The sequence below is a fragment of the Cryptomeria japonica genome, chromosome 1, assembly GCF_030272615.1.
Source record: "Cryptomeria japonica chromosome 1, Sugi_1.0, whole genome shotgun sequence".
In the NCBI taxonomy this organism is placed as follows: Eukaryota; Viridiplantae; Streptophyta; class Pinopsida; order Cupressales; family Cupressaceae; genus Cryptomeria; species Cryptomeria japonica.
In genome coordinates this window covers 609,867,777-609,939,865 of record NC_081405.1, presented here as the reverse complement: position 1 = coordinate 609,939,865, position 72,089 = coordinate 609,867,777, and the positions used below count along the sequence as shown (strand labels likewise).

Genomic DNA, 72,089 nt, shown 5'->3' with positions numbered 1-72,089 from the left:
AAGGCATTGTCCCATTTGATTGACTTCAGGTTCACCAGTAGCTGCCTTTGCATATAGGTGCATTAATCAAATGAGGCATCTTCCATGATCATCCTATAGCCAACATTTACCGTTGCAGCAGAGACAAAGTTGATCCTACTAGCATAGAATGTCTAATAACCTATCACCATGCCCACATACTTGACTAGATCATCTTTGATGGTGTTGATGGTCATTCCCTATTGGTCACTCATAGAACTGATGAGCTTGGTCATATCAGTCTTGCTAATCTTCCTTAGGGCTGGCACTTCTCCAACGTTATAGAAATCAGTGATGACATGAATCGCTTCCAGTGTGATGTCATGTGTTTGCTCCAAATACATTTTGTCACCGTGCACTCTGCTTAGAATGATGCAGATGTGATCATCTATGAATTCTTCAAGGAAATAGACTGCATTGTGAAGCTTCTTCTTTTCCAAGATGCTGAATTCTGGTTTGATCTTCTTGTCCTTCCACAGAACAAACTCAATTGAGAATGGATCACTAAAGATCCTAGGTCTTCAATTTTACAGTCAATATGAACTGAAATACCTTCCTCTACTATAACACCAATGAGTATTTGGGATAGTGCATTATATTTTTCCTTCCGTTGGATGTAATCAACTGAATCTACGGGTGCACTCAAACTAGAGTGCAATGCTGAAGCCACAATAAATAGAAAAACTCAAAAAATACCTTCGAAAGTCGAGATTTGGGGCTTGCAAATTTTGCTTCACCACTCACTACTTTAATTACTGGTTATCGCTTTGAGTTCTACACCTAACCAATTGATGTTATCTTTAGATTCTTCTTCAAGGTTTTGAAATCTCTTCGAATTGCAAGACAAATCATCTTTTGTCGCTCTGCACTTGAAAACTTCTTCGCTCAAAAATTGATAAGTGAAAATGACTTGAAAATCCCTTTTAAATGAATTCTCCACTTACCATAATAAATGCTCCACCATTAGGGCGTAAACCCTAATTTTCCTTTTACCATTTCTGGTCTTCCACCAATTGATAGGTATCACATACTGGTTAAGATCTTTTACTAGTGTAAACTGGGGGGTCGAAATGTTTTACCGATTTGTTTCCCCCTAAGCTTTCCTGTAGCTTAGTTTGTCGGTTCAGAGATTTCCACACAGGGTGCAGAAACCGGTTCTTCTAGAGACACTTCTTCTGGCTTCTTTTTCTAGGTTTTCTTCATATCCGCTTGAACAGTTTCAACATCAATCTTTCGTTCCAGAGTGACCGGTATATCATCCGATATATTCTTTCTCATCCTGCAGAATGTTGCTTTATGACCTGGTTTTTTGCAATGATAGAAAATCATTCTAGGTGCTCTCCAAGGTCCTTTATTCATGTTTCCATTCTTCCTTCTGCATGTTATAGCAGTGTGACCACTACCATGACAAATCAAATAGGTTGCTCTCCCTCTGGTTGTCGCTTGATAGCCACTGCTACCTAACTGATGATTATAGGTATTAAACTAATTAGGATTCTGGTTCCCAGAGGGTTCAAGAAAAACTCCTTGACTCCTTTGAGGGTACCTTCTGGTGTTGTGCATGACAGACCTACATTCAAATTCTCTATGGCCAAACTTGTTGCATGCATAACAATTTCCATTGAATATATAGGATCTAGGCTTATTGTTTATAAAGTAAGGAGAGTTATTGTAAGCCTTATTTATACATACATTAGCAGGATGTCCTTCCTTGAGACAATTAAAGAAAATAGGTTTGATCTTTTTCTTACCTTTATCCTTTGATGTTGGTTGCTTCTTTGATGCTACATTTCTTGCTCCAGAGGTCTCACCTTCCTCATATTTAGAGAAACCAAGTCCAGTGGTATTCTTTACCGATTTTGCTGATTCAAGCTTTTGTTCTAGCTTAACAGTGCTCTTATTGAATTTGGAAAGTATTTCCTTTGACTTAGTGAGTTCTTTGGTAATAGCAGCTTTGGACTCCTTCAAGGTTGCATTCTCAAAAATAGCCAAGTTAAGTTCACCTTGCATATCTTCTTTTTCCACTTTTCTTTCTTGGAGATGAGCAGTAAATGCATTGATTTCTTGCTTTAGCCTGGAGATCTCATGATCTTTGTCTTTTGTCAGATCTTCAGCTTTCCTTTGGTTCTCAAGTTCTTGACACGTCCTGATAGTCAGTCCTTCCAATTCCCTTCTTAGGTTGGCATTAGACTCATTTAGTTTTTCAACTTCTTCAACTAGGGCCTCCATGTCCGCTTCATCAGAGGAACTATTTTCAGTTAGTTCCATCAGTTTCTCAACATGCTCTCTCCTTTTTGCCAGAGAGGCCTTATACTTGACTTTGAGTTTTTCACAAGCTTTCTTAGTCTGAGTGAGCCAATGAGTAAGTTCCCTCACAGTGTATTCCCCCATATCTCTTTCCAAGTGGTTAAACGTATAGAAAGGTTGGCTCTAATACCAATTGATGAATACTAAGAGGGGGGGGGGTGAATTAGTATACAAAAGAATACTAAACTTAAACACTCAAACAATTTAGCAGTAAATCGGAATACCAATTTTACTAACAAACCAACTAGGACAAATGCAAACCAGACATCAAAAAAGGCATTCACCATAACATAAGAGATTTTGACGTGGAAACCCAAATGGGAAAAACCATGGTGAGATGAAACTCACAAGTAACTATCTGCAGAATAGTAACCAGACTAGTTAAGGTCATACAATGTTCTTCACCAAAACAGATACAGTTAGGAATCTCAATCTCTGTTAGGAGTTAAGTCTGATTAAAGACTACCTTGTGAGAGGATTTCTGATCCATAGATGTGAACCACCTTGTTAGAGGATTTACAAAGGCTTTTCTAGGCCTACCTAATTAAGGGTTTCAGACTTGTCGAAGATGTGAGTAATTAACAAGTGAATGATCTACCAATTAGCACAGTATGCTAGGTTACATCCATGATAGCTCATTGGTAATGCATTTTAGCATTACTTCAGTCTTCAGTAAATCCACAGTTTGTTATAGCACAAACACTTGATCTTCTCTTCTAAGATCGCACATACAAAAACTCATCATCCACCAAAAACCCTAACAGCTACATCTACTAAAACCCTAGACATGATGTCATTAAAAAAGGAATCTGATTTCATGTCGGCCCAATAGGATTACATTGCAAGTTCCTAGGTTAATTGCATCTAGACACATTTGATAATAGGGTACAAAATCACCATCAAAGTGTCACTGGATGGTAACTCATCACAAAAATACTGGCTGGTAACTAATCAAAGAGCATGACCAGTTCATACAACTTTACCGATTACTGGTTGGTAACTCATCATAGAGTAATACCGATTCAAACATTAAACCAATTACCAGTTGTCAAAAATGAAGACTAGGAAATTGATAACTATTGCTTAAGTTTCTTTGCTCCTCTTGAGATCCTCAAACCTCTTGATGTCTCCATACCACTTGAGATCGGTAAACACTTTCTACAAAACAACGATAGCCTAAATACTATAACACAATACCGATTTGGAGCAAATACCGGTTGAGCATAACTTATACATACAAAAAGTGTTCCTAAAGCATGTGTGTGTCCATCAATGACAATCAGAACATAATCATCAGAAATGCCAACCATCTCCCCATTTGGCATTGATGGTAACACTTACAAAAAATTTGACATCTAAGTGTTTTACAACAAATAATATGCCATAATCAAAATTAATCCCCCTAAGCATATACACTATCCCTTTTGCATAAAATACAATGTATACTACTCCCTTATAGAGATAAACATGAAAGTATACATAACATGCATCAAAATTTTAAATATAGAATACTACTCCCCCTTTGCCAACAATGACAAAGTACAATTGAATAACCCTTGTTTCATTATCATTAAAATAAAAGTGTTTATGACAATAAAGAGTGAAACTTGTCAAAAACTGATTTAAAGTCTTGCATAAATGTCTTCATGGATACAGACCATGACTCAAGCAATGAGGTAGCAACCTCACTCTCCATTTGCATCTGGGATACCTATTCCTCCATGGCGTCCAAGGTACTCATCTCTTGAGTGACCATTAAGGCATCCAGATTGAGATAGCATTTCTGAAGTATTTGTAGTATTGGTAGTAAAACTAGTTGAAGTTCTTGCAAATATCTGGTCCGGTTGCTGATCTCTAGCTCTATTCTTGCAACCTAAAGTTGAAACCTGTGAACGGTTTGCCCATAAGCAATGAAGGAATAATATGGCATCTTGAAGGTTCTTATGAATGTCTGCAAATCAATTTGTAGTTTGTCTTTCTGAGCAAGCACATCATCACAAAATAGATGAGGTTGACATATCTTACTAAGTAGCATATTCCCCTCATCCAGAGCATCTGTTATGTCCTTTTGTGTCTTTTGAAGTTCAGACTGGAGCTCATTCAACTTCTTCACCATGACAGTGTTTAGAGCCTTTTGATGCTTCTTTTTTGCATTGGCTTCAGCAACATCTTCCAGACATTGCACTTGGTCCTCTACAACTATGCATAGAAGCTTCAATTGAGCTAGAGAGGAATCGGTACTTGGGAGATTGGTACCGGGAATCAAACTGGTGAGAGTTTCCATCGCATTTTGAATCACGTCTTCCTTCTTTTTCCTCCTTAGTGCTTCTAGTCGCTCTTGAGCAAGCTTAATGCTCTGTAGTAGCTCTGTTTTATTTGCAGACTGGGGGTCAATGGGATTGGTGATGTCAACTAGTTTGGCTTTACCAACAGTTGCCTTTAGGGTCTTTCCATGTACACTCTTTATCGCTTCCTCCTTTTCCATGGCTTTTTGCTTATCTTCTTATGCCTTCTTCTACTCCTCATCTTCTTTCTTTCTTTTCTCTTCTCCTCTTCATTTCTCTTCTCTTCCTCTTTTCTCTTTTCATCATCATGTTTCTCCTATCCTATCATTTCTATTGGTGTATCTAGAGTAAAATCTTCACCATCCAAAGCATCAACATCAATAGGGTCCATTTGCTCAGTGACTTGTTCTCCTTCAATGTTATACACCTCATCCAATTTTGCAATTTTTGGTTCTTGTTTAGCCTTCTTGTTGGCTTCAAACACTTGATGCAACTTCAGAGCAGCTTGGGCATGTTTTACCACCTCAGGGACTTTCCCTTCTAGAAACAAGAGTTTCTTTCTTCACATAAAGAAGAGGCTTTCATGTTTTTCCATAACTTCATAACGTTTGAAATTAGACACATCAAGAAAATATTGAGCAAATATTTCTTCTCTTATCTCCTGTTCCTTTTCTATGGCAATGCACCATTTGTTTTCTAAAGAATTATATAAAGAATCTGGTGTCACCAATTGGTACATCATCTGATAGTGAGATACCTGTTGAGTTTAAGAGAGTTGATAGGAAGAGAAAACCTTCACTGGTACCCTCTCCTCCACCCAAGAAAACAAGAACACTAAGGAAGAAGCAACAAGTGGTAAGATAACCGGCAAAGAAGTTGACACCTAAGAAGAAACAACAATAGGTTATACCACCTTTGGATAACTTACTGAGTGAAATCACCAATGGAGGCAACTTGGCAAATGTGAGCAAACTATATAATACATTCACTGATTCTGAAAAGGAAAGTGTTGAAAACAACATTATTCTACATCTAGACATTTAGAAGAATAGAAGTTGTAGATGATTTGCCAAATGAATTGTATAGAAGGTTAGATGAAAAGAGGATTGCAGTTATTGAGTTAGATAAGAAACTCAAGATTGAAAAACTACTAGTTGTTCATCTAGTTAACTCTAAAGAAGAGATTGATGAACTAATTAGTGAAGCTAACAGATCAGTATTTGCAAGCGGTCACCGGCATGTGAGCCTAATGGCTGGAAGAGTAAATGAAATTGTGGAGGAAACAATAGATAAATGGGATATCTTTTTTGTCAAAAAAGAAAAATAGGAAGAATTGAACAAACCCAAGAAAAATTTCAAGGTATATCAGAAGGACAAGGACAAAGGGAAAGGTAAAGTTGGTGGAATACCAAACATCAAAATAACTAACAACTTACCACCACCCTTGGATACTACACGAGTACACACTGAGGATACATCGGCTACTGAAAATGTGGACATAAAACATGATGACACTAACCCTGAATCATAAATTCTATTCACTATGAATGTTGATACTTAGGAAGTGAACATTATTGTGGACAAGTATAGCACAGAGGTGCAGGACGATATTGATGGTAGTGGAAACATTGCTGAGCAACTAGCAGAAAATGTAGAGGTTGAAGGGCAGACAATGCATACAGAGAAAACAAAGCAAATAATGCATATAGAGAAACCTTTGGACAGTGGAATAAATACTGGTAGTGTAGATGATGGTACAGTGAAATCAATAGAGACAAAGATACCAACAGATGATAACACAGAGATACCGGCAACCGATAACATAGAGAAACCAACAGAGAAACCAAGAGAAGCACATATACATGTTGAGATAGCAAAACCAGTAATCACTGAGAAACCCAAACCACTACAAGTGGGAACATAAACTCAGACTGATCTATCGAAGGTTGAGACAAGAAAATTGGTTACTATTACTGCAAGCACTGAGATAGTAAAAGCAGTTGGTAAGACATCAGGTACTTCACTAAGTGAATTTAGACCTACAAATGTGACTGAAGTACTTCTGGACTCAATCAAAAAGATAACTGATTGTAATGCTTTGTCCCACAAGGAAATTGATGATACCATACCTATTCTTAAGATGATTGCACCAAAATGCAATGTAGATAATGTAAAGGATTCTTTAGGACAGTTAGACACCTTGTCTAAATTTATTGTTGGAAATGTAATAATAGTGGATAAGGTAAATAAGGACACATTCAAAGAGGAAATGGAAAAAGAAAAAGAAAAATTCTTTGAGGAGACAATAAAGAAGTGCACTAAGCATATTAACACACTTTTACTGGCACTGAATACAAAAATTTTGGAGTATAAGTAATTGTACATGTTTGTTGACCCAGGACATTGATAAAGAGATAAGTAGTGTACAAAAGGAAATTGATGATATAGCTGATAACATCATTGGTTTATCCAAACCTATATAAGTTATTGAGCAAGAGATAGAAGAATTTGAGGAAAAGTTAGAGAAATTTGAGAAGGAAAAAGAAAGGATGAAGGCAATGCAAGAGAGCTGAAGTATAAACTCAGTCCTAAATTGGGCAACCTTATCTCTCTGAGGAATGAGATCTCTAAGGCATTAATTCAAGGAGAAAGATCACCAAAGGAGCATATGCATCATCTTACGAGTACAATCCAATGAACTGAGGCAACCATGAGTCATTGCAAAATTTATGTAGAGTTTAAACTTGGTTTTGGTTGATTTATTTCAAATTGTAACCAACCAGTTACAAACCTTATGGTGAAATTTTACACTTATTTGACAAATTTTCACAACCTTTGTCATTGATGTCAAAAGGGGAGTAGTGGTTAGAGGAGATCATCTGATCTGAGGGAGCACATCTTTTTGGTAACTTTTTGGACTTCATTTTTGGAAACAATTTTTGGATTTTTCTCATGAGTGTTGCCATCAATGCCAAAGGGGGAGATTGTTGGCATTATACACTAGTGAGAAATGATGATTTTTTAATTGATGGCAACCTACTAGGAACCTTCAGGCCTTCACCCGACATTCATCTATTAAACCACCGACATGCACCAACACTAGGAGACTCTTCACTGACATCGACAACAATGCATATCGACACTCCAGCCGACAAGAATAAACTTTTGTTTATTGTATTTAACTGTAAATATATTTTTGTAAAGTCGACATGGCATATTGTAATAGACTCATATATATGTATGAGATCTTGTAAATCATCTGAGATGATAGAGAATAAGGTTAGTGGATGGAATAAAAGATGATATATATGTGAATGCATAGGATAGATTTTGTATAAGGTTTATAGTTATAGTATGAGCTTAAACCGGTACTGAACCTGGCATAGTTGATACTGATTTAAAGCAGTACATTGTATTGTATTTTCATAATCCATTTTGTAAGTCAGTGAGACTTCTATTTTGTAGATTGAGCAGTGAGCTCTAGGCAGTTGGCCTTCCTACATGTGCAGGCCCCTCATTGTAAGTAATATTTATTCATATTGGCTAGTGAGTGAATATTGTGGGTCACAAATCCCACCAAGGTTTTTCCCACACCGGGTTTCCTCATTAAACATCTTGTGTTATCATGTGTTTTCTATGTTGTGTTTATTCTTCTTGTTTACTGCATTAATTCTTATTTACCGGTACACTATTTTGGAATGCAAAATACTTAATAAGCTTAAATATTATACAAACTGCTTAGATACTGATTCACTCCCCCCCCTCTTAGTATCTTTGGGACTATCATTAATCCTAACATGAAGAAGATTAAACATGTAAAACAACTAAGTCTACTTCCATGATAAGGAATCCTCTAGAAACAACATAGAATGAAGTGCGGACCCAGGAGAAGGCCATCCATGAACCAAGGAACATCAGAGAATAGACAATTAGGCTCCACAAGCTACAAAAATGATCCATAAGATTTTTCATTAGCAAATAGGTCTAAATGGTTACGATGCATAGGTTAGAAAACTATCAATTCTGAAAGTGATAACTTGTCAGAAAAAGGTGCAAATGACCTGTGGACCTAGGATAGGGTAGATGAACATATCCTTCAATAAAATATAGATCCACAAGGTCCAGTGAGAAAGTGCAACAAAACGCAAAATGAAATGCTAAAACTGCAAACCAAACTGAATAGGAAATAAATTGAAATAAAATTATTTTTGGTTGATGCAAGATTTCCATGAACTAGGGATGCTCCTATATAAAATTAATTTTATATTGTGGATTACACTTTGATCAGAGTATAGGATGCGCTTAGGCTCCCCATTTGTTACCTATATTTGTATTAGATAGAATTGTGTTTCAATAATTGATGTGACAAATGACGTGGTTTGAAAAGGATATCATAGACAAAAGAAAAAAGGGGACATTCTTGCCTCATGTAACTAAATGTGCAAGGTTCTTCATTGGATGTAATGTCCTTGAAAATATGCAGGGATATATAAAAATAAATTACTCCTTGAAGCCTAGTCAAGATAGAATCTATGATCCATATGGTCACATCAATCAAATTAGTAGAGATGTAACTTAGGAGATGCTCCTAGATGAAGATTTAATCAAGAACTGTGTGATGTTTCATGAAATTGTTCAAAGGAAAATGAAGTGGAATGTTTTGATCTGGATAGAGGAAGATAAAAGAAAAGGGGACCCAGACTTCCTTGTATTTTTTGTTGAAGAACCAAATATATTAAAAAGAATTGATGTGCATAACTAATTTTGAGAAATTGTACAAAAAATCAACAGCTGATGAATCCCCACCTAAAAAGACCAAACTTCTAGTAAGAAAAACCTAAGGGGTTGTAATTCATGAAGCAATAGATCCTGTGTTAGTAAAATTATCCTCACCTAACCTACCTACATCAAAGAAGAAAAAGAGGGATGATCATGTGTCATTAGTGCCATATGATAAAATAGAAGGAGAATGTGACACTGATGAAGCTATTAGTGCATTGAAATCCTTGAAGGGTGATGAAGGGGTGGAGCAACCACACATGTCTCCATTAAGATATGAAGAAAAAGTAAATAGCTATGAAGCCTATTTTGAGGAGGATGGAGAACCAACAAAGATGAGAGGGTGGCACTTTCATTAACATTCATTAAAGAGGATGAATTCATCAACACTCCCAAATTCAAATATTTTTGGATCAAAATAAAAATGAAAGAATTTGAGGTGTAGAAACAAATTAACCTAATGGGTGTTGATGAGTCACAACATGATGAGGTGGTAGAATAAACTTTCAAATAACTAAGGTTTGATGAGATTACAACTCATTTCATCTCACAACTATTCCAATAAGGGATCTCTCCAAAATTGTCCACAACTTCCTACAATAGATCCGGTAAGGGATTACTGCAGCACTATGATTGCACTCTTCGAATCCAACTACTTGTAGCTAATTTGGAAAAGGATTAATACAATACTATCTCCACTATAACTCTTTTTCATAAACACCTTTTATCATATATCATATTCCACTACTCACACTATATACTGTTGGCATTATGTGAACTGGCATGAGCCTTATGTAAACTGGCATGAAGACATAATGATATTGTATGTTGTCATTGATGTCAATATGAGACATAGTGTGAACTGGTGTATGCCAAAGTGAAGTAGCACATTTGTTCAAAGTGAATCAGTATGCAGTTATGGGAACCGGCACATGGAAGCACTGTATGACTACCAGTTGGTAAGGAAGCTTCCACTTTGGGGTTTCCCGTTGGAGTATCTCAAGTCTGTGTGACTCAATCATTGATCTTTGTGTGATGAGTTAGCAGTATGATGGAGGACAAATCATGTTGCCATGTAAGCTCTGTGCGCGTGAAGGATCTTGTATAAAGAAGACTATTATTATCTACGTCGGGAATGTGTGAAGTCTGTCAAATAGTGATAACGCGTGATGGGTTATCAGCCGCCATTAAAATGGTGGATAATGGATGATGGAGAATGTCTTGAGATCGACTCAAGACTAGTGTATTTAATGCAAGTATGTTTCAACATTCAGGATCGAACCGTTTGAATTGCTCAACCTAACAGGTTTAGGGTTTAAGGTTTTTGCTACCGACCTGTATGTTTTCTATAAGGTCGATGTTAGGTTTCTGTCTGAAGTTGTTGGAAAAAGTTGTGAGTGTGTATCCAATGAAAGTGATACGAGATTCTTGCCAAACCATAGGAGAGAAGAGATACCTGCAAAGTGAATGTGCAGAAGGAAAAGAGGAGCCTAAACGGATCTATATTAGTATTAAGTGTTGTTAATAGATCATTATAATACCTGTTGATCTCTAACCACTTCAACAATTGTAAAATCCCCTAACAGGGTAGCCTTAACTGGCTTGATTCAAAATCCCTTGAATTGGGTGGTCTTAATGGGCTTGCTGTAAATCCCTTAACTAGGTAACTCAAAGCTAATGAGTTCTGAGAAGCTAGAGAAGCTTAGGAGATTCTTTCAGCTATTGAGTTCTTAAAATCCTCTAACAAGGTGACCCTACTGGGTTTAACCCTTAACTGGGTATCCCTTAACCGAGTGATCCCTAACAGGATCGGTTCCTACCAGAACCTATTGTAATGTTCTTAACCGGACAAGGCTCCTAACAGAGTAGACTTCTAAAAAGTTCAAAAAGTAGCTTGTGGGTATTCATCCCCACCGTGGTTTTTCCCAAATGGGTTTCCACGTGAAAAATATGTGTGTCATGTGAAATGCGTTTGTCTTGTGATGCTTTGTTTTATCTGTTATGCACATGAAGGTTCTATGTTTTATGCCTATCTATAAAACATATTGAACTCACTGTTGTGAAGATTTGATGGTTAAGTCTACTAGTTCATGCATGTGAATATTATGATAATGTGGTATTGAGCTAAGAGAAAAGCTTAGTGAGTGACCGGTTCATGACTGACTTAGCTATACTAGATGTTACCAGTTGCACTTTGTTTAACCGGTATCTCTGTTTATCAGTCATTGTGAGTGTTTGCTATCAAACTGGTTTTGGATTGTATTTGTGTGTGTACTGATTCAACCCCCCCTCTCAGTAACGGTTTGGTACTAGTGGTTCATCATTGAGTTTTCATATACTTCTCTCTTAATACATCTACTATTATGTCAACAACTTTGTCACTCACACACTTTTTACTTGTCCACATAACACACATGCATACTCTACTATTCCACACACATACTCTATATATAAATCTATGTATACTGACAAGACCATACACTAAGGTACTATGTCAACCAAGAAAAAATGATTTACACAATATGCATTTCTTAGATTAGCATGTTATCCAAAATATGCCTCGACCAAACTTATAGTAACCAAGTCAGCCTTCATTGATCTTCTACAAGATTCAATTACATGCCTCAATTACAGATCCATAAGCACAAATTCCAAGCACAACAACTTCTAAGTTCAAGATATAGATGCCATAGATTCTAGAACATAAATCATGATGAAATATAATCATCAAAAAAGGAAAATGGTCTACTAGGCCAATAAATACAGATCCATAAGCACAAATTCCAAGCACAACAACTTCTAAGTTCAAGATATAGATGCCATAGATTCTAGAACATAAATCATGATGAAATATAATCATTTAGCAATACAACTAATACAACTAATACTAGAACATAAACAAAAAAGAATATTTAAGAGAGGAGGATCATTTAGAAATAACTCCAGTGGATCATGCGTACCTATCTTCCATTGTTGCTCAACATCACATACATCTGATCCTAACTAGATCATCAAGTTTGAAATGAATGATTATATTCACACAAATCTAACATGGTATACCACAACCAATATATTTATAGGAGGAGACAAGAGGTTGAGATCTAACTAAGGGATGTGACATGATAATGGTGATAGGAATACATGTATTATTTGTCATTGATGTCAAACCTGGTGATCTGGACTAGTCTGAATATGGTATAGAATATTGAAACATAGGTATGCATGATGTAGATGGCAGATCCCATCTATTACTAATGTATTGTAGATATGTTTATTTCTCCAGAAATATGTATTGTTAGTATGTGGATATGTTTATCATGATATGAGAGATTTGGTGTTGGTTGTGGCAATTGATCTCATGCTCTCTTTGTTTATGTAGTTTGACAGTATTCAGTGACTTATTTTAGGCATGTAGTCCTTCACATTTATGTCTTGATGTAGATATGGTAGTGCAATTTTGATATGGTTATTTTCATTGCTTGAGATCATTGTGTTCACATTTTGGTGGTCCATAAATATATTCAGTTATGTAGTATTTGGATACTCTATATGCTCTAGCTTCTTTTGGTCTTCTAATATCTAATGCTAATCTTTTTTTGGCTTTTTATTCATGTCTTTAATCTCATAATGTTTATATGGCTCATGATATTTGTGCTCTAGTAGTATGTTATTGTGGAAATTTGAGGATATGCTCATTCCAAGTCAGGATGACCTTGAATGATTGTGTTGCTATTTTTCTCTTATGGTTGTAGCATGTGATCTAACTATTGAAGAATCATTTGGGAAAATGTTATTTAGGCCAACGTGATGTATTTTTTTATGGATACACACATATATACATAGTTACATTATGTTTGATAAAAAATGATAGAGATGAGATGAATGAAAATGAAGTGAAGGGTAAGGTGATAAGAGAAAAGGTGAGAAAGTGGATGTTGTATGAGTAAAGAACGAGCACAAATTTATTGTGACAATATTGCAAATTTTCTTTACCAAATCTACTACAGGTTGTTATTGTGCTTTTTGAGCTTAACAAGATCTGATCCCATGCATATGTAGATGTATTTTTTCTAAATTCATTACTTTTCTTCTTCGTAGTGAGCCTTTCTAGTAGTGGGCCATTGTAATCTACAAAGTGAGCCCTCCAATAGTTTTCCTTTTGTAATCCCATATAAATACTTATATTATCTTATGAGTTAATCCTCTCCATGGGTTTTCCATGTATAAAAATTTGGGCTATCTCTTATGGTTGTGTATGTTGTGCATTTCACTTATATTGCATATTTTATTTCATGATAAGGATATCTAAGATCAAGTTAAGTTTCAATTTATTAGAGAATTTTGTAATTGGGAATACTTATTCACCCCCGCTCTGAGTATTTTGGTGTGTTAAAAATTTGGTACTAGTGCCTAGTCCCTTATTGCTAGCTTAAATGATTGAGGGAGATCTTGACATGAACAGTGGATAGGATATGGATGGAGGATATTATTTGGATGAATAATTGAAGATAGCTCTTGAAGATCTTGAAAATATAGAATATGAAAATGAAGACTTGAAAGAAAAAGTTAAGGTAGCAAATGAATGTGTTAAGGAACTAAGAGATCAGATCTAGAACTTCAAAGCAAGGCATCAAAAAGTTAACAAGGAATTAAAGAAAGCGCATAAAACCATTGTGAACTTGAAGTTACAGATTGAAGAAAGCAAGAAAGTAGAGGAATGCCAGAAGGATACAATTAGTTAGAAGACAAAAGCATGTGGGAAATTGAAACAAAAATTTACTGAAACTAAAGTTAGAAGTAAAAGTCAGGGAAAGCAGTAGATTATTGGATAAATTACTAACCATGTAAAAAAATAATGAGGACAAGGAAGGATTAGGCTTTTCTGGTGAATGTTCAAAATAGAATAACCAAAAAAAAGAAAATGATAAGGTGGAAGTTGAGATAAAATCTAAAGATTTGAACGGAGTCTCGAATCCAAAACTTGCTATAAATAGGCCTCTGGTTCAAAAAACTATTTCTCAAAGGTACTCATCTTTCAATGGCTATTATTATCAGTGCAATTATTTTGGACATAAAGCTATAGATTGTAGGCACAATGTAAATAAAAATATTCAATGATTTAATTGTAGAATTTTTTAACACAAGGCCAACAGTTGTGGTAATCAGGTCATTAATATAAGTTATAGACCATTTGTGAATGGAGTAAATGGATCATTTATGAATAATCCCTTTCAAGGTTATTGTTACCTATTCTATAAATTTGGTCATAGCACTAATCAGTGTAGATCTAGAACAAATTCGATGAATTCAAGACAAAAGAATATCAAGTGTTACAACAACAACAAGTATGTATATTTTACTAACAAATGCAAGAATGTGAATACTCTAGTGAAATCAAATGATATTAAGAAGAAGAATACTATGTTATGGTGAAAGAAAGAAGCGATTGAGTTTATTGAACCCAAGTTCGGTGTTGATGCTTCTTCCTCCAAAAATTAATCTGGTAGCTGTGACTTATGGGGAGCTTCAAAGAAAAATCTAATTTTCCTCCTTTCATGGAAAATATGCATGTGGTGGCTAGTGTTGTTGGTAGTGTTGTAATTATATGCACTAGTGGATTGCTTATGTAGAAGTAAAAAGTTTAGTTGACATCACTATGACAAAAACAATTTTGGAAAGCAAAACTCTAGGTACATCGAATAAGTTAAATATCCATTTTTTTAAAATCATTTTTGCATCATGCATTGAGTAGTTTGAAGAGAACAATAGTTAAAGAGTAGAAGGAATTTTTGAGAAAATATTTCCAAAATGTATTTTCACATCTTTTCTCTATGGATTCTAGGAAATCGCTTGCAAAAGAATCTAGCAGTAAGATTATTCAAAAAATTGAAAATGTGGAATTAGATGAATACAATCATGAGAAAATTATAAATTTGTTTGTTCTTTGTTAGTTGTTAATTTTCAAAAAATTACTGATTTAGGGCATAAGGGTTTGGATGTTTGGAGAATTTTTTTGTGGTTTGCAAATGAGGATATGATCAAATGTCTTTTGAATTGCATTGAGGATGGTCATATGGTGTTGGATAAGCATTATAAAATTTCAAAGGAAGAAATTCTAAATGTTTCTGGTCTATGTGATAATGAACCCATTCTAGTGAAATCCTCTTTTAAGAACAAAGAAGTTGAAACCCTAACTAGCATCATAGGTGATCAATAGTCATTAATAAATCATACTATCATTGACCCTATTGTGAGGTATGTTGTATATGGAATTTATTACAAAATTTATTTCAGAAATAGAGAAGGATAAACTTTGGAAATTGCAGCGTATATTGCTCATCAAATGGTGAAAGAAGGAAAAGACTTTGATTTGTGTGAGTTATTGCAAACACAATTAGCAAAAAATATTACTATAATAAAAGAATAGGGATATACATTTTGGTTTGGTTCTTTAGTTATGTGTTTGATGTTTCACTTCACAAGAAATTTACATTTGAAGGGGAATGTAGTATGGAAATAAAATATCTCTATTGAAAAGAAAATTTACAAATATCTAGGTTGTTTTTCAAATAAGGCCAAACATGAAAGAGTCATTTCATCAACCTTTAGAAGATGTTACATTCTGGTCTAGCTCCTACCATTTTCAGTGCTCTTGAGGAGAGTCCCTCATCTAACATAAGAGTTCAAAATGGAGAGTTGTTATGTCTTCTCTATAATAGATGAAGAAAAAGAAAGGTCAAGAAGAAAAGGAGATTATTTCCCTTGATGATCTAAAACCGTCCATAGTGGCTAAGGGAAAGGTAGTCTTAGTTGAGAAGAAAGAAGGCAGTACAAGTAAAGATTCCCCATGTTGTGATAAAAATATTTTGAGTATGCTTGATAAACCTGATGGAATGAAGAAAATTTGTGATTCATGGCTAGAGCAACCCTCTTTTGATCTGGATATGATTAAGGTGGTTCTTATTAATTTCTTGATTTGGAAAAGTATTTCTCTAAATAACCTTACAGACATCTTGTTGAATGTTTTGTGTGAATTGCTTGAAGATTGCATGAAGCAACCTCTTATGGCTTATGTTACAAAAATTGAAGTTCAAGATGATATGGAAAGGAAGTGTGCCTATGCTCAAAAAAGATTATTAGAAATTATTAAGGATATGAGAAATTTTGTTGTAGAAGTGGGTAGAGTATACAAGTATTGTCTTTGATGGCCTGTGGCTATTGAAAATTTTAAAACTAAGACTGATTCCTTTGAATCTGAGTTGAATTCCATGGCCAAATTGTTTGACATTTTCAGTGATATAGATGGATATCAGAGAACTTGAAGATGAATTATTATTTGCAGTCAGACCTTATCTTTTATTAAAGGCAAAAAGAAGATGTTGTGAATAATTTCTTGAAGTTGAAGGAATTAGTTGAAGAAAGGATAGATCATCTCTTTGGTCTTCTTATTGAAGTGGAGAAGTTGTTGGAATACAATGAAACCAAGAATGCTCAGAGGGGGGGTTGAATCAATGTTCTACCAGTAACACAAGATTTTAACCTTTTATAACATACACATATAAACTAGTAAATAAAGAAACATATAACATGAACCAAATAAACCAGCCACATGAATGAACACCATAACATGATGAATTTATATGTGGAAAACCTCAAAGAGGAAAAACCACGGTGGGATTTGTGACCCACAATATCAATTCACTAGCCATATGAAAGATATTACATATCATGGGGCCTGCACATGAAGGAAGGAACACTGCTCAACACAAAAGAGTCTCACTAACTACAAGCTTCTGCTGAAATAAAACAGTACTAGTGAACTCAAAAAATGCATCTACAATGCCAAAAAGAGTTTTGATTAAAGCTTTGTTCTATACCAATTCATAAACCCTGAACCTTCTACCGGTATCTCCTCTTTCTCCAACAATTCCTTACAAAACATCTACAGATCATTGCATGATATAACATTTGCATACAAATGATCTACATACATATCCTTCACATATATCCATAATCATATGCAGTCATTTCATATCTCATCTCTATCATATCATAATAACCTAACAAATTGACCTATATACCCTTACAAACAATATGCCTTATGTCCTCTTACAATACAAAAGATATACAATTTCAGCCCAATACAATAATTATAAAATTATTTTACAAATAAAACTTCCTTGATGTCAGCTTCCCTGAAGTGTTGGATGATGGTGTTGATGTCGGGGTCAGTGGCAACCTTGATTACTCCAATGTCGGTATCTAGCGGTGAATGCCTAATGTTGGTATATAACTTTTATGGAATCTTGTTGCCATCAATGACAACATATGAATCCAATGAGTGTCAATTGCCAACAATCTCCCCCTTTGGCATTGATGGCAACACTCATGTGAAAAATGGATTCCCTACCGGTTGAACTAAAATATGACACATGTTCCCCCTAAGAAATACACTCTATCTGATATCCTTCCCATATTATTTTGTCCAATATTTTTCTGATATTTTTCACACATATACATTCCCCCTTTGGCATCAATGCCAAAGATCGGTGAACCAATTGAAAGAATTTGGTTTAGAACAAAAGAATGAATAAATTCGGATTTTTCTACTGGAGCTTGACCAATTTCAAAATTTTTGGGTAAGCCTTGTCTAGCAACTGTAAATATGTATCCCAACCAGTTTTAAAATTTTCAGATATGGATACCAGTCCACCCAGTAAGTGTGCAAGTGTTTCCTTCTCTGAGACTTCTGCCGATGTGGGCTTAGCAATCATATCCAAACATTCTCTCTTATGTATACTGAGTGAATCCAATCATGGACTCACCAATCCTCTAAGACTCCTTTCTCTCCGAAAGATCTTTTCTCTCTCCTTTTCAAGAGCAAAAATTTGATTCTCCAAAGACAAAATTTGACCATCAATGGATGTTGTTAGTGAGGTCAATTCATCAAAATAATTTTCAATGTTAGCTACCTTATCATGTAATTCCTTTAATCTACTATCTACATTAGTTGTAAGAATTTCTATGTTACAACAGACCCTGTAGATATTTGTACACAGTTTCAAACAAATTTCAATAAGAATCAGTTTATCTTCAATTTTCTTCTTCTTTGTGTCAATGATTTGATCAAAAGCAGATCTTTTAGCCACAATAAATCTCCCAAGTGCCTATTGGTCTGAAATCTACTGCAATGATTGAAAATTGTTAGATATATGCTTAGTTAGTGTATTAAGCTTGCCGGAAGGGCTTTCTTCATTCTCAATCATACAACCAGGAATTAATTTTTCTAAAACTATAATTGATTTTCTATTATTCCCGTATTTGGAGATCCCTCCTTTAATAGCTTTTGAGTAGCTACCATCATTAATCAAGTGGGACTCATCTCTATTATTGATTTCTTCTCAACTTGAAAAGTGTTAGTTGCCAAAATCTTCATCGGGGAATCAATATCTACTACTTGTATAGTCTCCTTTACCTTGACCTCCTTTGCACCGGTGGCTTCATCACTTGGTGTTGTATCAATTACTGTCGATGGAGTATTATCCACAATATTCTCAGTACCCTATACATTGCCTTGCTCAAAAATAGTTTCTGCCAGTATATCCAAAATTTGTTCAGAACTTCCCAAAATACCTTTCCCCTTCAATTTATCTACAATCGTGGAAGTTGTTACCTTAACAAATTCTTCATGGGAGGTAAGAAAGTCTAGATTCTTTTGGAAGAATTTGGACCAACCCAGACTAGTCTCATTTATAACTTCATTAAGCCTACCCATCATTAGACTTATTTGTCAGGGTTTACTACTAAAAACTGTAATGTTAGCAACATCTATACACCTCTTCATTTCTTCATTACTTATTGAACCACATAAATTCAAAAGTTCTACTTCCTTGATCTCTCTATCCCTCTTGACTGCATCAAGTCTTCTAGCATCTAGCTTATTATATAGAGATAAAGGAATTTCCTTCAAAATTTCTACTAGAGCCTTCTTATATATATCTATATGTAACAAAATTGCCTCTTCAATTTGATTTTTCTCATTATCCTCTAAGGCTTCATACAAATTACATACATTCTTCAAAATACCATCCTTTGTTATCTCATCAATCAATTCAACAAAGGTCATTGGTGGGATGATGGTAACATTACATGATTCAATTGCTTCATCAATTGAACTTTTCCTCTTCTTTTTGTGGGTTGCCAGAGTGGATGGAGAAGGTTGCCTTTTTTGAATAGGTTTCCTTGCCGGAGGGAGGGGTGTAGTAGGTTTTGCTGCCTTTTCTTACAAGCTTCCTCCTTGGCTCCACCTTCTTTTCCTCTGTTGGAGGTTGGTCAACTTTCTTTCTTTGTACCCTTCTAAATGTTAGAGGTTGGTTTTCCTCTGAATCAGTATCAGAAGTAATAGGTGTGATGCTAAAAAAGTGGTATGTAGAAGGCATACACATATAATGAGATAATAAAGTGTAATTGAAAAGCTTAATTAAAAAATGGATTATAAATTCAAACCATAAGCCTTCCTTGAAATGTCCCATTTTCCTCTATTCTTGAGGACCTTAAGGGTGTTCGATTGATGGGCTCTCAGTGGAGCAATGACCTCCAAAGTGGCAACTTGAGTTGAGTAGCTATTTGATCATGATTGACTATGGAGATGATATGAAAAGCATGATTTAAGAGACTAGATTAACATGCTATGATTAATCCAAAATGCTAATTACTAGATGATTGAAATGAAAATTGCCTATAGTAATGATGCTAAAGATATGAATACAAGGGATCCTTATTGCTCCAAAATGTGGCATATTTATAGGAATGCCAAGGCTAAAGTTGAGGTGGCAGAAATCGACGGTCCGGATCTGATCTGAAGATATTAAGGGTAAAGATTGAGGAAGTTGGAGAAGAGGTTGGAGGAAGGGACACTTGTCATATCTATGGTGACAAGTGTCAAGAAGCCTTTCTCATGAGAGGGAAAGTGTCCAAGGGAGGAGATATGTGGCAAAAGTGCCATGTGTCTCAAGGGGAGAATATCCACACCATAGGAGGTTAGGATAAGGAGGTTAGGATGGTGTTAGTTAGACCCAGGGTTAGGTGGAATGGGTTAGGTTAGGTGGTTAAAAGTTAGGAGTCATTTGGGAAATTTGAATTTAAAAATTTAAATAATAGGAAAAGGCTAATTAACTTTCAACAAACTCATAAATTGATTTGTTTTAGAAATGAATTTAATGGGGGGATTGATCAATTTATATTAATTAATCAAAGGGGACCATTGAAATGAATCTATTAAATAAATCTTTAGATTTATTAACAAGTAAATGAAAGGGAGAATTTAATTAAATTGCCTAATGAATTCAATTAAATTGGAAAGGGGGATTTGTTAAATAATTGCTTATTTAATTAATTATCTTCAGACCATTTTTAGGTCGTATACATTTTGCCCCTCTTTGAAGAAAGGCATGATGACACGTTGATTCAAAGAATAATCTCATTTTGATGATGATATTGGTTTGATAGGATGCCCCAGATATTGATTCATAAATTGTGATGCGATGATGCCCCCTCGGGGAATCAATTAAGATAATTGACCTTTAGAGTTTTTGGATCTTTGTGAAATTAATTTCCTAATAGACTATTAGATGATTCCTACAACTGTGGTCGAGGAAAGTGTGAATTCTTCAATCACTTTGATGTGGTTCTTGATGTGATGATTGATAGAGTTTGATTGAATTGATAAGATTTATTAGATTGATGGGATTGAGATCGAGTCTAGTTTCAGGAATGGCAACTCCTATATAAGACAAAGATGATCAAAGTGTCTGGTTTCAAGAATGATATATCCTATTTAAGATGTGATCAAAACATCTAGTTCTAGGAAGGATTTATCCTATATAAGACATGATAGAATGCATCAGATGAGATCAATTGATAGAATTGATAAGATTGATTCGATAAAGAACTGACTATTTGGTGATATTATGTTGGAGGAAGATTCATATATGCTGATGTGGGTTCATATTTGAGGGGGTAGCATAAGATTTGCATTGGGTTGACAATATTTGGAGAGATGAGTCATCGTTATAATTGTGTATATACCTATGATGATACATTGATGATTCTTGTGATAGATTTGGCCTTGGATAAGATGAGCTTTTGTGATCCCATGCAAAATGAAATGCAAATCTACTTTAAAAATACAAATGCAAAATGAAATGCAATTTGGTGATTGGATCGGTCATGTGGTCATGTGGTCATGTGGTCATTGCTTTGTTTCATTATTGAGCTTTTAAAATGTGGGAAGTGAGTGCAAACATCAATGGTATAATTGAACCATGATGACCTGAACACTACTTTCTTGGGTTTTGATATTGCAGGTTAGCACAAGCATCAAGGTATAATTGAATCAAGATGACCTGAGTGTTGCTTGCGTAAAATATGTAGTATTAATCATTTCTATATGCAAGTCCGAAATGTCCTGTATGATAGTCTGATGATCATGTCCTGAGACAACTTTGTGCATATTAACGATTAATTTATAGACAACAGGCAAGAAAAATATCATGTTCCTTGTTCCTCTAGTCAAAGACATCTTGGAGTCACTCAGAAATCATGATAGCGAAAATCAAGAGAAAATATTTGAACCATCATTGTCAAAGTGTTAAAATTATGAGTCAAGATATATCATCCATTGATATGTGTTTTTCATGTGCTTAGACTTGACATGTGATAGTTTGATGGTTGACAATTTGATCTCATGTTCAACGTTGGATGTGTCTCAGTTTTTGCTTGACAAGAGTTGCCTAACTATTGTTCTACCTATTTGATTAAGCGCAAAACTTTCAAAAAAATTTCCCCCAACTAGGTTCAGGATTTTGCCCCCAGTCTAGAAACAAACTTTATTATGATATATACAATGATCCAAACAATGATGAGAAAACACCTGGGATGCCTGCGTATGTACAAAGGCTGTATGATGGATATGAACAACGCTTAAGGAAAAGAATGCAAGCGGAAGGATGCATGAACCAATAGATGGAAGAGCTAGCTGACAGATAGTGCCTGTTTACCAGGTTTTCACCATCTGTTTTTATTACACTTTTTCTCATATTTGATTTTTTTTTAATTGTTTTTCATTTTTTTTGGATTTTTCTGCTTTTTCACTATTTTTTGATTTTCTGCTTTTTCATTGTTTTTTGATTTTCTACTTTTTCAATGTTTTTGGATTTTTCTTCTTTTTCACTATTTTTTGATTTTCTTCTTTTTCAAACATAAAACTTCTTCAGATGCATGCTATTGATGGGTTCGTCAAGTTTATCCTCATCCTATGTTGATAGTTGATATGCTCCTAACCCAATACTATTGTGACCACAAATGGACCTAACCAGTTTGTTTCAAAATTTCCTTTCTTTTCTCGATCTGATCAGTTTCATGGATTTTACTTTAGTACTAGTTCCCCAACTTGAAAGACTTGTGGTTTGACCTTGTGATTATAACTTCGGTACATTCTTTGCTGATATACCTTTAAATGATCAAAGACATTTTGTCTTCATTCATGGATCAATTCTAACTCTTGTAATCTAGATACTCATTGTTCTTCATCTAGGATAAGCCCCTTTAATGATACTCGTAGAGAAGGTATTTCTACTTCTATTGGCAGTATTGCTTTTGATCCATAAACAAAAGATAATGGTGTGGCACCTGTTGGTGTGCAGATACTAGTACGGTAGGCCCATAAAGCAAGGTTCAATTGAATATGCCAATCTCTACCAACATCATTCACTATCTTTTTGAGGGTTTTCAAAATAGTTTTCTTTGATGCTTCTGCTTGCCCATTACCTTGTGGATAGTAGGGTGTGGAAAATCTGTGTTGGATCTTGAATTTCTCACATAGCTCTTGTACATCTTGGTTCTTGAATGGTCGCCCATTATCAGTGATAATGGTCATGGGTATTCCATAGGGACAGATGATGTAATTCAAGATAAAGGCAGCAATTTATTTTCCTATGATATTTGTGAGAGGTACTTCCTCAATCCATTTTGTGAAAGATTCTGTAGCTACAAGGATAAATTTGTGATCATTGGATGAAGAAGGATTTATCTTGCCTACTAGATCAAGACCCCATTGGTAGAAAGACCAAGATGTTGCCAAAGCATGAAGTTTTTGTGTTGGTGCATGAATTCAATTTCCATGGATATGACATTGTTTGTATGTTTTAGCTATCTGAAAATAATCTTGTTCTATAGTTGGCCAATAATAGGCCAAGCGTATGAGTTTTTTCAAAAGGGTAAGACCACTTGAATGAGTGTCACAAATGTCATTATGGACTTCATTTAAGGCCTTCTCAGATTCTTCTTGTTCGAGACATCTTAAGAGAGTACTGTCCAAACCTTGTTTAAATAGGGTATCTGCGACAAGAGTAAAATGGGAGGATTGTCGAATAAAGTTTCTCTTTTGGTTCTTTGATAAATCGGGAGGTAGGGTGTTATCTTTCAAGTATGTGTAAGTTTGGCCATAATGGGAGGAATCATGCCCAACAAGGTGACAGATAGTTTGGGAATCAGGACAATTATGAGTGAGGTAAAACACCTCTTCTATCAGGAATTCATAACATTCTTGATTTTCCTATGTCTGAAGTAGAGAAGCAAGTGTTGCCATGGCATTTGCTGCTTTGTTGTCATTCCTTGGAATTTTATCAAAAGTTATTTCTACAAAATACTTATTGAAATCATCTACCATCTTTTTGTAAGGCATTAATTTGCCATCCTTTGTTTGGTAGTCATCATTAATTTGACTGATGACGAGCTGAGAGTCTCTAAAGACTTGAAGTTGTGTAATGTTCCATTCTACAGCCATATTGATACCTATAACCAAAGCTTCATATTCTTCTTGTTGTTGGTGCATGGGAAGCTTAATTTGTATTCTTTCATAATTGTATGACTTGTGGTGTGATGAAAAGAATACCTACTCCTGATCCATGCTATGTATATGAACCATCAAAGTATAATTGTCATTTTTTTAGGGTGACTATTAGGATATCAGCATTGGGAAATTCAATTTGTAAAGGATGATCATCTTGAAGTGGTGCCTTAGCTAGTTGGTCTGCAATGACTTGTCCCTTGATATCTTTTCTGTCTATATACTCAATATCAAAATCACTTATAATCATGATCCATTTTGCTAGTCGTCCTGTCAATGTTGCCTTGCTGAGTAAATACTTCAATGGATTGATTTTAGCTATCAACTTGATGGAGTGAGATAGTACAGTGTCTTAATTTTTGAGAAGCAAAAACTACCACCAAGCATGCTTTTTTTGTTAGGGAATAGTTGAGCTCATATCCCACTAGTGTTCTATTGATGTAGTAGATGGCCCACTCTTTTCCTTCATTATCTTATTTTGTGAGCAGAACTCCTAATGATACTTCAGTGGTCGATACATAGAGTAATAATGACTTTCCTAGAATTGGTGACATTAGAATGGGTGGTTGAATGAGATATGCCTTGATCTTGTTGAATGCAACCTCACATTGATGGTCCCACTTGAAATGAACATTTTTATGCAATAGATGAGTAAATGGTTGACATTTATCTGCTAGTTGAGCAACAAATCTTCTGATTGACTAGATTCTTCCTTGGAGTGATCTGTGTTGACTTATATTCTTAGGAGATATCATTTCCATGATTGCTTTGACCTTAGCTAGATCTACTTTGATACCTCTAGTTGAAACAATGTATCCCAATAGCTTTCCTGAAGTGACACCAAAGGCACATTTCTTAGGATTTAGCCATAGATTGTACTATTCTAACCGGTCAAAGATCTTTTCTAGTATCTATATGTTCTTCTCTATTGTATGATTTGGCCAAGATGTCATCCACATATTCTTCCATGAATGCATGCATCATGTCATGGAATATCATTGTCATAGCTCTCTGATATGTGGTACCCGTGTTCTTTAGTCCAAAAGACATGGCATTACAGTAGAAAGTACCCCACGGACATGTGAAAGCTATCTTTTCTAGATCTTGAGGTGCTATTGTAATCTGATTGTATCCGGAGAAACCATCCATTAGAGAAAACATGGAGTGTCCAGTTCTTAAATCTATAATGATGTCAATGTTAGATAAAGGAAAGTCATCCTTTGGACATGCATTATTAAGATCTCTAAAGTCTTTGCATACTCTAATAATTTTGTCTGGTTTTGAAAGAGGAACGATGTTTGATGAATCCTACATCCAGTAATTTCTTTAGTTTTGCTTTGGCTAGGAGAGCGATATGTGGATGCATCTTTCTTAATTTCTATTTGACTGGTTTGGCTCCTCAACTCACATTTAAGTGATGCATAATAAGCTTTGGATCCAATCCTGACATGTTTGCATATGACCAGGCGAAATTGATTTGTCATCATTTGAAGAATTCCATATATTGTTTCCTTTCTTCTTCTAAAAAAGAAGTTGTTGGATGTAGGATCTTCGGTTGCTCTGTTGTCCCAATGTTAACTGCCTCTGTTGGTTCGATCAAAATTGATGACCTTTCTTGATAGTACTCAGGTAAAGTGTCAAATCTCCCATCTTCCAACGCCTCAAGGAGGTTTTCACCATTACATGTGTCCTTTCTTTTTACTTTTTCCTAATCTAATGTTGCGAAGAAATGGTTTTCAACATTAGACCTAATATTGTTTTCTTTATTTTCCTTGTTGTGACTAGGAGATTTGGGACTCACTTGACTAGAAGATGTGTTGTTGAAATTCCTGGTGAAATTTTTTGCGGGTTCGATTGCATTAAGATATACAGATATGGCATGGTCATTCAGAAAGGTGTCAATGGCAGTATGTCCTTCATTTTCCCAATCAATAAGTTTGTGGTGGATTAGAGGTAAGGGGTCATCAGTTTGAGATGTTTTGAGAGTATTTAGGGTCATGGTTGAGCTATCAAAGTTTTTGATATGTATTTCAATGTCTATAATGGTACCCTCATCAAAATGACCTCACACAAGATGTTCTTGATCATCCTTAATTAAGTCCAAGTCAGCCGAATGTGATTCTAATTCAAGTGAACTAGTTCCTAACATTTTCCCTGCATACGTGTGAGCTACATCGACTCCTACATCTTCTTCAAAGAAATTTTCTTCAGCTGATTCTTCAGAATGATAGGAATCCCATTCCCATTTGTCAGAATCTGTCTCACTTGTAGCTTGCAATCTACAAATTTGTTCATATAGCTTCTGATGGGTTTCTTTTATTTTTCTTGCTATATCTTTTCTTCTTTCATATTCAACTTCTTATAGACTATGATTGAGTTCTGTCAACTTTATTGTCAGCTCTCCTTGATTAGTACTAGGTTCATGATTGTTTTGATTGAGAGTTGATGTTGCTTGGGAGGTATCACTAGTTTGTTTCTCTTGTTGATTTGTGGATTGCTTATTTTGCCATTTCATGTTTGTTTGTGCTTGTTACTTGCAAGATGCCTCTTCCCTTTCAATTGGAAGTTGTTCTTGTCTATTTTTATATTCCTCTTCATGTTGGTTAGATGATGTGTTCTCTGGTAGAGTAAATTGTCCATACCCTAAGCCTATTTTGTCTATAGCCTATTGAGTATGAGGTTGGATAAGTTCTGAGATACCTTCTTTTCTTTTTCCTATAGGACCTGTTCCAGTGTATCCCATTTTTTGAGGAATGTTAAATCCTTTTCCATAAATGAAAGTTTCAGGCCTCATCTCCTCAGGAGCACTAGCCACTGTCGGTTTTGTTGTCGGTTATCCTACTAGTTCTCTTGCCGATTTGGATCCAGAACCCAATTATGTATTTATCCTATGAATTACATTCTATACAAATGCAGAAATCTTATCTATTTTCTTCTCTCTTTTCTTCCAATTGAAGCCAGTCTTGACTTCAAGAGCCTTTTCTTCTATAGTGCCAAAATGTTGGGTTTTTTCATCCAATGGAGCTTCTAGCAGCATCTTTGTATAATGATCCAAAATGTTATCATCCACCTCATATCCAAGCTTAGTGACCCATATGCTCCTTGGTTCCACTACCTCCATGAGGGTTTCATTGGTCTTCATCATAAAAAAATATCAATGGAGTACTTATCCACAATGTGCTTTGATATCCTTTCCCTCTATCTCATATTTTCCTGAAATGTTTTGAAATAGCCCCAAATCTTTTCATCTCTATTGGTACCAAGACTGGTGATTGCTTCCTTGATTTGCATACCTATCGGTATGTCATGAGCCCAATGCTTCTTCCCTAGACTAGGTAGCTCATTTATGAATTGAATAATTAAACAAAAAATGAGATTTCCAAACCTAAAGGTTCCTTTCTTAACACCCTTAATCTTTCCAAGATTCAACATTAGTTCACTTCTCAGCCATTCACACAAGTCATATTTACCATCATTCCTCAACATCTGATGTGCAACATGGGTGCAAGATCTAGCAACAGAGTTCAATCGACTAGATTGAGTTACCATGTAACTGATTATCATGCTTGAAAATTTCACATCTGTGTCCTTGATTGTGCTGATCCTTATTGATCTTCCATCATGGGTTATGGCGGTGAGATTCTCAACCGTAGTATTGGAGATATTCTTATCAGGTTCTTGTCCAACTTTGGTTAAGTTGGTGACTGCTTTGAATAGCCTCCTTTGTGATCATGTGGGGCTAATCTAGCTAGATGAATTCATTGTGAACCCTACTCAGAACATATCTGATCACCTCATCTTTGAATTTTGGTATGTATAGGATACCAGTTAACCCTAGATCCTCAATGGCTTTGTATTCCAGCTTGATTGTTCCAGAGCTTCCTAGTATCACAGATTGATACATACCTTTTATTTCCTATGTGCCTAGATCCTCCAAGGTGCAGTGAATGTATGCCCTTACATCTTCAACATACATCACATCGTCAGGAACCCTAGAGAATTCTCCAACAGAGTCTTCCTTCTTGGATATCAGGGGTACTTCCTTGAAAATGGGTCTCAACCTATCCTTGAATTCAACAATGGTGGGATTTTCAATGAGAGTAGGAGGAAATGATCTGGATGTCATTGTGAAGAAATACCTGAAAGTGATCGTCAGTTAGAAGATTAAGTGCTTCTAAGATAATTGCTATAAATCCTTATAGAATGATTTTTCTCACTCTTAATCACCTAAGATTTGTCGTTGCTTTGATTTGGATACTTGAATGCTAGGTGAGTGAAAATGAATCCAATTTCCCCTATTTATCAATGAATAAACCCTAATTCTTCACTATTGTAAATGCTTCATGATGTACCCTAGCAGATGTTGGTTTCACAGTCTTATATTAGGTAAACATTCATCAATGATTAACACAAATTTCCAGATCTCCTCTAGGGAATATGCAAGTTTTGCAATGAGTTTTCCAACCCCTAAGGCTTATGCCTCAGTTACTGGTGGAATTTCCTGCTGCTGGAAGAATGCTTTGTTGTACTAGTGGGGTTACCGGTGTAGTTGCGTCTCCACATGGTCCTTCAGATTTTCTAACCCATTTCTTGGTGTGATCTTGTTGTATTTCATATACCTTATGTTTTCCTTTCTTATTTACTTTATCATTGCTAATCGGTTGAATCTTGATTCTGTAGTACTTAGCAATATGATCTATTTTGTTGCATGCATAACATGTAACATTGTTCTTTTGAATTGCTTTGACATATCCGATGTCATTCCTTGACCTAAAATGATTAGCCAAATGTCCAAACTTTCCACATGCATGACATTTAACATTCATTCTACAATCTTCTAACTTATGACCATATTTATTACAGTTTGTGGATTGACCGGGAACAAAATTGTAGTATTGATTTCTCTATTTCTACATTGTCTATCCATATGCCCAAATTTATTACAAACGAAACATCTACCATTGAATTTGTAAGCTTTAGATTTCCTTACCGGTTTCCTTTGGTCTGATGAGTTCTGTATACTAGTTGTCTGATCTTCATTTTCAATACCAGAGCTTTCACCTTGTACAAATCCAAGTCCTCTAGAATCTTCACTCTGCCTTTGTCTTTTGAATAAATCATCCAGCTATGTAGCACTAATCTTGAATTTTTCTTTATACTCACTTACAGTAGTCAGATAATCTCTCAGAGTTGTTATTTTTCTTTCAAGATCTTATTCATTATTCCAGGAGTGTGCTAAATTAGTTCTCAACAAATTATTCTCATGAGTCAATCTGCCACATTCATCAAATTTGATCTTCCAAGATATACCAAGATTTTCTTCCTTTTTCTTTCTGTCCTCAATATCTTTTCATAACCTCATAGTCAGGTCTTGCATTTTAGTCTTCATGAGAATGATTGCTTGACTCAGTTTCTGACATTGTTCCTTAAGTGAATTTTTCTCTTCATCATCCTGCTTTTGCAAAAGTATGTTTCTCTTAGCTTGAGTCGATGATAGCCTTTCTTGTAGAATAAGAATGAATTCATTTGCAGAATTCAATTTAGCCTCAAGTTTCAAGTTATTCATCCTTTCAGCATCATAGTCCTCAAGTTCCATCTCAAGTTTCTTCTCCATAGCCATATTCAATGATTTCAATTTCAAGATCTTCCTCAAGCTCTTAAACTTCTTATGAGGTACCAAGCTCTGAGAGAAGTAGTTGGAATACAATGAACCCAAGAAAATTGAGAGGGGGGAAGGTGAATCAATGTTCTACTTGTAACATAAGATTTTTGCCTCTTATAACATACACATATAAACCGGTAAATGAAAAAACATATAACATGAACCAAATAAACCAGCCACATGAATGAACACCATAACACACTAAATTTATATGTAGAAAACCTCAAAGAGGAAAAACCACGGTGGGATTTGTGACCCACAATATCAATTCATTGGCCATATGAAAGCTATTACATAGCATGGGGGCATGCACATGCATGAAGGCAACTACCTAGAGCACACTGCTCAACACAAAAGAGTCTCACCGACTACAAGCTTTTGCTGAAATAAAATAGTACTAGTGAACTCACAAAATGCATATGCAATGCCAAAAAGAGTTTCAGTTAAAGCTCTATTTTGTACTAGTTCATAAACCCTAAACCTTCTACTGGTATCTCCTCTTTCTCCAGGAATTCCTTACAAAACATCTATAGATCATTGCATGATATAACATTTGCATACAAATGATCTACATACATATCCTTCGTATATATCCATAATCCTATTTAGTAATTCAATATCTCATCTCTGTCATATCATAATGACCTAACAAACTGACCTATATACCCTTACAAACAATATGCCTTATGTCACCTTATAATACAAAATATATACAATGTCGACCCAATACAATAATTACAAAATGATTTTACAAATAGAACTTCCTTGATGTCGGCTTCCCTAAAGTGTTGGATGCTAGTGCCAGTGGAGACCTTGATTACTCCAATGTCAGTGTCTGTCGGTGAATGCCTCCTAATGTTGGTATATCACTTTTATGGAATCTTGTTTCTATATAGAATCTTGTTGCCATCAATGACAACATATGAATCCAACGAGTGTCAATTGCCAACAGAGGTATGTGCAAACTCCCTCTATTCTAGGTTCCTTAATCAAAAGAAATTGATGTTATTTTTTAGAATGACGGTTTGAGCTTGAGTCTCTATTTGACTATGAATTCTTAGAAAACTTTCTTTCTAGAACTGAAAGAGAAGTATAAAAGAATTTTTCAAGAAAAGAAAATTTGAAAACCCTTTTATAATGCAATTTTTTGGTAACCTTTTTTTGGTTACCCTTTGTCCTTGATTTCAAAGGGGCAGAAATATGATCATTTTTTATAATTTGGGAGAATTTATGAAATTCTGAGAATATGGAGAAATAAGGAAACATTACCGAAGAGAGGGATTTGGTAAATTCTTTTTGATAGAAGTATTTTGTCATCAATGATAGAGTGGAAGATTGTTAGGAATGTATGTCTTAATTGTCATTGACGTCAAACTTGGTGATCCAGATTGGTCCAAATATGGTGTAGAATAGTGGAAGATAGGTATGTAAGATGAAAATTATATGGTGCAAAATAGTAGAAGATAGGTATGTACGATGTAGATGGTAGATCCTACTTATTTCTGATGTATTATAGATATGTTTATTGCTCCAGAAATATGTATTATTAGTATGTGAATACATCATTGTGATATGAGATATTTGGTGTTGGTTGTGGTGATTGATCTCATGATCCAGTCATTTATGCGATGTGACAAATATTCAGTTAACTTATTTCAAACTTGTAGTCCTCCCTAGTTATGTCTTGATGTAAATATAGTAGTGCAATTTTGATATTCTTATTATCATTGCTTGAAATTGTTATGTTCATGTTTTGGTTCTCTGGAATTCACACACCAAATGTTGTGCTCCAGAAATATATTTAGTTATGTAATTTTTGGCAACTCTATATGCTTTGGTTTTTTGTGGTCTTTTGATAATTGTTGATAATATTTTATTGTCTTGTTATACATTCGTTTAACCTCTTAATGTTATGTTGTATCATGATCTTTGTGCTCCTGTAGAGTGTTATTTTTGAAATTTGAGGATATGCTCATTCCCGTTTAGACCAACCTTGAATGGTTGTGTTGGTATTTTTCTCTAGTGCTTCTAGCATGTGATCTAACTATTGAAGAATCATTTGGATAATTGTTAATTGAGATTAACTTGATGTATATTCTTATTGATACATATATATACATAGTCGCATTATGTTTGACAAAAAAGGGTGGAGATGAGACAAATGACAATGAAATAAGTGAAGGGTAAGTGGTAAGAGAAAAGGCAAGAAAGTGGATGCTTTATGAATAAACAAGAAGGATAGATTTAGTGTGATAGTATTATAGAACTTAACCGAATCTATAACAAGAAGTTGGTATTTTTTTATCTTAACATGAATTGATCCCCTGAATATGTAGATGCATTTTTTCTTAGTTCATTCCTTTTCTTGTTAGAAGTGATCTTTTTCAGCAGTGAGAACTTTAAGCAGTGATACTCATTTTGTAATCCCATATAACTAGTTATATTATCTTAAGGGTTCACCCTCTTCATGGTTTTCCCCATTTGGGTTCTCCATGTATAAAAATTTGGTGTCTTTCTTATTGTTGTGTATGTTGAGCATTTCACTTTTATTTCTTATTTCATTTCCCACTAAGGTTATTTAAGATCAAGTTAAATTTTAGATTATCAGAGTGTTATATTTGGGAATACTAATTCATTCCCCCTCTCCATATTTTGGTTTGTTCAAAAAATAGTAATGATGGGTGGCAAGCTAGCATTGACATAGTTGGAAGAATTATGGAGAGGTATGGATGACCTAGGATGTTGAGAGATGGGGAGATTACAAGTTCTTGTAGGTATAGAACTTGCGAGTGTAGAAGTGGTAGGTGGTACATGAATAGTAGTATGAAGAAGAGGTCAATTAGCGAGGTCACCTTCTATAGGAGTGTCAAGATCTGATTGGTCAGTGTTAGGGGGAATATATGCCCCTTGGTTGATAAGCTCTACCAGGAACTCGCTCAGATTAGTTTTAACAAGCTTTTCTAACAATTATTGGTTGTAAGGATCTTCCACAAATGTTTTCAAATGTGGAGAGTGTCTAAGTTGGTCAATATTTTTTGTGTTTAGATGAGCATCATGGTCCACATAAATATCTATGTTGGGCAATTCAATAGCCATCTTTACTTTTTGGGCATGATTCAAGACCAATCATGGGTAAACTTGAGAATGGAGATGATGACTTGAAACTTGATTCGATAGACTTGATTACAAAAGTGATGAAATGATGTGAGATGTAGATGAAAATAAGTATATAATAATTTAATTGAATTGGATTTGATTGGGTGGTCCTTGGATTAGGTTAGGATTGATTTGGATTAGGATGATGCCTTAGTCCTTAGATTACAACTTAGGTGGAGTGTAGGGGTCAATGATGAATTCCACAAAGAAAGGTAACAACCAAGCTAGGATAAACTCAGACCTTTGAATTAGGATTTGATCTATCTGTAGCGTCCTAAAATTGCGACACTTGCAATTTCGACTGCATTTGTGTCTTCACGATGGTGATGCAACACGGAACCTGAATGGAGACCCCGAAACCTGTTTATGACACCAAAAACTGCATTTTTCAAGCACCCTGGCCTGATCCTCCTTGCACCCTGCTGTCCCTGGAGGTGGGACCATGGCGCCCAGCGCCCTGGTCCTTCAGGACTAGGGTGCCCAGCGCCCTGGTCCCCCAGGACTAGGGCGCCCAGCGCCCTGGTCCCTGGCCCTATTTTGGGCCCGGTCTCCTATGGGGCTTCGGGTCTTTATGTTTGCAATTTGGAAAATAGTACTTCCTGGTCGGCCCAAGGTCGGAAAAATCTGTCTTTTAACCCTAATTGACAAGTATATAAACTACATTTCCTCTCCCATTTTGAGGAGGAAGGACATATGTGTACAAGATGCGGAAACGATATTTAAAAATTCAAGCATTCAAGCATTCAAGCATTCAAGCATTTCTTTCAAGCAATTGATCATTCTAAGTCTCCATTCAAGGCTAAGTGTTGCATTCAAGACAAGGATTCAACCATTGAAGAGGAGATCACATATCACATACAACATACAACATACAACAACATCTACACCTTCGCATGTAGGAATACAAACATTCTTACAACAAGGTACTAGTACTTGTTTTACATTACAATCATTTACATTTACAACAATTTCTCATTTCTTGGTTAATTCCAAAACTGGGGTTTGACCTAAGGGAAAACCCCTCATCCCTAACCCCCCAATCGTCCTCTCTTTTCTATGTGTAGGTTGCAGGTACGCAACTGTAATTAAAGATCTGGAATCCTTGTGTAGAGATGAACAGATCCACCTTCGTTTCGCGGATTTTTCGGAGGACTGTGTGCACATCGGGCGCCATCGTCCCGTCAACTTTCGCTCAAATTTGCAGAACAACACCGTCTCGACATTTTACTGCTAATTCCTGGTCCGCAGCTTCATATCATATCCCTATCTCTGTTTTTAAGCGAATCTTTCCTACTTTACATGCATTTCTAGTTCAATCTTTTTATCTACATTTCTTTACAAAAGAGGGTATCCTTGATGTCTCAACCCTTGAAACTCATATAGAATCCAATCTTGCATTGCGTGGGATTAGATCTTGTGGGTTTCAACCCCTCTTTTGAATGTAAAGTCTCTCCCAAGTGAAAACCATCAACCCTAGTGACTCTCCCTTCTCTCTCCTTGGAGTCGGGGAGGGGAGAACAACTAGGGTTCAATTTTTCCACTTTACACTATCCTTCTTCTATTTAGGATAGACTAATCTTCTAAGAAAAATTAGGAAAGGCATAAGGGTTTTGATCAAGCCAAATGATTAAGATTGATTAAGAAAAGTACTTGAGATAGATTCTTTCTTAGGCACAAGGACAATAGGGGGTTAACAAATGGTAAAGGCCTAATTCTAACTTTAAAAAATGCTAACCTTAAATTTAATGATTGATTAGGACTGAAAATTGGTTAGATGGGCTAAGTCCTCAAGGGTGAAATGAAAATGGTGACAGATGAATTAATTGAAGAGAACAGGAGGGAAAGGTTACCCTAGATAGGAAATGACTAAATAGATGATCTTTGGTTGAGGTAAGTTGGACAAGGATAACCTTTGATTGAAAGCATAGGTTCTTGGGGGTTCTAAGTCAAACTTATTGCCGTAATTGTATAGATAGTTGTGAAAATGGTGTAGAAAGACATGGTAGTTTAACAAGAGTTTTCAATTCTTATACAAAAAGCTATGGTGTTTGAGAATTTGTTTGTAACTAGGTGTCTTCTTCTTGACTTGATAGTGAATTGACCTCTAGGGATGCTTGAGAGACTTGGGTTTATGATATTGTTAGGGTTTCAAGCAGATCCGAAGCAAATATGAACTAACAATTATATGCTAAGTGTACAGTACTTTGTTGATCAGTCGCCACACCGAACAATCTCCCACTTGGAGACTGATACTACATGACACCACTGTACGTGCAACATCTGCTAGATAAAACACTAGGACTCGACTGGTATAAATTCGACAATTATCAATCAAGAAAACCAACAGAAACTGATGAAGAAATCAGCTTCTCGTATGGAACTACCTTCGTGAACATATCGGCAGGATTCTCACTTGTGTGAATCTTCTCAAGCCATAACTGACTCTCCTCCAAAATAGTCCGGATGAAGTGGTACCTGAGCTGAATGTGCTTTGTCCTTGAATGAAAAGCAGAGTTCTTCGCAAGATGAATGGCACTCTGGCTATCAGTATATAATGAGTGATCCTCCTATGTCTGACCCAATTCCTCCAGAAAACATTGTAACCAAATCATCTCCTTGCTGGCTTCTGTAGCAGCAACATACTCAGCTTCAGTGGTTGAAAGTGCAACAACCTTTTGTAGCCTAGAAATCCAACTGACTGCAGTTCCCCCTATAGTAAAAACATACCCTGTAGTGCTCCTCCATGAATCAATATCACTTGCCAGATCAGAGTCAACAAATCCACTCAGAGCAGCATTAGATCCTTTGAAACATAATGCCTTCGTAGTGGTTCCTTTCAAATACCGAAGGATCCATTTCACAGCATTCCAATGTTCCATACTCGAATTACTCATAAACCTACTCACAACTCCCACTGCATGTGCAATATCTGGCCTTGTGCATACCATTGCATACATCAAACTGCCAACAGCTGATGAATACGGCATGTTAGACATTTTCTTTACCTCTTCCTGTTCCTTTAGGCACATGTCCTTAGTCAATTTGAAATGACTAGCCAAAGGTGTACTAACTGCTTTTGCATCCTGCATGTTAAATCTTTTCAACACCTTCTTTATATACTCACTTTGGGACAAATTCAAGGTTCTATTTTTTCTGTCCCATGTAATCCTCATACCTAGAATTTTCTTAGCTGCACCCAGATCCTTCATAGCAAATGACCTGGCTGATTTATGTTTAAGACCATTTATGTGTTCTGTGTTAGAACCAACAACAAGCATGTCATCAACATAAAGCAATAGGATAATATAACTGCCATTATTCAATCTTTTAAAATACACACAATGATCAGAATGACATCTATGATAACTGTGTTTAGCCATGAAACTATCAAATTTTAAATACCATTGTCAGGGTGCTTTCTTTAGGCCATACAAACTTTTCTTCAACCTGCACACCATGTTCTCCTTACCTTTGACCTCATATCCTTGTGGTTGCAACATGTAAATTTCCTCCTCCAAATCTCCATGGAGAAAAGTTGTTTTCACATCTAATTGTTCAAGATGTAAATCATCTGCAGCCACAAGACTAACTGTAGTTCTAATTGAAGTCATTTTTACAACTAGAGAAAATATTTCATCATAATCTATACCCTTTTTCTATGCAAAACCTTTTATCACAAGTCTGGCCTTATATCTTTTCTGACCTCCTTCCTCCTCCTTCAGCCGATAAACCCATTTGTTAGGCAAGGATCTTATTTCTGCAGGTAAAGGGACTAAGTCCCAAGTCTTATTTTTCATCAAGGACTCCATCTCCTCTTTCATGCCTAGCTCCCACTGTTGTTTGGCATCCATCTACATTGCTTCTTCATATTCTTTTGGTTCACCAAAATCAGTTATTAATATAGAATACAAAGAAGGAGAAAATCTTTCAGGGGGTCTACTTGACCTCATAGAACGTCTAACACTTTCAGGAGTTTGTGGGACATTCTGTTGTTGCTGAGCATCAAGTACCTGTGGCATTTCATTTTCAGGAATTTCATCCAACACCACATATTCTTGCTTTTCCTGTTCATGCTTCTTTTCCTGCATTTGTTCTTTATACATAACCTTCTCATTGAATATAACATCTCTACTTCTAGTTATTTTCTTATTTTCAAAATCCCATAACCGATAGCCATATTCATCTATCCCATATCCAATGAAGGTACATTTTTGAGATTTAGCATCAAGCTTGGTTCTCTTTTCTTTATCAACATGGACAAAAGCTTCACAACCAAAGGTTTTCAGAAAAGAATAATTTACCTTTTTACCAGTCCATGCCTCCTTTGGAATACCACCATCCAAAAGGGTTGAAGGTCCTGTATTTATCAAATAGATAGTAGTATGTACAACATCTACCCAAAAATGTAAGGGCAATCCAGCATGCAATCTCATGCTCCTCGCGCGTTCCATGATAGTCCTATTCATTCTCTCTGACACACCATTTTCTTGTGGAGTTCCTGGAATTGTCTTCTACTTTCTAATCCCATTTAAGGAGCAATAGTCTTCAAATGCCTTGCTGCAATACTCACCTCCATTATCCGATCTGAGACACTTCAACCTTTTTCCTGTCTCATTCTCAACCAAAGCTTCCCATTTCTTAAAAGTTTCAAAAACATCTGATTTTTGTTTTAGGAAATATACCCATGTTTTTCTAGTTGAGTCATCAATAAAAATAACATAATAACAAGAGCCACCAAGAGATGATACCTGAGCTGGTCCCCATACATCTGAATGCACAAGCTCTAACTTCTCATTCTTCTTCTCTTTCCCAACCTTGAGAAATCTTACTCTTTTCTATTTTCCATAAACATAGTTTTCACAAAACTCTAAATCAATCTTCTTTAGTCCTGGCAATAGATTTTTGGAGTGAAGGATTTTCATCCCTTTCTCACTTATGTGCCCAAGCCTATGGTGCCACATTATTGAATCTATTCTTGCAACATCTATTGTTGTTGTCCCTACAGTAACTATATATGTAGTAGCTAAGGTAGAGTAAGTATTACCAGTACACAGATATAATGTGCCTACCTTCGCACCTTTAGCTACTACTAATTATCCTTTACTGACCTTCCAGATACTATCTGAGAAGGTAACTATGCAACCTTCACTACCTAGTTGCCCTGCAGAAATTAAATTTTGTCTTAAGTTAGGAACATGTCTTACCTCCTACAGAAACTAGTCATTACCATTCTGCAACTTGATCTTTATCTTTCCTTTTCCAACAATTTGATAGGGCTCATCATCACCCAAATATACCTGTCCAAAATCATCTTGAACATAATCTAGAAAATATTTTCTATGGGGTGTAGCATGAAATGAAGCCCCAAAATCTATTACCCATGAATCATTAACATTATCCAAACATAAGATTAAAGCATCTTGTAAAGTATTACTTGCAATATTAGCTTCCTTACTATCATTTTCATTTTTGTCTCCTTTGTTTTTCCGAGACCAACAGTCTTTCTTTAGATGACCAGGCTTTCCATAGTACCAACAATCTTTCTTTCCTCTAGATTGAGAGCATCCTTTCTTTGACTTCCCTCATGACTTCTCATTCCAAGGGCCTTTTCCTCTTTCCTTTGATCTTCCTCTGTTCTCCACATTCAAAACACTACTTGATGATGTTGGAGTCTCACCTGTGCTTTTCCTTTGCATTTCCTTGCTTAGGATAACACCAACAATATCATCAAATACCAAAGTATTTTTTCTAGAGATAGAGTTACTTACAGCCATAACCAAGCTATTCCAGCTTTCTGGCAAAGAAAATAAAATCAAGAGAGCCCTAACCTCTTCTGCAAAAGTAATTTTTACCGAAGAAAATTGACTGGTATTTGTATTAAATTCATTTAAGTGCTCCGCTACAGATCCTCCCTCACTTATTTTCAAATTAAACAAACGCTTCATAAGAAATACCTTATTCGAAGCCGAGGGTTTTTCATACAGCTTAGCCAATGTCGCCATCAAATCTACAACTGTTTTTGCTTTTGTTATACTGAAAGCTACAGACAGTGCAAGGCACAATCGAATGGATCCTAGTGCCTTTCTATGTAAAATGTCTCATTCTTCATCTGGCATTATGGTTGCTTTCTTTGCCTTTCCTTCTAATGGCCACCACAAATCCTTTTGATATAGGTAATCCTCCATCGGCATTTTCTATAACTGATAATTTTGGCCGTTAAACTTTTCAACCTTGAATTTGGAATCCTCCATTGCTCCCACTCAAATCTGAAAGTCCTACCAATTTATAGAAAACCTCACTCTGATACCAATTGTTAGGGTTTCAAGCAGATTCAAAGCAAATATGAACTAACAATTATATGCAGATTTAAATACAAAAAATAAAGAAATAAAACAGGACACAGATAACACAGAGATTTAACGTGGTTCACCTAGAATGGGTTATGTCCACCATACATAGTCATCTAATCTTTCTTATTATCCAACAAAAATAGTACATCAACCTTATAATGCCTTAAGCATCCCAACCGCTTATGACATGTGTTTTTAGGGCAACAAACAAAGTCGACCTTTTTAGGGTTTTATTACAATGTTGGTTTTCATCAACACAAAAATGGTGAGGATACGTGCTGAGTGTATAGTACTTTGCTGATCAGTCGCCACATTTCAACAGCATGGATATGGATTGACTACAAAGTAAAGACGTCAAAATAGAGGTGGAGATAGTGAAAAATACATGCTAAAAAATGTAGATGGTGAAATAGAGACAGAGACAGTGAAGCTCAGATAGAGATGTTGAAACTGAGGTTTGATCGATTGATTTGAAATTTGAAGGATTTGGTAAAAAAAATTATGAAATTGGGGAATTATTGGATTTATTTTACTTGGCAAGAGATATCAAATAGTGAATACACATTGGCCAAGGTGATTCTTGGGACAAGCATGAAAAATGAGGGCATAGATAATTTCCCCAATGTGATAAAATTTGTTGGTTTTTACAATAGAAGACACATGAAAAACATACAACCTAGGTGGGAAAGTGGATTCTACTTATTGAATCCTCACTTAGATTTATCTCTATATACTTCAATGAAGTAGATAGATAGCGATTGCTAGCACTGCCTTATCCTTTCTTGACACTCACTTTTTGGGCATACCGGAATCTCATACCTTGAAGATATGGATATCTTATGGACTGGGGGACATATATCTCTACTTCAAGTAGTACGATGTGGGGCAGCTTCAAAGATTTGACCTCATGCACCAACAAGAAAATAGGATTTTGGCTACTAAAACAAGGTGTCTAATAATGTTTGGAGGGATCCAAGCCAACAATGAATCTACAAATAAATCTACTTTAAACTCTAATTGAGCTTATCAGCATAGAGAAGGCCTCCACATAGCCAAATTAACTCCACACTCTAATCATTTGACTAGCATATTTGTATAGCAGCTTGAAAATCCTTGCTCAAGAACCCACTCAGAGAGATGATATCCCCAACATGCCTCAATTTTGAAACACTCCCTTGGGGTGATGAAGCTCCCAAGAGTTTATCCTCTACTCAAAAGAAAAATTAGGTATTTTTAAGAACCTTTCTCTTTCACCCAAGCTCCACAAAGGTAAGGGGAGAGGAAAGTCGATGTAACTTTAGGTCCACCCTACAAAATGTGCAAGTGTAGAAGACCAAAAAGATAATGATTTATTTTAAGCCCCAAAATAGTTTTTTTGCTATTATAGTATAACAAATATCTAAGCTAGTTCAAAATCATGTTTCCTTCAACAAGTGCCCTGCAACAATAGTTAGTAGCCTCAATATTTGGTCTTCAGCAAGAGAAAATGATGCAACCACACAAGAGATTAGCAAAAATCTAGAATAAAAACACTAATAGACCAAAGTGCAAGCACATACGGTGAAGCATTTGTACATGCGTTGGGTTAGGTCATGCACACAAACGATTAGATCAAAAAAAAATAAAAAATAAAAATATAAAGCGCGAGAAAGTAGAAATGCAGAGATGTTAATTTGTCAGCACAAATGTTGTCACATCTACATAGACACCAAAGTGACTTCTACAAAAAAAATATTATCTCAAAATCCAAATATTGCAAAAAATATTAGAGAAAATGAGAAGCTGTTTTGTTTGTAGGGATGAAACTAAAACAAAAAAGTAAACTTTTTAATATTTTGAGTAATATATAGATGATTTTTTATTTTTATAAATTTTTCCACTAAAATGATAGAGAGATATCTTAAAGACAAATGTCCATTTGTGGAAGTAGAGATATTGAACCCAAGACAAAGACGTCGATCTACAGTTTCTATAGAAAACATAGTTAGGTAGGATATTTTGAAAAAGTAGAGACGTCATTCTAGGAGTGTAGACATTGATGGGTAGGCACAAATTGAAATCCAGAATGGACACATTGATCTATGACCTATGAAAATCCTTCACAAAAACAAAAAATATTAAATTTAGGGACTTGGGGTCCCACTAGGCATGCCCAAATGAAAAGGGGAAAAACTAGGGACAAAGGTTAGTTGCATAACCAAATCACTAAAACATAAATATGCATTAAAATTAAAACAAATAACCTTATATGTTTCCTCCTCTTTTTCCTCCAATTGAGTTTCAAGTGGACATGCACCCAAATTCTCCACTTCATTTCTCTTTGAGATAGTGGATGGTGGATTGTTCTTGACTACATAACAAGACTGATTGGGATTGGATTTGGATGATGATGGATACGGCTTAGATGAGATATGAATTTGGTATTATGAAGACACTATGAATGGATTTGGAGCTCAAATGTATAGTTAAAACTTGCTAAAAAGGTGGATGATTTGTGAGGAGTGGAGCCTCCAATTTACAGACTAGAGAGGGTCAAAATTGAAGGTCAAGATTGATCTTGAATGAACGGTTAGGATTGAAAGAAAGTGAGAGAGGATTGAGAGGACAAAGTGGCAGATCCAAGATATTTTCAATAAAGGATTTTCTTGTTTCCACTCTTCTCAAGTAGATGGGGAAGAGTTCCCCAAGTACATGGGAAAGAGAAAACAAAATATAAAATTCCTTGGGAGAAGGACAAGAGGAATTAAAAATTCCAAAATAATGGATGTGTAAGAAGAATAAATGGAGAAAGGCATTAAAAATTCCTTCGAAGAAGAGGAATGGGGGGATTCAAAGAATGTTACATTCCTTGAATGGACCAAATTTGGTGTATTTAAGGTTTTGAAGGTGAGATGAGAAAGACCATTTATGGAAAGGAGGTTATTAATCCCTAATCAAGTTGATTAGAGATATACAAATGATTAAGGGTATTGATTACGTGGGCCAATGAGGGATTAAAGAGAACGTAGGTGATTTAGGAGGATATGACATGAGAAGAGCGAATGAGTGGGGGGATATTAAAATTGTTAGAAATGGTAATCATGATTAGAGTAGGATTAATTAGGCTAGATGATAGGATTAGGAAGAGTGATCTGTAGGAATTAGATAACTAGCCTACTTGATTGAAGATAATTAACTATGCAAGGTTTAGAAGAAATAATGGAAATTGAAATTATTCTTAAGAATAAAGAATAATTAGTTTTGACAAATTAATTATAAGGCTATAGTGATAAAATAATTAAATTCGATTTTATTAATTATAAGAATAAAGGGACCAACATATAATTAAGTTAATTAATAATGTGGAAAGGCTTAAATTAATTAAATATTAATTTAATAAATTTTAGGTGTCTACACTCTACACCACATGCAATGTATATTCTCTTAAAAAGGTGTTGATCAAACATAAGATCCTGAGAATTCTCATAGTCACAGTCCCAAATTGAGGTACATAGTTGGACTGGTTTCTTAATACCATTGTGTCCAAGGACCTTTACATGGAGCTCAGACTACCACACATTATATTATTGTCCCTGATATAACAACATATGCATTAATAGAGAATACCAGATAAAAGTTACTGTGTGCCACCTTACTGGATTTTAACTAATGCATCTTCGATTGCATCTGCAACAAACTAGTGATAATCATATCTCTTGTAATCAAATTCACTCTAAGCATCACAAGTTATAAAGATTATTTCCTCAAGCATAAAGGGACCTCCTTCATACCCTAACACATGACTCACTGTGTAATATGACATCTCAAAGTATGTATAAAAGAAATTCACCTTATAGAGAGGTCTCTTTATTCTAGCAAACTGATGCAAGTTACCTATGTATTTAAGCCTATGTAAGGGTAACCATTTTAATCTATATAAGTCCTCAGTGGTTTCATATTTTACTTTTAAATTTTTCTAGATATTTTTTTGTAGTATAGTCATTAAAATCTTTCATATCAAAGACTTTCAACAATTTGTCTCGGTTGATCTCTAGCAAACTCCCATTTACAAATTAATTAACCTACCAGTAGGGTTGTATCATTTTTCCAAAGCCTTAGTTAGGTCTATGTTGGAAATTACATTAGGATCCACCAACCTCTAAGGGTTACACTTCAGGATCTCAGAATCTGATTTCAAAAAAGACTTAAAAATATGGTGTCCTTTAATATTAAAATAATTCTCTACAATTGCTCTATTTGTTATAAAACCTTGGGACACTAGCTCCTATATTTTCCCTATATGATGACTGGTGCAATAGGGCAATTAGATCATCATGAATGTTCTTTTACTTTTCGTCCTTTTGCCTTGGGTTCTTCTGATTGTGAATTTATAGAAGAGATGAAAATCTTATGGATTCTTTATAATTACCTCTCTCAAATTCTATGGATATCTTGGCCTAGGGTTCTGACTAATTACCCTACTTTCTCCTTAGAACAATTTCAAATTGATAGCAGAAAATGAGAGAAACAAACTTAGTGGCTTTTGACAAATTAGCCGAAAGCACTGGAGATGGTCTAAATTATTTGCAGGAATGCTAGCTTTTCCTCCTCTTAACTTTTAATTTTTCCTTAGACCTCAAAAATGAATCATAAAATAGAGAGATACTTTTAATCTGTAGTCTTTTCTCCCATTAATGTTATTTGTATGAACTTTGATGGTGCAAATAGGCTTGACACAAGTTTGAATCTCATTCGTTGATCACAAAACATCAAGGAACACCAAAAAAAATTGAATATCTTCACCCGAAGGAATCTTCTTCACTTAAACTCATCAAGAGTCACCAAAGGTTTGTTTGAGTTCACCCATCGACTCTCGATTTCATCATCACCATCCCTCTTATTTCTTTCTTAGATTCTCATTGAAATCCCCTAAGAAAAATCAACATGTCCCGAGTTGACATGCTGGACCTCTTCATCTACTAAAAATGCACATTATTTCTTCTCACCCAGGAGAAGTAAAGCCTCTAAACGAGTGCCAAGTAACTACACACGTCATCTCACAACTTCTTTCCTTAGACACTCATGAAGATAGAAGAAAAACTTCATCGAGTTATGAGTACATCAACCCCTACAATTTGTGGCACGACTCGGGACTTAGCAAGAGTTGAAAAATATCACCGACCACCCGAGATACAGATACTTGGAACCCTTGTAGAAAATAACACCACACAAGACTTGGTAAAGTACCTAGAAGGGCTTCACTAATTCACGAGCTACCCTTTGGAATACCACCAAGCTGCCACATTAGATAGAACTCGAAAGCTTGGCAGGCGTGAAAAACATCTAAACGCATGCTGATAGCCATTGGAACTAGGGCCAACTTAAAATGTAACTTAAAGCATGTGTATAAATCATGTCTCTAGGACATCACGAAGAAGGGGCCAAAGACTTGGGAGCATAAAAATTAAAACAAGAATGACAAAATGAACTTAGACCTTCACATGTTAAAACTATTGACTGAGAAGAAAGAACTAGGACACGGGCCAAATTCAAATGATCGGAAGCCCACATGGAAATAACTTAAGCTAAAGGTGACCAAGAAAGAAAATCACTAATAAAAAACAATATGGTCAAAATCATTTCAAAAAGGCACTCTGAAGCTAAGGCAAAATAAAAACCCCAACCCTAGGAAATTTTAAAACACAGTTCCAACACATCACTTCTATAGAGACATCAAGATAGAAAAGACTAGCCTCAAAAAGGCACGGGCAAACACCGCATCTAGAGTCATAAGGATATTAGCCACAACACGTAAATCTATCGAAATTAAATCAAGGACTGACTTAGCCCATGGGGTTACCCTTAGAGGTTTTAGGAGCCATTTTAAAGTTCTCCAATATAAAAGAAGAATCCAAAGGCCTCCTACCCTTTTCCTTAAAGGAACGACCAAAACTCCCAATAAAGTACTTATTAGAAAGGTTGCCTATTGAGAAGAAAATATAACATAATAGTGTAAAGTTCGCATATTGCAAAGGTGACATGAAGCACTAAGATGAGACTTGAGGTTGATGGAGACATGAAGAATGATGCTAGGAGAACTACCCACATGAAAGAGCACATAAACTAGTGTTGACCTACGTTTAGTAATAACATAAAGATAAATGACCAGCCCAAATGAATTAGAAAACCCAACAATGATTTATTCATCCCAAATCTCTAGAGGTAGTCCTAGGAGATGAACCCAAATCAAAATAGCACTAGCAAGATAGTATTTTGGCTTAAACTCAGGAAGCAACTTGTATAGAAGAAGCTGCTACTTTCTAAAAAATTAGGCACTGGAAGAGAGGATGAAAATACTATCTTATTTGAGAGAGAACAAGAAACAAGATGTACCTTTAGGCATCATTGAGAGTAGCATGCTTCCCTTTATATCCGATCTCGCTGCCACCCATTTGTGAACAGAAGCAATCTCTGAGCATCTACGCATAAACGTACCCACCAAGGAATTATCCATTTTAGCCAAAGAATTATTAAGGGGGGAATCCCTGATATTAACACATGTACCATTCTCAGACCTCTCAATTGACACACTATCCATTATTGGATAGATCTTTCCAACACCCTTCGGGAGGATTACTAGAAAATGAGGGAAAAGGAGAACTAATCCCAATAGCAGCCCCATTGACTACCTCTTAAGGTGACTAGGAAGAGCATAAGAAGGACTCACTCTCCCTCCGGGAACATACATAGTTCTAAATCTCAGGAAAAAGGCAAAAATAGTCTACATGAAAGCTATCTAAGGTATGGACTTGCAAAAGGTCCAAAACCACGAACAAGATAATTAAGAAAAATTAATTTAACCTACTAATTTAAAGTATGTTATCTATTTCTTATTTTCTTATAACCTATCTTATCTAAATATGTAAACAATCTATAGTTTAGTAAACAAAAATAACACCTCTCGAGCTTATCTACAAACATCAATGATTATACCATGTTATCAACACTATAGAAAAATATTACATCAGTGCATGTTATATTCAATCTTTAAAGTTGTTAAAGTAATATCCTAAGAGATTGACAAAAGGGATAAATATTTCCTATCTAGCAATTTAGTCATTTATATACATCAACATTTTTAATGTAAGTTTAAACATTAAGATGAACATGCTTCCTACATGAAAACAAAAAAGTACATATCCAAAACTAATGTTCAACTCCATTTAAAAGTGTTCTATGTAGAACTTATATGATTGATTCTATAACTTTAATAATAATTCTATATTAAAAAAAAAGTTAACTAATTTATATAAACCCAAATTTTTATCTCCAAATGAAAAATAATGAAAAAATTTAATAAAATCAAATTAACGTTAAACTAAAAATGAATATCATTTATGTATTTGAAATTTACAATTACTTTAAGATATTATTTTGCAACAGTTGTGCTTACCATAGGATTTTAGTTCATTTGTTTGAACATAATTGGTGTTCTTTGATTATTCCAAGCACCAAGTTTCAAATCTCTAAAAGTGTGATATAAGGCATAAGGTAAGGATCATATCTTAGACCAATTTGACAGAATAAATACTCTTTAATCCTTGACTCTCACCTATAGAGATACCAACATAGACTTGCAAACCTTATCAAACACCAAAATGAAGTCGTTAACAATATAAAATATTATAAAAAATAGAAAATAAAATTATATTAAAAACACATGTTCCAAAATTAATTATCATTTACTCCACTTTACCGAGCAGAATTATTGCCGAACTAGTGTGCTCTACGATTTCGAACGTGTACATGGAAAAAGTGTAAAAGTGTCGTCGACCGTGCGTCAGAAGAATCTTGATTTTCATCCCCATTAACAAAAATATTATTAATGTATACCTCCATTACTCTTTCTTCCTATTAAAAAGAGAGTCAAATCGTCTATCGGACAAAATTTTAATCAGAGGCTGAGTTTTCATTGGAAGAATCCCGTCAACGAAGGTGAAACCAGCGTAGAATGTATCCATCCTTAATTATATAAAATAGTGAGGAATTTATATGGAGACGTGCACTCGTGCGCCTTTTGTAATGTCACCATCCAGGGACCACCCAATCATGAAAAAGTTCAGCAGACCATGGATTTGGTGGTCGAAGTTATTCTGGTTTTAAAATAGATCTTTTGTAAATCAATCGCAGTTCTTAATTACATGCATATTAGTCAATCTGTACTGTCATTTTGAAGCCAGAATAGACACTTTTAAATTTGGTGTGAAATTAAATAGCTTAGTTTAATTACCTGAAAAAATAAATTTTATTGTAAGTTACTACTTAAATCACTCAAGAAGAAACAATACTATGCAATTCAATACAAAGGATTAGTTGCTCTAACGTTTCCAAAGTATAGGAGAAAAAATCATAATAGACAAAGTTTTGACGTCTATGAGTGGTGCTCACAAACCAAGCCACAAAAATGATGAAAAAGTATGTCCGTCCTTGCATAAACTTTAGTGTCAAAAGGGAAGAAATCTTTTAATTTATCAGCTTTTTTTAGAATATTATATAGATATTGTTGTATTTGGATTCTACGAAATTATAATATGATCAGTAACTACATATTTAAATAAAAATTATTGTTCATTAAGCTGTTATAAATAGAGAGAATGTATAAATTTGTAGAAATCATTCAAGAATTGAATCTGTGTATTCAAAAGAATTAAATTTCAATGAATCATATAATAAAAAAACATAGCTTCCTTTTTATCAATTAAATTGTAATTTAAATTATTCTTGCCTAATTTTAAATCTATAAATCTTAAGCTACTCTTTTGCTTCATATTTTCCAAACATATATATGTTTGCTTTTAATATATTTGTTTTTCAATTAGTCTTTGGAAAAGGATAATTGAAGAGGCTTTATGAGACAAAAGAAGATAGATTATAGATTCTTTAGTAAAAGCGTCCTTTTTTTCTATCATTTAAAAAGTTGCTATTACTCTACATGTTCTTAAAGACTGTAAATTATGAATGAAGGCTTAAGTTGCTCAATTTTAATCTGGTGACATTAAAAATTCCGATGAAAAGTGTAAATTATGAATGAAGGCTTAAGTTGCTCAATTTTAATCTCATGACATTAAAAATTTTGATGAAAAGTTTATCCAAAAATATATGAAATGTCAAAACTAATATAAAACTAATATAATAAAATTTATAATTATGAGTTAATTGAAAAAATACTAAGGTAGAGAAAACTCAAAAATGTGAAAATAATTAAAATAGAAGATTTATCTCTTCCTCCATTTCTACCTTTGAAATTGATGTTTATAACTGAAATGACAAGAAACACTCCCGTTTCAAAATCTCTTATCTTAATTAAAAAAGAAGTGCAACCTTAAATAAATGAATAGTTTGTTTTGCTTCCAGTTTCAATACTTGCATATTTTGTTATAACACTATGTAATGCAATACTAAACATACGTGATTTTTTTCTTTTTTTTCCTTGTTGAAGTGCTTTTACTAAATCTTCATAATCTCAACCGTATGATTGATGGCGCCAAATTATGATTGATGCGATCTTACAGATGTAACCTAATTTTCTCAAATCGTAATTTATTTTAATTAGAAAAACTCTAATTGCTAGCCTCAAAGAGTAAGGTTAGTGGTGCTAAGTGTAGGCGCGATCAAAATTTTAGAGGTTACATAAAAAGCACTCAGTTACGCGAATTCACCCTCATATTTCTCACTAAAACTCAGGAATACGTCAGAGGAATATGTATAAGTGACGCCAGTGTTTGCCAAAATTCTTTATAACGCCGTCATAGAAAATTTTGTCTGCAGGTGAAATCCCTACCACTCTACCAGCCATGGAAAATACTCAACCTAATGCCTCCCAACAAATCAACAATTCTGTCTGTCATCCTACCGCACCCAAAACGAGATATAACGTTTTCATCAATCACCGCGGAGCCGACGTGAAAGAAACCCTAGCGAGTCTCATTTATCACAATCTCCAAAACAAGGGCTACAATGCCTTCTTAGACAAGAAGTCTATTCAGGTGGGAAAGAGAATACCCAAATCAATAGTGGGGGCTATTCGCACAGCTTCTGTGCACGTAGCCATTTTCTCGGCCAACTATGCAAACTCAACATGGTGTCTGAAGGAACTCTATCTTATGCTCAAAAGTGGGGCACCAATAGTTCCTGTTTTCTGCGGAATTCAGCCTTCGGAGCTTCGTATGAAAGATGAAGACGGAGAATATGCTCGTGCTTTCCAGGTCCACAAGGACACTGGAAAAATCAGGCCTCAAAAGCTTAAGAAATGGAAGAAGGCTCTGCGTAAAGTTTCACGTATAGAAGGCTATATTTTCAAGGGGTAATGTTCAATCATAACTCAGGACTGTTAATTAATATTATAATATCAAAGGAAAAAATGTTTTCGTCCTTGAGAAAAACAGGAACCCTAGCTTTTCTGTCCTTTTCTTTAATGTTTTTGGAGATCTTTTGCCGCTCTCTCTACAGCAGCTAGGCTCATATGCTTGTTATAATGCAGAGTGTATTTTATTAAATATTCTGTTGTGTGTATCAGGGACCAAGGTGATTTGCTGGAAGAAATTGCAACAACTGTAATTAAATATATTAACGCTGTCAAACGTCTCAAACGTTAACTTCATTGTTCCCTGGAAGGGGATCCGTGATATTACGCGGAATTTCATGCTTCCGAGACAACTGAAAGTGTTCATATAATACCCAAATCGATATAAATGTATATGGGTTATGTGAAAAGTCCCTTGTGAATCGTAAGCTATGAGAGGTTTGGCTTTGTTGGTGATCAATGTTCAGAGATTTGCTTATTTCTATAGATGTAGAATTAATCGTTGCTTCTGGTTCCCTCGACCCATTAAGTTTATTTTTGTGTTCCGCTCAGTCTGGTAAACACAACTATTTTCATCCACGGCCTGGCTTTAGTGGAGTATGTTTTCGCTCGCGTTCATGAGAGTTGTGTAATATTACAGACCTAATTATTCATATATTTGTGGTAGTGAAGCCGTATATTGTTACGCTAATCAGATGTTTCAGCCTTTTTCATAGGTTTACTTAATTACTTTTAATGGTTGTCTATTTATATGCATTAAAGAATATTGTCCATGTATATGTACTAAAGGATAAAATAAACATCTTAAATATGGGAAACAAAAACTTGTATCACTCACTAATTATGTGACACAAATATTATAGGAGAAATTCTTAAAGCCGAAAAAAACTCTTAGAAGAGTTAGTTTTTCATTATGAGTGTTTCAATAAGATATAATCTTATTCATATACAATTTTGAAACGAATATGAATTTCAACTCTTAAGTTATATAGATTGGGATAATATATTGGACATAAGATTTCTTGTTCACACAATTAATGTCTGAAATACATATGATGTAGCAACTCTGCTCGCCTATTATGCTACCCACTACTAAATTTTGATGTTTGAAACACTGTCTACCTTAACCAATTCTCTCAATATTCTAACTAGACAATTTTCCAATGGCTTCTTTAGCCCCACTACATCTACTATGTTGAACAACCTACTAACCATCATGTAAGAAAATCTTGGGTCCATCAATATGCATGTCATTGATACTCACATAAACAAGATGCACTAACTCACGTTGTCAAACAACTACTCCATGAACTTAGTACAACTTCTAGCCTCTAGGTCCACTCCTATACTTTGCCAACAAACACTAAGGGATTCTCTAACTAGAGGAACTTTTTTCAACCTTCAAGGCTAGTTGCTCCCTCAATTTACCAACATACACATCGCATTAGTCATCTTTACCCAATATCCTTCTCTTTTATCTCTCTATGAATGCTAAAGGGACTTGATGGTCTTAGGAGAAGATTTATAGCTAGCTCCAAATGATGAGTGGTCCATCTAATTGTTTCTCATTTCCCTTAAGAAGTTATTTCTTCCACATGGAAGATACAAATGACTCTAGAATAGAAATAATCAATACATAAGTATTTTCCTACACAACCACCAAAATACTTTTCTTTCTAGCTTAATGATAATACAAGAAACAACTTGCATCTTTTTATTTTCATAATTTTCCATGTAACATGTACATCTAATATTTCTATAACTTGTCATTGTCTAATATATGTCAGGATTCTTGAAGAAGTACAATGAAGAGATGGTGGTAGTGGTAAGAACTAGTTAATTGTTTGCACTATTACTAACAATAATGAAAGTGAAAGGGTAATTTGTTAGTGCTTGTCATTTTCCATCCCTAGCATAGTTTGTATAGTCATGACATGTGTAACCATTATGAATATGTTTAAGGTGAAGCATGAAACTAAAAAGTTTCTCATGAGACTTAAATAATTGCAGGATTGAAAAGATGGGCAAGGCACAACATTAATTTTTTAATTTTTATAGAGTTATTTGTTAACTAAAAATGTGTTGTAAACTTTGCACATGATCTTTTAATTATTTAAAATAAGTATTTTTTCAAGTTACATCTTTTTAAACGTTTCTAGTCAAATTAAATATCTATTTGGTTACATTTGTAATGTTGTATGTAGCATCAATTAAATATCTTATGTGTGGGCTACAACTTGGAAAAACATTTAATATTGGGAAAAGCTATTTTTAAAGACAAAATGTTGGGTTCAATAGTTTTGTGATCTCATGGTTTAACTAGTAGCACTTCGTAGTTTTGTGTAATCTTGAGTCTATTTAAAGGAGTATACATGTTTAATTGTAAAGGTTGGCTATCATTTGTATTTTAAACTCCCTTGTAGAATACATTTGTGAAGCATGACATGGGTTTCATGGTTGTATTATTACCATCATACTTAGATGCTTGAGAATGAGCTTGATGTCTCATAAGTATTGATTGAGATTATATAGGTCTATTACAATATTTAATTATTGAATAATACATTGAGTTGTATTATTTTCAAGGTTATGTTTTTCATTCATGGTGGTTTCTTTTAAGATATAGCTTCTATCATTTTTTATGGTTTATCCTAAATACTAGTTTGAAAATGTATCCTCTCTTCAAGTTATATAATTTACATTGCTACAATATTTTTTCCTCTGAAGGGATATTAGAGTATGGTTGTTGGGCTATGAGAGGAAATATGTTGAGTTGTAACCCTTAGTATGAATATATAATTGTATATAATTGAATGTGTAATATTAAATAAGAAAATAACAAAAGAATATTTAACATATATATGTTTACAAGCATGGGTTGTTGTATATTTGGGTTTCTATGGATATTTAAGATGTTATTTTTTGTTTGGGATATTTTTATTGGGGATTTGGGGGTCAAATTTTGTTGAACAATTGTATGAAAAAAAATTCATCATTGAGTCCAAAAATATTGAAAGAATTTATTTAATATAAAATTCTACTATTTTTGACAATTGTTTTCTATTTTTAAGGTCATATGGATATCTTGCAAAAAGAATTTAGTATCATCATACAAGTATAATTAGAATAGTTATAGGTCTTAATATTATATATGGAGAGTTAGCATAAACACTTTTAGTTGATTCATTAGTGATACAAAATGAGGTTTGTGATAATCTAATAAACTTAAAAATTGAAATGCCAACCAAACAAGATAGTGCACCTGGAACCATCAATCACATGGAATATTGGTAGCTATTGCTAGTCACTAACCCATAAGGGTTAACCCTATTGAGTGACTCCACCATTTCAAATTTCTATGTATGCTCAAAACTTATTCCTAGGTGTTTCCACAACTACCATCATTGGATACCGGCAAAATTTTATCTTTCGTGCCATAGTAGACTATTTCTTTTTCTTAATCACGTTAATTTTATATACAATATCATGAATTTTACTTCTTTTAAGAATAAAAAACATCTTTTCAAGAAATAAATAATGATATAGGTTTGGTCACTAAATTATATTATTTGTATTATTTTTTTGTGCTTGAAGCAAGTATATGTAAACAATAGTGAACATATAATATCTTGAGCATAAATAATAATATTTATATATTTGACAAGAAATTGAGTGAATTTTTAACATACTAAACAATAGAAGAATTTTTTGATCACATGGACGAGTACAAAAATATGTGTAGTGATTTTAACACTTATAGTAGCCCAATTTTTAGAATGTGATTGTGTAAGAATTAAGCAAATATTTCAGTGTAAAACCATGTTGGATTGCATGTTTTATGTGAGCTATATTATATTATGGTAGGATATTATATTTGGTGTTTCTTGATTTAGTTACACATGTTCTTTTGCATGTTAACTTCAGTGGAGACATGTATATGAATTGACTTATAGTTTGAGGACATAATTAATACACATGAGACTAGGAGTCTTAATTTAGTGAGAATTGATTATGGGTACAATAATGGTGATAATTATGGTGTCATGGATATTCATGTGTATTTCAATATATTAATAAAATCATCATGTTTGTAATTGAAAAGTTATGGTGTTGTTTAATCCATGATTATAAGTTATGGTGAGGTTTAATTTAGAAGGTTGTCCTTCTCTTATTATTGTATGCCTAGTTCCTTGACTATAATTACTCATTTATCAATTTGTTTGTCTAGTTAGATATTAGGTTGAGTTCATCTTAAGTCTTGAATTATATAATTTATCTTTATTATTATCTCAATTTATATGTTACAAGAGTTATTGTGAGTTTGTATGTTGTATTGGTTTGATATCTATAACTTATGTGGTTGTGTGTGTTGGATCCAACCATTAGATAAAGTGAGGTGAATCATATTTGGGTAATCTATTTCTATAATTATTTTTAATTTTGATACATATTTAGTTAGTTGGAATTGTATATGATTATTTTTAGAATTGGTGTTTTGATTAGATTAAACCAAGGGAGGCATGAACCATTACACAAAAACTAAAGTGAAGCAACTTAGGGTTACACAAGGAGTGAGCACCCCAAGCTAGAGGGTGAGATGCTAAAAAATACCAAAACCCTATTGACACCTAGAATGAAACACCAAAAATCTAGAAGATAAGACTAGACTATACCAAACAAACAAAACAAAAAATCTAATAGACACACACCCACTAAATAAATCAATCAATGGCCTACCTAGTGTGGGGCTTCTCAATTTTCCAATCCTATCTCATTGCTTTTACTTTGTTAGACAACAAGAGCCTCTTGTTTTAACCTTTACTTGATGAAATAGTAGGGGACTTCAGGCGACCTTTCACCCTAGACACCAATGACTCCATTCTAGTACCAAAGGAAGAATTCATGTGACATTTCTTTTTATCTTGCCTTTTATCAATTTCTTCCTAAATGCATTATAGGTTCATAGAGTTCTTCTTTGACATTTCATTGTTTTTGTGCTATCATTTCCTCCATTTTACTTTTTAGGGATGCCTAGTTGCCTTGTAGAAGCCCAATTGCCTTCATCATCTAATTTCTATCCTCATTTTGGTCCATCTTATCATAGAGAACCTTCAACTCCTCTTCTATTCTTTTGAACTTTTCAAGCATCTCCACTAAATAATTTTCCACCACACAAATCATTTGATCCTTATCACTTCATTCCCAACTAGAAGCTTTACAACTTTTAATTATCCCAAAAGAGAAATAATTATTATTTCCTATTTGTTCTAGGCATCATAGAGCTCATTGATCTTGACAGCAAAGACACAAAAGTCTCATTTTCCCATTGAGCTTGCAAATGAGGGGGTACCAATAGGGTTACTCAAAGTCCACTCCGATCTATTGGACCATAAGGAAGTAGAGTCCTTAGGAGAATTCTCTTCTACCTTTGGCTCTTCAACAGTGTATTTAACAATTGAATAGGTCAAGTGATTCTTGGTTTTAGCCAACCTACTAGGGATAACCAAGGTAAAGATTCATTTTGGGTTTAGAAATCGAGATCATTACTTCTAAGTTTATCTAGCAACTGAACGCATAGAGTGGGAATAAAGGGATTCTTAACCAACCAACAAGAGAGGGTCAAATTTAGGTGGAAATTATACAAACATAGAATAAGCCCTTGATGTAGGGAAAGGAAATTTTAAGTTTTAGCAACAACTAGAGACTAGGAGATAGACAACAAAAGACAATAAGGGAAATTCATCTTTGTTAGATAGTTAAAATAACTAGAAGACAACTAAGAGGGGTGGATGAATTAGTTGTCGCAGATTACCAGAACCTTAAGCAATTAAAACCTTAATACCAGAACCCAAAAGTTTAATACTAGAACCCAAAACATTAATACCGATATAGCAGATAAACCAACTAAGTATAAATAATAATAAAAGAATAAATACCATCCACATGAAACCAAGATTTATACGTGGAAAACCTGGTAAAGGGAAAAACCATGGTGGGAAGCCCACCCATAGCCGGATAATACTTTTGTAGTAAGTATACGAATTACAATTGAGGGGCCTACACTTGCAAGAAGGCAAACAACCTAGAGGGCACTACTCATCACAACAGGAGTCTCACTAACTACAAAGAAATCTAGACTATAATTTGGAAGAAGTGTTGAACTGCAAAGGTATCATCTCCTATGCTTGAGTATGATTTTGGTTAAGCTCAATACTAGAGGACTCAATCCTCTTACATAAACCCAATTCGATCTCCAATGATCACCCAAATCCTCTGCATAATGACATTACATTATTTGCACATTACATATTCATATCCCATTCTTATATCTGATCCGTAATGAGATCTTACATATATATATATATAAAACCTCAACTATAAACAATCAGGTCGGCTATCAGAAACACATTGAGAGGTCCAATCCACACGGTTCATTAAACTGATCCATTACCTAGATCAACCATGACCCAATATAGGTTCATACCCTAAAGCAGTGATATCCATCCACCAAGTCTCATACATGATCACCAACAACATCCTGAATTTCCACTAGAATCTGCACCAACACAACTTATGCATATCATCAAAGATCTTCATCAAAAGCTCTACCAGTGAAACCCTTGCCAGAACCACAAGCCAAGCTTCTAAGAAAATAGGATAGCATCCGATCATTGGACTAAAAGCAACTGACTAAATATGAACATGAGTATCATGAATAAGCTAATTCCATAACCAAACCATACCAGAGCCTACCGAATTTTGTCGGATCTAAAACAGCCAAAAACTAATCAACCAATCGAGACCAGGAGGGTGTCGGTAAAGAATCCAAACAACTAGTGTTGCAATCAATGATAAAACATCAATGAAACACATAATCAATTCATCCAAATGGCCAACAATCTCCTCATTTGACATTGATGGCAACTCTAGATGTGAAAAAACTCTAAGTACGAAGAAATGCCAAATAAGCCTCCCCAATGGAAGACAACTGACAATCTCCCACATATAGATATAGTAATAAAGTTCTGAAACAAAGACCAAATTTCCTCTATGAATGATTTCACTGTATAGATCTAAATTATACATATATATTTTCTCATAATGTATACAACTCTTTAAGTTTTCCTTTTTCAAATCAATCTCTCTCCCCCTTTGACATCAATGCTAGAAATATAACAAAAATATCAAATCAAAAACATAAACCACTAAATCACAAAGATGACTACTCCCCCTGAGTAGTAGCATCCCCACATCACTGCCAAAATGAAAAATATCTCTGATAATGCATACTGGACTGATGCCAAACCACATTAATCAAGTCTCTACCGAAGGAGCAGAAACTCTCAATCTATCAAGTACTCAAATAATTCCTTAGACAAAGGTTTAGTGAAGATATCTGCAATCTACTCTTTAGTGTTCACATAACCAATTTAACTTCATTTTCTTTCACCTTTTCCTTCAACAAGTTGTACTTGATGTTGGATATCATTGACATATGATGAACCGACATGTTGATATGATGATAATGTATGTTGCCATTAATGTCAATAAGTGTAAGAGAACTGGTATGCAGAGAGAAAGAAGTTGGTGAACTGATATGAAGAGGCATGAAGAGATGTAGTAAACCGGTGTTAGGGTTTCACTAAGTGTGACTACCGGTTGGTAGTCTCAACTCTATGGTTATTAGTTTGGTGATCCAGCTTGTGCGATGCAACCAATGATACTCTGTCATGAGTTAGATAAGAGATGTGAATGAGATCAACGTGCCATATCAGCCTTGTGCATGTGAAGGATTGAGGATCTTGCATGAGAAGATCGACCACGTTTTGAGTCTACCTTGGGAATGATCATTCTTCTTAGTGGTATGAGAAGAACGTGTGATGGGTTACTAATTCCCATGTGTGGTGAAGAATGAATGATGTAGATTGTCTTGTGATCTATTTGAAATTGTAATGCTCTATGCAATATGTTTGGATGGTCAGGATTGGACCACCTATGTTGTAAAATTGAGATGCTTAGGGTTTAGAGTTTATGCTACCGACCTATCTGTTGTCTATAAGGTCGGTGATGTTTTTTATTGTAAAGCTATTGGTAAATGTTGTGTGTGTGTATCCGAGTGATGAGATACTTTCCAAACCAGTAAGAGGAAAACTGGAGAGTGTGATTGCAGAGTAGAGGAAATGAAAAGGATTTGCCTTGGCATGTAGTGTCGTTATCAGATCAATAGTTTTTCCTATTGTCTTCTAATCATTTTAACAGATGGAAAATCCCTTTACCGGGTAGCTTTAACAGTCTTATTATAAAACTTGTAACCAGGTGACTCAAGATCATTGAGTTCTTCAAATCTTCTAGCGGGGTAACATTTAACATGGTTTGAACCTTTAAATAGGGTATATAGCCATCCGTTAACTGGGTGATCTCTAACAAGATTGGTTCTTCATAGAACCTTATTGTAAAGTCTTTAACTAGACTAGGCTCCTAATAGGGTGAGCTTCAAAAGAGTTCAAAAACAAGCTTGTAGGTATTCATCCCCACCGTGGTTTTTCCCATTTGGGTTTCCACATGAAAAATATGTGTGTTATGTCTTATGCATTTTTCATGTGATGTTTATGAAGTATTTGGTTAAAAGATTATGCATGCAAGGTTAATAGGCTATGGTATTACTAGTATAGCATATGCATATGTTTATGGGTTAAGTTGATGTCAAGTATTGATCATATTTGAAGTGTCCAAACTTATTAGTTTATGGTGTCTGGTGTCTTACTGAGTTTAACCGGTATTGCCATGGTTAAGTTTAGTAAGGGTAATAACCAGTTGGTATTGCTTTAGCTAGATAAGTTGTTGGGAGAGTTTTTATATGTACTGATTCACCCCCCCACCTCTCAGTATTGGTTGGGGTATCTGTTGTTCATCATTATTCATCAATGGGTATCAGTGAAACTCTAGGTCCTCGGTGATATAAAATTTTCCGCTTGAGGTAAAAGATCCTGTTGTAATGATGAAGAGGGAAGGTCCTAAGTTCAATAGAGATAACTTTAAGATATGGAAGGATATAATGAAGATTTACATCAAGAGTATGGGTCCTCAACACTAGAGCTATGTTGAGAATGCCTATGTGACTCCCACTAGCATTTTGACTGATGATCAGAAGAGAGAGATTTAGGAAAATGGGCAAGTCATAGAAGCCCTTATTAGTAACTTGTCAGATATTGAGTTTATTGATGTACAAGACAAGGACACACCTAAGGATGTATGGGATGTACTAGAAAACATCTATGGTGGTGATCAGCATGTAAAGCAAGCTAAGGAAGAAAGCCTTAGAGGTAAATTTGAGGATATGAGGATGGTTGAAGGTGAGACCATTCAACAGTATGGCACTAGGATTAAGACTATGGTTGGTGATGTCCAAAGCGCTGGTGGAATTATTGATGATACCACTATTGTTAGTAAAGTCCTTAGATCATTATTACCAATCTATGCAATCAGAGTTGCTGCTATCTAGGAAATAAGGTCTATTGATAAAACCAAGGTATCCTCAGATTCTATCATTGCAAAGTTAACTGCATATGAGTTGAATATCTATGATGGTAGTGTTTAGAAGACTGAGTTGGCCTTTTAAGAATCTACTATACCATCCATAAAAGTAAATGAAACTTATACCAGTTATGAATCTAGACAATGCAGAGATATGGATGATGAAGAGATTCTAATGGAGTTTGAAGCTCTTCTTGCTAAAAGACTTCTGAAAGGAACTGGAAAATATAAAGTTAAATTTCCTTTGAAATGTTTTTCCTGCAATAAGATAGGACATATAGTTGTTAATTGTCCTAAAAATGAAAATAAGGATAAACCAGAGAGGTTTAGCAAGTAAAAAGGAAGAAACAGAAGAAATTGCCTAGTTGCTATGGATGAAGGTGTAACTGAAGAAGACATAGTGTTTGTAGTAGTAAAGGAAGAAGTATCTAATAAGAAATCTCTTGTCTCTCGCATTGACAACTCTAATGAGTGGATAATTGATAGTGGTTGTTCTCATCACATGATTGGTGACCGAAGAAAGTTTATGTCTCTGGAGGAATATGATGGAGGTATTGTCAGATTAGGCAATAATGGACCATGCTTAGTGAAAGGTAAAGGATACATCTCACTGAATGGAAAGAGCAGTGCAAATGATGTCTACTAGGTGGAAGGTCTTAAGCATAACCTATTGAGTGTTGCTCAGCTTAATGACAAAGGATTAGTTCTGAAATTCAAAGGTGGAATTTGTAGTATAATTTGGAAGAGTTGTGAAGTTATTGCGACTGGTAAGCAAACCAAAGGTAACCTATTTCAGTTGAATGCCAAGATAATTCAGCGTCTAATCGCTAAGTTTTATGATAGTTGGATATGCAATAGGAGACTCTGTCATATGAACTTTGACAATATTGTTAAAGCCGGTAAGATCAAGGCGGTAAGAGGATTACCTTTGCTGAAAAAACATGAGAATTATTTGTGCAGAGAATGTCAACTTGGGAAGATGTCTTCCTCAACTTTTAAAGGTGTCTTTCTCAACATAAAATTTACTTGATCTTGTGCATACTAATTTGTATGGTCCTATGAAAACTAGAAGTATTTAAGGAGATAGGTTTTTTATGATTCTTACTAATGACTACTCAAGAATGATGTGGGTCACATTCTTGAAAGACAAGTCTGAAGCATTTAGAAAATTGAAAGATTTCAAAGCATTAGTAGAGAAAGAAAGTGGTAAAAAGATAAAATGCCCAATAACTGATGAAGGAGGAGAATTCACTTCTGATGAATTCAATAAGTATTGTGAAGATAATAGTATCAAGAGGAAGTTGCCTACCCCAAGGACAACACAATAGAATGGCATAGCAGAAAGAAATAACAGGACTGTAGTTGCAGTGGCTAGAACAATGTCGATCCAAGGAAAGGTTGCTCACACTTTTTGGAGATAAGTAGTGAGCACTACAGTCTCTACTATGAACCAGGTACTCATCAAGAAAGATAAAGATAAAACCCCTTATGAGTATTGAACTAGGAAAACTCCCACTATGAGTTACTTTAAAGTGTTTGGTAGTAAGTTATATATCAAGAGAGGTGAGCATTTAAGCAAATTTGATGCAAAATGTGATGAAGGAATATTAATGGGATATTCCACTAAGAGCAAAGCTCTCAAGCACTACAACAATAGAACTCAAATTTTTTTTGAAAGTGTCAATGTCAGGGTTGATGAATCCCTTGAGGAACCTGAAGAAACATGCAATGAAGAAGTGGAAGATGAACCTGGTATAGCCTTCTAAGAACTAGTTAAGAAAGAAACATGTAAAGATCTCAGTGTTCTTGTACCAGTAGAAGCTCCAATAAGAGAAGATGAAGAAGTAAGTGAAGAAGAAAAAGAAAGGCTAGCAGATCAGGGTAGAATCATTCCTATATATGTGAAGTTGCATCAAGATCCAAAGTAAATCATAGGAGATAAAGATGCAGGGATACTCACAAGAAGAAAAGTGAAGGAGAATTCTTGCATGATTTCTGAATTTGAACCCAAGACTTCTAGAGTAGCTCTTATAGATGAAGACTGGATTATAGCAATGGAAAAGGACCTAGAATAGATAGAAAAGAATGTGACATGGTCTTTGGTGCCCGGACTAGAACATAAAAATGTCATAGGTACCAAATGGGTCTTCAGGAATAAGTTGAATGAAGAAGGCATAGTTGTAAGGAACAAGGCTAGGCTTGTATGTAAGAGATATGCTCAGGAGGAAGGAGAAGACTATGGAGAAACCTTTGCTCCTATGGCTAGACTAGAAGGTGTTTGAATGCTACTTGCATTTGCAACATTTAAGGGGTTTAAGGTTTATCAAATGGATGTGAAGTCTACTTTTCTAAATGGAATCCTAGAAGAGGAAGTGTATATAGAGAAACCATAAGGGTTTTCCTTATCAGAAGATGGTGACATGGTGTGCAGGTTACACAAATCCCTATATTGACTGAAATAGGCACCTAGGGCATAGTATGAAAGACTACACTCTCATGTTGTGAAAATTGGATTTCAGAGAACAAGTGAAGATAGCAACATCTACTTGAAATTAGAAGGTGATCAAATTCTGATCTGTGAAGTGTTTGTGGATGACATAATCTTTGGAGGAGATGATAAAATGAGTCATGTGTTTGTAGATGAAATGAAGAAAGAGTTTGAGATGTCTTTTATAGGAGAAATAAAGTTCTTCATTAGTTTACAGATTCAGCAAATGAAAGAGGGTATCTTTATTACCCAGTCCAAGTATGTCAAAGAGATATTGAAGACTTTTGGCATGGAGGAAAGCAAACCGGTTGGACACCAATGGTGACTGGCTGTAAACTGACTAAGGAAGATAATTCAGCACTGGTGAATGAGAAGGAGTACTGGTTAATGATCGATAAACTACACTATGTGGTGCACAGTAGACCAAATATTGCTCATGCAGTGGGCATAGTAGCTCATTTTCATAAATGTCCAAGAAAATCCCACTTGGTAGCTATCAATAGGAATCTTAGATATCTGAATGGAATAGTTGATTATGGATTGTGGTATCCATATAATGGTGACTATAATCAAAAGGTATATACTGATGCCAATTAGGGAGGTAATGTGGATGACCGGAAGAGCATAACCAGTGGAGCATTCTTTCTTGGAGGAAGATTAGTATCATCAACAAGTAAGAAGCAAAGTTGTATTTCCCAATCTATAGCTGAAGCAGAATATGTGGCAGCATTTATGAACTACACTCAAGCAATTTGGATGAAGCATGCATTGGAAGGTTTCAAAGTACCTGTATCTGAACCGGTGAATATATTTTGTGACAATAAAAGTGCAATAAATATTTCCAATTATCCGGTATTGCATGCTAGAACTAAGCATATTGAGCTTAAATATCACTTCTTGAGAGAGAAGTTCAGAATAAGGAGGTTGTACTACAACATGTTTCCACTAAGGAGCAGCTAGCAGATATATTCACTAAGCCCTTACCGAAGACTACATTTACCTATTTGAGAGGTGAATTAGGGGTTCTGCCCCTTCATGAAATTAATTAAAGTTGTGTACTCCACATCAGTCAAGTAGTACGGTGACAAATATTTTAGGATTGATGTGTTGAAGGATGCTACTCTTTAGGGGGAGCAACATAGTAGTTTTTTGAAACTTGTGCCTCCACTTTGGAATTCTTGTCAAAGGGGGAGAAGGTATGGGGAGAAGATATCTGATGATGTTGATACACTGGTCTATGATGTTTTTAATTACAATGCTACACTGGGTATTGCCATTAATGCCAAAGGGGGAGATTGTTGGATATCATTGGCATATGATGAACCAAAATGTTGATATGATGATAATGTATGTTGTCATTGATGTCAATAAGTGTAAGAGAATCAATATGTAGATTGAAAGAAGTTGGTGAACCGGTATGAAGAGGCATGAAGAGATGTAGTGAACCGGTGTCAGGGTTTCACTAAGTGTGACTACCAGTTGGTAGTCTCATCTCTATGGTTATTGGTTTGGCGGTCCAACTTGTTCTATGCAATCGATGATACTCTGTGCTGAGTTAGCTAAGAGATGTGAATGAGATCGAGGTGCCACCTCATCCTTGTGCGCATGAAGGATTGAGGATCTTACATGAGAAGATCAACCGTGTTTGGAGTCTACCTTGGGAATGATCATTTTTCCTAGTGGTATGAGAACAAACTATGATGGGTTACTGATTCCCATGTGCGGTGAAGAATGAATAATGCAGATTATCTTGTGATCTATTTGAAATTGTAATTCTCTATGTAATGTGTTTGAACGGTCAGGATTGGACCTCCTGTGTTGTAAACCTAAGATGCTTAGGGTTTACAATTTATGCTACCAACCTATCTATTATCTATAAGGTCGATGACGTTTGTTATTATAAATTTGTTGGAAAATGTTGTGAGTGTGTATCCGAGTGATGAGATACTCGCCAGACCAGTAAGAGGAAAACTGCAGAGTGTGATTGTAGAGTAGAGTAAATGAAAAGGGTCTGCCTTGGCATTTAGTGTTGTTATCAGATCGGTAGTTTTTCCTGTTGTCTTCTAATCATTTCAACAGATGGAAAATCCCTTTATCGGGTAGCTTTAACAGGCTTATTGTAAAACATGTAACCATGTGACTCAAGATAATTGATTTCTTCAAATCCTCTAGCGAGGTAACCTTTAACAGGGTTTCAACCTTTAACAAGGTATATAGCCATCCCTTAACCAGGTGATCTCTAACATGATTGGTTCTTAACAAAACCTTATTGTAAAGTCTTTAACCAGACTAGGCTCCTAACATGGTGAGCTTCAAAAGAGTTCAAAAACAAGCTTGCAAGTATTCATCCCCACCGTGGTTTTTCCCATTTGGGTTTCCACGTGAAAAATTTGTGTTTTATGTGTTATACATTCTTCATGTGATGTGTATGAAGTATTTGGTTGAAAGATTATGCATGCAAGGTTATTAGGTTATGGTATTACTAGTATACCACATGCATATGTTAATGGGTGAAGTTGATGTCAAGTATTGATCATATTTGAAGTGTTCAAACTTATCAGTTTATGGTGTCTTGTGTCTTATTGAGTTTAACCGGTATTGCCATAGTTAAGTTCAATAATGGTGATAACTAGTTGTTATTGCTTTAGCTAGATAAGTTGTTGGGAGAGTTTTTATCTATACTGATTCAACCCCCCCCCCTCTCAATATTAGTTGGGGTATCTGTTGTTCATCATTATTCATCACTTGATAGTTATGTGCTTTGTTTTATAATTAAATACAAAATTCTTTGATATATTAATAGCAGGAAAGCTATCATAGTGAATAACTACCGGTGCATTACAATCCACCTTTATATCCTTCAGCATTTGCTTCATCCATAGGACTTGTGTATAGTTAGTAGTAGCAACAACAAACTCATCTTCAATAGTAAATAAAGAAGTACATGATTGTTTCTTGTTGATCTATGAAACAAGTTTTTTTTAGGAAAGAAAGCTCCACCAGAAGTACTATTTTGATCATCAACATCTCCAGCCCAATCTACATCTGTATATTCAAATAAAGTAAAGTCATCATCCTTAGGGTACCACAAACCATATTATGATGTACCTTGTAAGTATTTAAAAATCTTTTTCACTGCACTCTCATGATTTTCTCTAGGATCACTCTGAAATCTTGAGATAATACAAACAACATTCATTATGTCAGGCCTAGTCTAAGTCAAATAAAGTAGACCTCCAATCATAGATTTGTATCTTGTAGGATTTACCAATGTAGAAACATCTTTTCCTGTCAAATTATCACTTGTAACCATAGGAGTACTTACTGGTTTAGAATCTCCCTCACCAAATTTCTTCAACAATTCCCTAGCATACTTAGTTTGATAGATAAAAATATCTTTATCAGTTTTATTAATTTGCAAACCTAAGAAATCTTTTATTTCCCCAATCATAGACATTTCAAATTCGTTCTCCATATTCTTAGAAAATTCCATGCATAACTTATCTTCACCTCCAAAAATAATGTCATCAACAAATACTTCAATAATCAGTATATCATCATCAGCGATTTCATAATATAAATTACTATCAACATGACCCTTAGTAAAACCAAGCTTCAAAAGATATTTATCCAACCTTACATACCAAGCTCTAGGTGCTTGTTTCAATCCATATAAAGATTTACTTAACCTATAAACCATGTTTGTATCATCTGATAGTAAAAACCCATTAGGTTTCTCAATATAAACTTCCTCATCAAGATCCCCATTCATAAATGCACACTTAACGTCCATTTGATAAACCTGATATGTTTTGTGAGCAGCATAAGCAAGAAATAATCTTATAGTTTCAATCCTAGCTACAGGTGCAAAAGTCTCTGCATAATCAATTCCTTCCTTCTGAGAATATCCTTTACAAGCCAATCTAGCCTTATTACTTATAACTTGACCATACTCATTCAATTGATTCCTAGAAACCCATATAGTTTCAATAACATTCTTATTTTTAGGCCGGGGAACCAGAGTCCATGTGTTATTTTTCTCAATCTGATCTAATTCTTCTTCCATAGCTTTCAACCAATATTCATCTTTACATGCCTCAATTACTGATACCAGTTCAATTTGAGAAATTAAACATACCTCATTAGTTGTCATTCTTATTCTTGTCATTACTCCATTGTTATTATCCCCAATGATCTGATCTTTTGAATTATTCAATCTCACATACCTAGGAGTCTTATAACTCTTTGTTCCTCTTCTCGGTTCTTCAATTACTATAAAATTTTATAATACTGCTCGAGTAACTATTTCAACACTCTATTTCGGTAAAGGTGCTACCAGTTTAGATATAATCACTTCCACCACCAGTTCCTTCTCATAAACTCTAATTTGACCTCTATTTATCCCATCCAATCTATATGCCTTTATTACATTAGAATAACTAGGAAATATACTTTCATCACATCCAAGATCAAATTTGCTAATGATATAATTTCTCATGATATAACATTTATTACCGAAGATTCTAATATACTTAACTGTAGGTGTATTGTCAAACCATAATTCATAAGGTATCTTACCAGTTTCTCCTTTGATTTGTACTCTATTGAATTTATAAACCATTGTGCTTACTGCTTCTCTCCAGTAGATATGAGCTAGAATAGCTTCCATCATCAATGTTCTAGCAGCATCCAAGACAGTTCTATTCTTCCTTTCCACAACTCCATTCTACTAAGGTGTCTGAGAAGCAGAAAATTGTCTTCTTATACCATGCTTCTCACAAAAGTTATTAAAATCACCGGATGTGAATTCCCCACGACAATCAAACCTCAAATATTTAATCTTCAAACCTGTGTCAGTTTCCACTTTAGCCTTAAAGATCTTAAACTTTTCGAATGCTTCAGATTTTTCCTTTAGAAAATTAACCCACATCATTCTATAATAATCAACAATGATTAGCATGAAATATCTATCACCTTGAAAATGTTTAACTCTAGCAGGGCCACACAAATTAGTATGAATAAAATCAAGAACATCATTAGATTTGTCTTGTATACTTCTAAAAGAGGTTCTGACCTATTTACCCATTTGATATTTTTTACATACCAGATTATAGGGCTTCATAATCTTAGGTATATCTCTAACTACCCTAGTTGAACTAATCTTCACAATGCAATCAAAATTCACATGACATAACTTTTTATGCCATAGCCAACTCTCATTGATTTGTGTAATCAAGAATGTCTTCTTACCAGAATTCAAATGAAATATTTTACATTTTTTCTGTGTACCGGTTACAATCTCCAAACCAGATCTATTAATGATTTTGCATTTTCCATTCTTGAACTATAATTATAATCCCTTATCCACCAATTTTCTTACACTCAAAATATTATTCCTTGAACCTTAAACATAATAAACATTGTTAGTATTGTTCTTACCATCCAATAATATACTTCATTTTCCTTTGATCATACATGCTTTGTCATCTCTAAATCTAACCAATCCACCATCAAATTCTTGCAAAGATAGAAAATTCCCTTGATATCCAGTCATATGATGTGAACAACCACTATCTATTGCCCATTCATCCTTGTCTTAAATTTTAGCATCAAGTGTCGTCTCTTCAAGTACATTCTTTTCCAGTGCTGGAACATATTCCTTGATAACCAGGAACACCCATTCCTTCCCATTGTCGAAACCACTAACAGAATCTTATATTGGTCCATCATCAGAATTAGTAATGCCTTCTTCATCTGATATGTAGCATTATTTGTTCTAATATATAGGGTTAGGCTTAAAATATCTTCTAACTCTTTCTTCAAGTCTTGAATTCCTTTTAGGACATCTACATGCAAAACATTTAAAAGGTGCTTTTCCTTCATACTTACTTCCTACCGGTCCTTTAGGAACTCTTCTAGAAAATAGTACTTCAAGTTGCTTAAACTCATCATCTTCTCCCTTCATATCATCTAATTCCTTTGCATATAAATATTTTCAATCTTTCTTATTGGTTGTTGATGCAGATGCATGAAAAGAAGCTTCAGTCTTCACAACTCCAGAAGGTCCAAATTCTTCAAGCTCTAAAGAAAATGATTTCCCAACCAAGGTATGTCTTTTGACAGATGTATTAGCCATTGTTCTTAACTCATTAATAGAAAAATCCTTCATCTTGGAAACCGGTGGTAGGGCTCTCAAAACTTTTGAAACAGTTTCAACTTCACTCAAAGTTCCACAACAACAATCTTATTTACCTTTCCATGAATAAAGTAATCTTTTCATCTTCTTCCATCCTTAGGTTTTCATATCTCACCCAATAACCATCAAGTTTAGCAATCTTCATTGTAGGGTCACCTTCATTAAGAGTCTCCAACTTATCCCATATAGCCTTTATAGATGATTTGTCAATTGATCCCATTATTTGTTGATCATAAAGTTCACATAATAGGGATTATCTTTCTCTACAATCATTCTCAAGCTCCTTTTCTAGGTTTGGTGGAGGAGGATTGCCAAATATCAGATTATAAGGTATAACACCATTCTGTGTGATCTCCAAATCTCCTTGCCAAGACATCTCAGATGAGTCTCCACTCCAATCTTCCATACTGTATAATTTGTACCATGAAGCTTAGGGATATCCCTCCAAAAGATAGCTCCAAATGAACTAGATGAACTTGAACTGTTAGTCACCATAGCATCTTTCTCAAGTAGTTACTCTTTCTACAGAGAGGACCAAATCTCTGATACCAATTGTTAAATAGTTCAAATAACCGGCAGATAACTGAGAGGGGGGGTGAATCGGTTGTCAATAGATTACCAGAACCTTAAGCAATTAAAACTTTAATACTAGAACCCAAATCATTAATACCAAAATTCTTAAACCAAATACTAGAATAACAATTAAACCAATTAAGCATAAACAATAATTTCATATTATAAATATCATCCACATGACACCAAGATATAAATGTGGAAAACCCAGTAATGGGAAAAACCATGGTGGGAAGCCTACCCATAATCAAATAATACTTCTATAGTAAGTATGTGAATTAAAATTGAGGGGCCTACATGTGTAGGAAGGCCAATAGCCTAGAGAACACTTCTCATCACAAAAGGAGTCTCATTGACTACATAGAAATCAAGACTACAATCTGAAAGAAGTGTTGAACTGCAAAGATATCATCTCCTATTCTTGATTACAGTTTTGCTTAAGCTTAATACTAGAGGACTAAATCCTCTTACATAAACCCAATTCAATCTCCAATGGTTGACCAAATCCTTTGCCTTAATGATATTACATTACTCGCACATTACATATTCATATCCCATTCCTATATCTGATTTGCAATGAGATCTTACATCTATATATACAAACCCTCGACCATAAACAATCAGATGGGCTACCAGACAATAAAAAAATTACATAATTACAAAAAATGTCATCCTTAGACCAAACAAATGATATCCAACACATAAGACATCCTAGAAACACATTGAGAGGTCCAATTTGCATGTTTCATTACATTGGTCCATAACCTAGATCAACTGGGACCCAATGTAGGTCCACACTCTAAAGCAATGATCTCCATCCACCAAGTCTCAAACATGATCACTAATAGCATCTTGAATCTCCACCAAAAGTTGTACCAACACAACTTATGCATATCATCAAATATCTTAATCAAAATCTCTACCAGTGAAACCCTCATTGGAACCACAAGCCAAGATTCCAAGCAAACAAGATAGCATCCGATCACCAGACCAAAACTAACTAACTAAATATGAAAATGAGTATCATGAATAAGCCAATTCCATAACCAAACCATACCGGATTATGCCATATCCAAACCAACCAAAAAATATGCAACCTACTAGGACTAGGAGGGTGTCGGTAAAGTATCCAAACAACTAGTGTTGACATCAATGATGAAACATAAAAGCAACACATAATTAATTCATCCAAATGGCCAAAAATATTCACACCATACCTCAGATGGCTAAGAATGGGGAATACAAAAAATAGAACCATTTGAATCTTTTGTCCAATGTGATGAATTTCATAGGTGGCAAAACCTCTTTCCAAACCCCATGTAAATAATGTCTTTTGAATCCACCTTGAAAGTGAGCAACTTTCTCCTTCAACTTCAAGAACTTCATAAAATCTACATTGTAGTTACCCTTAAGATTTTTTGGAAAGGTTGTGCCTTCCACCACAAGATTGGTAGAAATCATAATAGTTTCCACATAAATGACAATTTTAGTTTTAAGTATTGGTATGTTATGTTTGAATGAGATGATTAATATTATACTGTTTTAATTTTTATTAGTTGGCTTAGAGAATGTGGTTTATCTCCTTGGGTTATATAATTTATTTATACTTTATTATTTGTGGCCATATACTTATTTGTGAGATATTTAAGAGGTTATGACAATCTAATGAATAACTCATTATCATGGTCTAAAGCGATTATAGTAATGATATAGCTTTCACTTTTGGATGGGAGATCATTTTCAATGATTGTCGATGTCATATAAAAACTCTTGTATCATAGTTCCTCTATATGGTGTAATACATTAAAATCATGAGCTCACTAGTAGTATTACAAAACCATGGACTAAAGCCGTCAAATTGTATTACAAAACCATTGGCTAAAGCCATCAAATTGTATTACAAAACCATGGGCTAAAACCTCCCAATAAAGTAGAGCAAACCTTATCTCCATTCTAGATGCCCTATGTTGTGTCAAAAAACACATAAACATGTGGTCCTCACTTTTACAACACATTTATGTGTCTGGTGCAATTTAAATTTCCTATTTTAGAAGCCCCAACTTCCAGAGGCTATAACTCATGAAACATGTGTCTGATTGGCAAACTGTTTTAAGTGTTGAAAAGGTCATGAAGTTCTCTATCACCTCGTAACTAGATACACTACTTATGCCCAATTTTATGGATATTTCAGAGGTTTAAAGTCCTCAAATTTAAATTTAAACCTTTCATCGCACCCTCCAAAAACAAAAAACTTTAATATCTTCAAAACTAGTTATGATCTTGTGGCAAAAATTTATCATCATGCTTATCTAGGCAATCCAAAGCTTTGGGAAGAATTTTGGACCATTTCATGTTGAAAAAAAAATTTACTATAAATAGTAACCTCATGTAAATGCAACGTTGACACACCAATTTCCCAACATTCTCCCACTTGTTGAACACCTTGCAAGAGCAAAGGGACTATCAACATAATAAATTATTTTCGATGGGCCATAAGGCCCATAGACTCCAAATTTTATCTAAATTTCTTTGTGCCCACAACCTTAGTTAATAATCTGTAACATTCAGCAAAGTGATGCAGGAGCATACCCAGTTCTTGGCAATCTTACATCAACCAAAAAAATATTTCTTTTTGCTTTTCCTTTTCTAGTTTGCAGTTTTAGGATTTTTTTCTCTATTATTTCCTGGATTTGGCTCATCGGAACCTGTGGAGTTGGATTTTTTTTTAAGACTCAATTATATTCCTTATTCCCAAAATGTGGAACATTTGGATCATTTTCCAGTAAGTTATCACTACCGATTGTTGTGATAGTTTTTTGTTACCGGTTGCCTAGACCTATTTGCATTAGTGATCTACTAGATCCCTTCTATAGCTTGCAGAGCCCTTAGTGTTGATTATGTTGTTCCTTGGCATGTGGCTGACCTTTCCCTTTGACTCTCATTTCATCCTTTGTATTTTCTGAAGGAATTTATTTGGTGGAGGCCGACCTTGTTGTTTTACATGTTAGGTCTAGTTCTTTTGGTTTTGATCCCTTTTTGGGCTAACTAGATCCCTTGGATCATATAAAACATAGTAATCAAGTATTAGAATAGAGATAAGTTAAGATATAGAATACAAAAGATATATTTTGAGATTTGATGTTCTAGTTGTGACCTGTTCTATATTTTGAGCATGGTTAGTAGGCCTGTCAGTTGGTTTATGTAACAAAGTTGTTACGGTTGGTTGTAATCATTTTTCATGATATAAATCAATCTGTTCTACATTGCCTCCATCATATCCTTGTCTTTATGTTGTGTTTACTCTTGATGACCAATCCAGAATGATCTCTTTGAGGTCCCTTACAAGTGACTGCACCAAGTGGGATCAGAGTGATTTAATTCCAGAGGTTGCATTGTCCTAAGAAATTTTTTTGTGGGGTGGTGGATTGTGGATTTGACATGTAGCTACAAAGGACTAGCATGAAGATGGTGCGAAGAGGAAATTGGAATGG

The 72,089-nt window shown here is 34.8% G+C and overlaps 1 protein-coding gene across 1 annotated transcript; it reads left to right on the top strand.

Moving 5' to 3' along the window:
- Positions 1-49,298: 49,298 nt before the first annotated feature.
- Positions 49,299-50,099, top strand: LOC131060102 (probable 2' cyclic ADP-D-ribose synthase BdTIR). The gene is made up of 2 exons (XM_057993206.1): positions 49,299-49,807; positions 50,021-50,099. Exons 1-2 carry the CDS (start codon positions 49,299-49,301, stop codon positions 50,097-50,099), a joined length of 588 nt encoding a protein of 195 aa, XP_057849189.1.
- Positions 50,100-72,089: the final 21,990 nt, after the last annotated feature.

What these genes read in the sequence shown, in the direction of transcription:
- LOC131060102 (XM_057993206.1), top strand. Translation starts at nt 49,299, where the DNA reads ATGGAAAATACTCAACCTAATGCCTCCCAACAAATCAACAATTCTGTC. An exon ending in GAAGGCTATATTTTCAAGGG is followed by an intron (nt 49,808 to 50,020) that starts GTAATGTTCAAT and finishes TGTGTGTATCAG; the next exon opens with GGACCAAGGTGATTTGCTGG.